The sequence below is a fragment of the Cervus canadensis genome, chromosome 15 (genome assembly GCF_019320065.1).
Source record: "Cervus canadensis isolate Bull #8, Minnesota chromosome 15, ASM1932006v1, whole genome shotgun sequence".
In the NCBI taxonomy this organism is placed as follows: domain Eukaryota; kingdom Metazoa; phylum Chordata; class Mammalia; order Artiodactyla; family Cervidae; genus Cervus; species Cervus canadensis.
The window spans coordinates 69,433,620-69,505,708 of record NC_057400.1 but is presented as its reverse complement, the minus strand read 5'-3'; the positions used below and the strand labels follow the sequence as shown (position 1 = coordinate 69,505,708).

General features: G+C 43.5%; 1 long non-coding RNA gene and 2 pseudogenes across 1 annotated transcript; 1 reads left to right on the top strand and 2 right to left on the bottom strand.

Annotated features, from left to right (window-relative positions):
- Positions 1–17,989: 17,989 nt before the first annotated feature.
- Positions 17,990–18,109, bottom strand: LOC122454033 (annotated as a pseudogene).
- Positions 18,110–20,225: 2,116 nt separating this feature from the next.
- On the bottom strand, positions 20,226–50,205 carry LOC122453682 (annotated as a pseudogene).
- A 15,014-nt stretch (positions 50,206–65,219) lies between these two features.
- LOC122453972 lies at positions 65,220–70,706 on the top strand. The gene is made up of 3 exons (XR_006273245.1): positions 65,220–65,552; positions 66,379–66,550; positions 67,948–70,706. It is a non-coding gene; the product is annotated as an uncharacterized LOC122453972 (long non-coding RNA).
- The last annotated feature ends 1,383 nt before the right edge of the window (positions 70,707–72,089 follow it).

The following is a 72,089-nucleotide window of genomic DNA, read 5'->3' as shown; positions in this document are numbered from 1 at the left end:
GCAACCATGAATTTAAAAGATGCTTGCTCCTTGGAAGGAAAGCTATAAGAAACCTAGACAGCATATTAAAAAGCAGAGACATCACTTTGCTGACAAAGGTCCATATTGTCAAAGCTATGGTTTTTCCAGTAGTCATGTATAGATGTGAGAGCTGGACCATAAAAAAGGCTGAGCACTGAAGAACTGATACTTTTGAATTGTGTTGCTGGAAAAGACTCATGAGAGTCCCTTGGACAGCAAGGAGGTCAAACTAGTCAATCCTAAAGGAAATCAACCCTGAATATTCATTGGAAGGACTGATGCTGAAGTGCCAATACTTTGACCACCTGATGCAAAGAGCCGACTCATTGGAAAAGACCCCAATGGTGGGAAAGATTAAGGGCAGGAGGAGAAGGGGGCAACAGAGGATGAGATACCTGGAGAGCAACACCAACTCAATGGACATGAGTTTGAGCAAACTCCAAGAGATAGTGAAGGACAGGGAGGCCTGGCGTGCTGCAGCCCATGGGGCCACCAAGAATAGGACATGACCTAGTGACTAAACAACAACATGAAAGGAGACATAAAGAATAATACACTAATAGTAGGGTATTTCAATATCCCACTTTCAACAATTGATAGAACACCCAGACGGAAAATCAGCAAGAAATGATAAATGTAAAATATGCATTAGACCAAATGAATGTACCAGACATCTATGGAACACTCCATCCAACAGTAGCAGAACACAAATTCTTCTCAAATGTACGCTGCACATTTTTGAGGGTTGATCATCTAATAGGACAAAGAACAACTCTTGGCAAATTTAGGGAGATTGAAATCATAATAGGTATCCTTTCCAACCACAATGATTTAAGCTAGAAGTCAACAATGGGAAGAAAGCTAGAAAATCCACAAATATAAGGAAACAAACAAAACAGTCATGAAAACCAATGGGTCAATGACGAATTTTAAAAAGTCTCAAATGAAAATAGAAACACAACTTACCAAAATCCCTAGCAGTCCACAGAGGGAGGTTTACAGAGTTAAATGCATAGATTAACATTAGAAAAGTCCAAAATACACAACCTAACTTTAAACCTCAAGAACAACAAAAAGCAGAAGAAATTAAACCTAAAGTTAGCAGAAGAAAAGAAATAATAAGAATACAGAGTATAAAATAATAGAATGCATAAACAAAACTAAGAGATGGTATTTGTAAAAAAGAAAATTGTGGGAATTTCCCTGGTGGTCCAGTGGTTAAGAATGCACCTTCTAATGCAGGGGACGTGGGCTCCATCCCAGGTCAGGGACTAAAATCCCACATTTTGCTGAGCAGCTAAGCCTATGTACCCAACGGCTGAACCAGCTCACTCTAGAGCCTGCGAACCACAACTAGAGAGAAGACCGAACACCACCGTGAAGATCCCACAGGCTGCAACAAAGACCCTGCACAGCCAAAGAAATATCTGCTAAATAAAACTTCTTCCAGATTAACTAAGAAGAAAGAGAAAAGAAAGTTAGAAGCGAAAGAGGAGACATTAAACTGCTAATACAGAAATACATAAAATCATGAAAAACTTTTGCCAACAAAAAAATGACCTAAAAGAAATGGATAATTATGTAGAATTATACAACCTACCAAGACTGAACCAGGAAAAAAAAAAATGAATAACAGACAAATAACGAGGAAGGTGATTGAATCAGTAATCTAAAACTTCCCAGCACAGAAAACCTCAGGACCAGATGGCTTCACTGGTAAATTCTACCAAATGTTTAAGGAAGACTTAACACCAGTCCTTCTTAAAGTGTTCCAAAATTTGAAGCGGTAGAAGCATGTCCAAACTTTTCATATGAGGCAAGCAATGCCCTGATACAGACAGATAAGGACACTACAAGAAAACAAAACTACAGACCAATATCCCTGATAAACATAGATACAAAAACTCTCAACAAAATATTAGTAAATTAAATTCAAGAACACCTTAAAAGGATTATACTGTCATGCCAAAGAATTAATGCTTTTGAACTGTGGTGTTGGAGAAGACTGAGAGTCCCTTGGACTGCAAGATGATCCAACCAGTCCATCCTAAAGGAGATCAGTCCTGGGTGTTCATTGGAAGGACTGTTGTTGAAGCTGAAACTCCATTACTTTGGACATCTGATGCGAAGAGCTGACTCATTTGAAAAGACCTTGATGCTGGGAAAGATTGAAGGCTGGAGAAGGGGATGACAGAGGATGAGACGGTTGGATGGCATCACTGACTCAATGGACATGGGTTTGGGTGGACTCTGGGAGTTGGTGATGAACAGGGAGGCCTGGCATGCTGTGGTTCATGGGGTCTCAAAGAGTCAGACACCACTGAGCAACTGAACTGAACCATGACCAGGTGGGGTTTTTCCCTGGGATGCAAGGAGGGTTCAACACATGCAAATAAAATGTGATACTCCACACTAATAGAATGAAAGATAAGAATAATATGATCATTTCAGTAGATGTAGTAAAAGCATTAACAAAATATAACATTGCTTCATGATTGAAAAAAAAAAAAACACCTCAGTAGACTGAGGTTAGAAAGAACACACCTCAACATATTAAGGGCATATACAACAAACCCAGTGCTAACATACTCAATGGAGAAAACGTGAAAGCTTTTCCCCTAATATCAGGAACAAGATAAGAGTGCTAACTCTCATTACGCTTATTCACTAGAATTCTGGAAGTGCCAACTACAGCAATTAGGGAAAACAAAGAAATAAAAGACATCTAAATTAGAAAATAAGAAGTTGTTGCATAACACAGGTAGCTCAGCCTGATGCTCTGTGACAACCTAGAGGGGTGGAATGGGGGGAGGAGAGGGAGGGAGGTTCCAGAAGGAGGGGATATACATATACTTATGGCTGATTCAGCGTCGCTGTATGGCAGAAACCAATACAACATTGTAAAGCAATTATCCTTCAATTAAAAATAAAATTTTGAAAAAAAAAGACATAAATGTTTTCTATTACTGATGATTATGATCTTATATATTGAAAATTCCAAACTCAACTAGAAATCTGTTGGATATAATCAAAGAATTCAGAAAATTTGCAGGATATAAAAATCAATGCACAGAAATCAGTTGTTTTTCTATAAATGAACGATGAAACGTGAAAAAAAATTAAATAAAACTCACAGAAAGATTCACAATAGCTAGGAATAAATCTAAGTACAAAAATGAAAGATCTGTACAACAAAAACTGCAAGACTTTCTGGAAAGAAATCAAAGAAGACACAAATAAATTGAAAGAAGACATATTGTGTTCATTATTGGAAGAGTTAATTTTGTTAAATGTCAGATAACTCCTTATCAAAACCCCAATGGCATTTTTATAGAAAGAGAAAAAACAATCCTAAAATTTGGATGAAATGACTAAAGATCCCAACTGGCCAAAGCAATCATGAGAAAGAAAAACAAAATCATTAGCACCATAGTTTCTAATTTGAAACTATACTACAAAACTATAGCAATTAAATCAGTATAATACTGGTGTAAAAATATACCTATAGACTAATGGAAAGCCTATAATTAAACCCCTGCATATACAGTCAGCTAAAATCTAACAATGGAGGCAGGAACATCCAACAGGAAAAGAAGACAAACTCTTCAACAGCGGTGTTCGAAAAATGGAAGAACCACATGCAGAAAAGTGAAATTGGACTCCTATTTTACACAATTCAGAAAATTAATTCAAAATGGATCAAAAAATTAAACCTAAGATCTGAAAACATAACACTCCTAGAAGGAAACAATGAGAAGACACTCCTCAATATTGGTCTTGTCATTGATATTTTAGATAGGACATCAAAACCAAAAACAACAACAAAATCAACAAATGGAACCACATCAAACAAAAGCTTCTGCACAGTAAAAGAAACAGTCAATGAAATGAAAAGACAACCTACAGGATGGGAGGAAAATTCTGTAAATCATGTTTCAGAATAGGGGTTAATATCTAAAACATAAAAAGAACTCATAAAACAACCTGATCAAAAAATGCATAGAGGAACTGAACAGACATTTTTCCAAAGAAAACACATAAATTGCCTACAAGGACATGAAAAAGTGCTCACCCTCATCACTAATCTGGAGAAGGGAATGGCTACCCAGTATTCTTGCCTGGAGAATCCCATTGACAGAGGAACCTGGCAGACTACAGTCCATGGAGTCACAAAGAGTCAGACATGACCAAGCAACTATCACTAATTCTAAGGGAAATGCAAATTGAAACCATTATGAGGTCTCACCTCACACCTGTTAGGGTGTTGATCCTCAAGAAGATAAAAATAACAAACATTGGAGAGAATACAGACAAAAGGGGACTTTTCTTTGTGACCTGCTTGTGGGATTGTAAGCTGGTACAGCCACTATGGAGCACAGTATGGAAGTTCCTCGATAATTACAAGTAGAACCACCAGATGATCCACCAGTCCTGCTTCTATGTATAAGCTCACAGATAATGAAGACTAGTTACTGAAGAGACACCTGCACTCCCATGTTGATAGTAGCATTATTAACAACAGCAATGATATGGAAATAACATAAATGTCTACCAACAAATAAATTGATAAAGAAAATGTGAGGGACTTCCCTAGTGGTGCAATGGATAGGACTTCACCTGCCAATGCAGGGGATGTTAAAAGAGGAAAGTCAGTCCCACCCTGATCACCTTTTCCACAAGTCTCCCCCGTCTTACAATAAGGAAAGTCACTCCATAGAAGCAAGGCATGAACTACTAAATGGGGCCCAGGGTTAATTATATGTAACTAGTTAACTGTTTCCATAAAGTAGTGCATTTTCCTGAGAAAAGATTTTCACTCATCATTAGAGGAAATAGCTCCTGTCAAATTCTAGTCAAAGACAGCCTGTGTCCAATGGGCAATGCCTTCCCAAACTGGCACATGGGGACCCAGAGAGCATGGGAGTGAAAGATGGGGAGAGGAGCCCCCAGACCAGCAGATTCCTGGGGTCTCCCTGGCCCAGGGCCAGGCTTCCCGCCGACCAGACTCCATCATGTCCCACGTGCTCATCCAGCTCCTTTGGCTGTAATAGTTTGCATAGGAGTGAAAAGGCCTAATCTAGATTCTGAGTATGTTTCAGTGGACCCTCTGGTCCCCAAAGCCAAACAGGTTATGCTGAAAAAACCTGAGAAGTCTTAACTCCCTCAAAGGGGAGCTTCCATGCAGCTCTTTGTATGCGTTGCCGAGTTATTGTCTCCCCTGCATTAAACTAAGAAAGCTTTGTCCATAATTTTTAGGTCTTTTTCCCCCACAGAAATCTCTTAATACTCATTCCTTGAATATCTTACAAGCCCATTTCCCCAGTCATGTAAATTCCTCAACTCAGCCTTTTAAAAGCCTTTTATATCAGATTTTAGTTTGACATGGAAAATTGTTTAAGATAGTTATTAACTGGCAGAGGTAACTGGGAAAAAATAATCAACACAGATTATTCAAGAGATACAGCAATAACATCTAATTTTTAATATTTCTAACTTCAACTGATATCACCTAAATTTAGTTCCCTAGTACATCAGTTCCTCTCAGTTGGCATACATTTTTACAGAATATAAAAGAAACATACTGAAACAAAAATGTCTCCTGACTCCCTGCTTCAGCTGGTGGTTTATAGCAGTCTGAGGGAGTAACAATAGAGCATCTGGAAGTTTTTCAATCCCTAATGATGGGTCTCCCCAGGATGGTGATTTATCTTCAAGTTCCAAATCAGCTACAAGATATGAGAGGAGAGTCACTCTGCTAGGAACCTGAGGACGGTGGGTGATTGGTGACTCTGACCTGCCCTTGAGATTAAAAGAGGAGAATGAAGACGTGAGCAGAGAAGCTCTGAACCAAAACGCACACTGTGTGCTGCTAGAGTGATGCGCGCTCTGGGAGACCAGGAGATAGAGAGGTGGCTCCTGGCCAAGGGAATCTTGCAGGAGATGACAATCCACAAGGGGCCTGATGGGCTGGGCCTGAAGTGGGAAAGGCACAGACAGGAAAGCTGAGCTCACACCAGGAAATGCAAAGAGAACACTGTGCTTGGAGTGGAAACTTTATGTCAGAGTACAGAGTGACCATGGTGTTTAAGTAACAGTTGTCCAGACAACAAGTTCTGACTGTATAGCACAGGGAAATAGATTCAACATCCTGGGATAAACAATAACTGAAAAGAGTATAAAAAAGAATCTATGTATAACTGAGTCACTTTGCTGTACAGCAAAAAATTAACACAACATTGTAATTCCACTATACTTCAATTAAAAAAAAAAAACTAGTAAAAACAAAATAGTCGGCCCATCTCAGTATCAGTGAGCTCACCAAGTACCCAAATCCTGGTTTCTAATGCCATTCTGCAATCAGAGGAACCAAGGCCCCTGTTGGTGCCAGAACTGAGACATGTGTTAGGGAACTTAAATGAACAGTCTCCTTTAGGCCTCAGAGACAAAGCAGAGCAGACCTCTGACCTGGCTTCTAGCCTGCCTGGACACTGCCCTAACTGGGAGGGGGTGGGAGCAACTGCCTGCTGTGAGCGCAAAACTCGCAGCACCTTAGATAAGATGGGGGAGAGATCTTGAGATTGTTGAGACCCTGGAGGACTCCTGGCCAACCAAGACCCAGGCTTAACTGTATTCCAAGTTTCACAAGAAAAAACAAACAGCATTAACATGAAACCAGAGCTGTAATTTGGTTACAGATTGATGATATCAGCTTGCGACCATCCTGGGATTATAAGCGGGAACCCAGAACTCCAATCTTTGAAGTCTCACCCATGGAGCGGATGTGTTGCCTGGGACCCTTTCCCAATTGGGACTCCAGACGTGCTGTGACACGGGACTTCCCAGAGCTGTTAAAGTCTGGATGTTGGTCAATACCCAATTTGGTGATGTATTCTCTGATCTATTTCTCTTTCCTTTTAATGTTACTATGTTGAAAGTAAGCTAGATAATTCTCTAGTAAATATCTGTATTATTTATTTGTATATAATGAGTGGCTCATTTTGTTAATAAATCCTTCGAACCTGAGACAAAAGTGAAAACTTTTAGCGAAACAGCAGGAAATACACGAGATGGACCCATTGCATCTCATCTTGTTAGAATGTAAAGAAGGCTGAAAACAAAACATGTACATTTTCATTAAAAAATACTTCATTGCTAAAAGACACTAACCATCATCTGACAAGAGTTGCCACAAACTTTCAATATGTAAAAAAAAGAAAAAAAAAAAAAAAAACACCTCAGTATCTGCAAAGCACAATAACTGAAAAACAATAAAACAAGATATACCCATATTTTATGTCCTGTTCCTTTCAGTACTCAAATTTTTATGTAAATATGTACAGCTGAATATCCCTTGATTTGTTTATCCTGGTGCTATGCTGGGGCAAAAGAACTGTCCCTTACAGCATAAGAAATTTAGAGACATCAGTTACTAACAGATTACGTGGAAGCAGAAGTGCTCCCAGATAGTTCCATTTTCTAGACAGAAAAAGTCAACAGATCAGAATGGAAAAGTTAATGTACACACCCCTAACTGCTGTCTCTGATGAGTTTTCCACCCAAAGCAGAGATGTTACACTTGCTGTGATTCAAATGCTGCTAAGTGTGCTATACCTTGAAACTCACTATCTCAAAGTGGGAACGTCAGCCTGCTCCTAAGCATCTGGGTCATCAACTGTGTCTCTGAGAAACTGGCCAGTCACGCCTGACATGATCAATTTAGAGCATTAAAAACTAAAGAACAAAACAAAACCCTTAAACCATTAACATCGTAAGGTTGATTTTTTTTCTCTTTTCTTTTTTTTTTTGTTCTTTTTGAGACCTCACCACTTAAATGGGTTGGTGACAACAGCCTACTAGATACTTGCTTGGGAACTGAGGCGACTCATCTCTCAGCAGACTAAATGCCTCAACATCCAAATTTCCAAAAAAGGCATTCTGTGTGGGTGGTATTTCACGAAGCCCCAGTCCACACCCCGTCTCCCGCTTTTGAGTTGTGCTTTCGAACAGGGCCACTTTGATGACCTTCTCCCCAGATGGGCGTACTTTGAGGGGGGGAATAGGAGGTCAGCGAGCAAAATGTAGTTTCTCAGATATCAAACCGGTTACCATAAACAGTTTAGAAAAGAAAAGGGTAGTTTTCTGGGCCTGGACTGGGCACACAGAAGGGAGACTGAACAACGCTGCAAAGGTGGGCAGTAGCAGGAAGGCCAAGATCTGATTTGGGACAAAACCAAGATGCCCAGGGCAGGCTGCAGGCTGCAAATCATAGCCTTCATACTCCTCTAAGTCCCTCTTCTCCTCCCGGCGACCCGTTTCACAGGGGAGGAGGGGGAGTGATAGGTAGGACCGGACTCCGCAGGCACCCCAGCCTCCAACTGCCATCTGGCGCCCACAGCCCCGCCTGTTATTGTGCGCTGGAGGACCAGGAACTGCTCCCAGCCCTGCACATTCTGGAAATGGCAGTCAAGCAGCCCCACAAGACTGGGAGTTGACTGTGGCTCAGTTAAAGAATAAATTTTTCAAATTAAGAGATCTTCAGAAAACACATTCCATCTGCTACATTTCATGAAATCAGCTGAGTAACAGGATTTTCTCCTTTCCTTTCTGCAAACCAATTTTCCAGGACAAAAAAAAAAAAAAAAAGGTATGATCCAGTGAAGACTCACAGCTGACTAGTGGCAGCAACTACGCCAAAGCTTAGGAGGAGCCTAGCAGCGACGGCTATACAAAAGGCCTAATTACAGATCAGCCCTGCAACCGCCATTCCACCTTCAACAAGGCTGCTAAGAGGCTTCCCCAGTCCCCACAACCAGAGATATGACAGTACTACCAGACAGGTGGGGGGATGCAAAAGTCTCTGTGCTCTCTCACCTCTCTAGACCCATCCATGCCGGGGTCACGATATAGAACCCTGCTTTGGGGAAACTGTCTCCTAAGGTGTCTGGTTACATGGGCCAGGGCCCTCGGTCTTATGTGCCCTCTAACAAACTAAGGGCACCCCAGCCAGAATCATGACTGCCCATCATGCCCTGCAATAGTGGAAGCCAACAGAAGAGTCACTTAAGGTCATTCACCTCACCCCTATGCCCTACCAAGGCACCCGGCCCCTAAGCCAACCAACAAGCAAAGGATCTGGCCCCAAGTTGGCAGCAGGCCCTTTAGTTCACTAAGGAGAGCAGGCTAGCAACTTAAGGAGCAACTCCAGGAAGCCAAAGCCAGTGAAAGATGGCCAACCATAGCACGTGTAAGAGGCCGGGGCCAGAGGAAGTGTTGGGGGAGTGTGTAATTTCCTTGGTTCTGTTTCATCACAACAAAAATTTGAACCAACAGACCAGCATTGCAGCCCTCAGATGGGCCAGCGTTAAAGCTCTCTGACAGACCAGTGTTACAGCTCCGTGTTACACCTCAGTTTTATTTAGAAAACAAAAAGGCGTGAGGGCATGCCGACCCAAAAGACGCGAAGACGAGAGAGAGAGAGATCCCTGGTCCTCTGACTCCTCTTTTTATATGTTTTTCTCCTCCCCGTGGGCCTGCCCTATGTGAATTGGGCTAGCCCTGAATGCTTTGTTCTACCTGAGGTTCTTACTCTGGTCCTTGGACCTTCAGTTCAGTTCAGTTCAGTCGCTCAGTCGTGTCCGACTCTGCAATCCCATGAATCGCAGCACCCCAGGCCTCCCTATCCATCACCAACTCCCGGAGTTCACTCAAACTCATGCCCATCGAGTCGGTGATGCCATCCAGCCATCTCATCCTCTGTCATCCCCTTCTCCTCCTGCCCCCAATCCCTCCCAGCATCAGGGTCTTTTCCAATGAGTCAACTCTTTGCATGAGGTGGCCAAAGTACTGGAGTTTCAGCTTCAGCATCAGTCCATCCAATGAACACCCAGGACTGATCTCCTTTACGATGGATTGTTTGGATCTCCTTGTAGTCCAAGGGACTCTCAAGAGTCTTCTCCAACACCACAGTTGCTGAGCTGGGATGGTGAGGGGCATTGGGCCTCCCCCTCTTGCTAATCTCAGGCCACAGAGTCCTTATAACAATGTCCATCTAAGGGTGAGTGATATTTTCCATGGTCGGCTATAGTTTTATATATCCTTGTTGAACTGGCAATGCATGTTGTTGCTTGTTGACCTGGGCAGAGACAAAATGGGCTAGACAATTGATAATACATGGAGCAATCATAAGCAGCATCAATATGGTATAACAAGGATTAGTAGAGGCATTAGCCAACTCCAAATTCCCATCACCAGGAAGATCCCCCAAAGAGAGATTGTAGCCACCCAGAGAACTCTCCAGCTCATTCTTTGAGATCCTGTAGGGTCTGAATGTTTTTCTTGAGGACTGTGAGACTTTCTTTAACTTAGCTGGAGGTATTTACCCAGAAACAACACTTCTCATTCAAGATGGCTCAAGTCCCTCCTTGTTCAGGGATCAGAAGATCTATCTCCTGTCTGTTCTGGAGTACAACCCCTGCCAAGCTGTGTTGGCTCTTTAGAGCTGTCCTGAGAAATCTTATCCCCAGAAACTTAATTTTGGGGTGTTCATTAGAATGGCACTCATTTGTGGTCCTGAATAGGTATCTGAGATCTCCCAGGGGCTCACAGGTGTATTGAGTGTCCTCTTCTGTTTTCTTCCATGGCTTGACTGGTGAGTAGTGAATCTAGGAGTTGTGTCCTGGTACCTTGACTGCTGTGGGGGTAGAAAGTATTACAGAGTAGGGGTCCTTCCATGTGGGCTGGAATTGAGCCTTTGGGCACCCATCTTTCCGGACTTTAATAGGGCTTGAGTCCCTGGACCATATAGTAGTGACTCTTTAGTATCTTTTGGGTCCTGGTTGACACCCTCACAAGTGTATATCCTGTTGGAGTTGCCCAATGGCATGGTGTAAGACTGGAGGGTCTGAACCTCTGGATCTAGGAAGAGGTCACTGACATAAACAAAAGGTCTCCCATATAGCATTCTATAAGGACTAAGACCAACCTGTTCCTTAGGGGCAATACAGGTGCGGAGGAGAGCTATCGGTAAAGCCTCCTTCCATCCCAGGGAGGTCTCCTGGGTTATCTTTTTTATCGCTGATTTTAAGAATTCGTTGGCTCTTTCTACTTTTCCTGAAAACTGAGGCCTGTGGGCACAATGGAGATAATAAGTAATGCCCAATGCTTTATAGACCCCTTGGGTGACCTTAGAAGTAAATGATGCCCCATAGTCACTTTGTAATGACCTGGGCAGACCAAATCTCAGGATGATTTCATGGGCCAATTTTTTACCACCTCCTCAGCCTTCTCAGTCTGGGTGGGAAAGCCTTCAATCCATCCTGTGAATGTATCTATCATGACTAATAGGTATTTATACACTTGAGAAACTGGCATCTGGGTGAAGTCCATCTGCCAGTCCTCTCCTGGGTAGGTCCCACATCATTGGATGGGCTGGGCCAGCTGGGGTCTTCAAGCTCCTTGGGGGTTGTTTAATTGGCAAGTGGGAGAAGAGGAGACCACCTGCCTTATAGTCGTTTGGAGGCCTGTTCCTCTGAAGGAACTTTCTAGGAATCTTTGGAGGGCCTTCTCCCCTAAATGAGTGGTGGCATTTAAGGAGTTAACCAACTTCCATTGAAGATTCTCAGGCAGAAAAAGGAGTCCCTCCTTTGGGAACCACCCCACATGATCTTCTTGAAAGCCCTCACTCTTAGCTTTAAGAGTCTCACTTTCAGTATATGAAGGAGTTTCTGGAAAATTAGTCTGTGCAACTAAGGTGGCAACCCCTATTTGGTCATGGTTCTGTAACGCTGCTTTTTTAGCTGTCTGATCAGCTGCTTGGTTCCCTCATGCCACTTCCATGCTCCCTTTCTGGTGTCCTTTACAGCGGGAGACTGAAACCTCAGCGGGCAGATGGACTGCTTCCAAGAGTCTAAGGATTTGATCACCATATTTGATTGGGGACCCTCGGGTGGTCAAGTGGCCTCTTTCTTTCCAATAGCAGCATATACATGTAGCATCAGAAAGGCATACTTGGAGTCGGTGTAAATAGCTACTCTTTTTCCTGTTCCCAGCTTTAAAGCTCGAGTCAGGACTATGAGCTCAGCTAACTGGGTTGAAGTACCTGGTGGCAAAGGTTTAGCCTCTATGGTCTCAAAATTGGAGACTACTGCATATCCAGCTCTTCTTTTTCCATCTAAGAAGACAAAGCTGCTTCCATCAATGTACCAGATTTCCTCAGGATTGGCCAGAGGATCTTCTGACTATCCCTCTCGGGGTTTTGACCAGTGGTCCAAGGTTTCTAGGCAAGAGTGAAAAGGGAGAGAGCCCTCGGTGTAGGCAGGAGGGTGACTGGGTTAAGAACCTCAAAAGGTGATATAGTGAGGCCTGGATTTTCCATCAGCACTACTTGATATCTGAGGATTCTTTGATCAGACATCCATAAATGACCTCTCCCATTTAGGAGTTTTTTCACTTGGTGGCTGGTAAAAACAGTTATTTTACCCTCAAAAGAGAGTTTCAAAGCATCTTCTATCAAGACTACAGTGGCTGGTTAAAACAGTTATTTTACCCTCAAAAGAGAGTTTCAAAGCACCTTCTATCAAGACTACAATAGCTGCAAGATTTCAAAGGCAGGGAGAGATTTCTTCTCAATAAAGGCGGACAGTCAGGGACCACTAGAACCTGGTGGGAAAATATTTGTCCATCCCAGCAACAAAGTGCTCAGGTGAATTTTTTGGTAATTCTTTTTCCTGTAGCACCCAAAATGGTAAAGGTTTGGGAGGAGAAGGCTCTGGAGTAGGAGATCAGGACAGAGTAGGTAGCCCCTGTGTCGACCAAGAAATTCTCGGACCTACCTGCCACATCCAGTTGCACCCTTGGCTCCAGCCCCGTGATGGTTATCTGTGACAGGCAGGCTGGCTAGAGCGGGCTGCTTCAGTCCTATTGAACCATTGTGAGGGAAGGCTTGGTGCTTGACCTTGAGGCTCTTGGGTCCCCAGGGCAGAATGCTGCCCACTGTCCCAGTTTATGGCATTTGTAGCAAGCCATTTTAGGTAACTTGTCACGGTTTTGACACTCTTTGGCCCAATGCCCCATCTGTCTACAAATTAGGCATTTGCCTGGTCCCTTGTCCTTCAAGGACTTGGGGTTTACCCTAGGGCTTCCCTGGAGGGTGGCCAGCATCTGGGCATACCTTGTCTCTTTCCTTCTCTCTCTCTCCTGGGCCTTGGCCTCCCTCTCCTGTTCTGTTATAAAAGGTGTTGGTGGCTGTCTGGACCATCTCATCTAAAGAGGCAGCACGGTCCTGCTGCTGTAGCTGTTGTAACTTTATCCTGATGTCTGATGCCCATTGGGACAGGAGTTTGTCCTTTAAAATCACCTGTCCTTCATAAGAGTCTAAATCCAGATTGATAAACTTTTGGAGGGCCTCTTTTAGCCTTTCCAGAAAGGTAATGGGGTTCTCATTGGGCTCCTGAGTTATTGCTGAGACTGGGCACAGTCCCACAAGTAATAGGCTTCCTTCTATTTCCAAGGGTGGATGGACTTCCTTAGGGGTGAGTCTTTCTGAAGCTTATCCTACCCAGTACTGTTGCAACCTGAGAGCTAGGCATTCCTGGATCAGGGTGCAGATCCCCAGGCAAGCCGAGGTGTGACAACCTCCTGGAGATGAAATCTCTGGGCAGGTTGAGGCATGTCGACCTCCTGGGACCCCTGGACTGGTGGATCCCCGAGTAGGTTAAGGCATGACAACCTTTCGAGGACCAGATTCCTAGGCAGGTGGAGGCAGGTCGACTTCCTGGGACCCCCGGACTGGAGTTGGGCATCCCCAAGGTCTCCAGCATGACCAGTGCTGGGTAGGATTAAGAGGTTGTAATTTTAACTCATTGCCAGTTTGTTCACCACAGATGGGAATAGATAGCATGAGTAAAGCAATCCAAGCCTGTGCCCTGAGACTGGGAACCTGGTGAAACAGTCAGAAACCTTATCCTCTTACTGCTCTGAGGGAATGTAAGTCACTGATTTCCTCCCCTAGTCCTCCATAAGAGCAGCTTAGCGTGTTTCAAATGGTAAACATTCCATTGTCATAGACTCACTTTAGGTAATAACATAAGTAATGACAAAGGAGTGGGTTATCTGGCCCTGTTGGAGGCATTTGAGTATTTTAATAATAGGCTGGGTGGAGCAATGCTGCCTACAAGGGGGCAGGGTCCTGGTTGTAGGAGTTAGTAAGTGGCTTAAGAACAAACTGATGAGAGGCAACAGACCAGATGTTCCATAAAAGTGGAGTGGAGATTTGATCCAGGAGTATGTGTGTAACTTTAGGAGAAGGGTGGTAAGGGTTTGGGCCCAAACGGCGTGCAGGACTAACTCCCAAAGTGGCAAACATTATCCCTGGAAGCCCAGTTGCCTCTGAAGGGATGCCAACACATGGACTTCTAGCAGGCATGGTGTGCCTGTCACCCGCCCTGGTGCATTCACTGAGAGATGCTGATGTTGTACATGTAGGAAACATGGAAGATGAAAGCCTGAACATCTAGAGGGATTGGATATTATATAGTATTTCCCTCCCAAGGGCCAGCTATATTCTGGTTGTCCCTCCAGAAGATTGTAGAGGCAACATTGTGGGTCCAGATAGGACCCAGGGAAAGAGCATGAAACAGGAGGGAAGAAGGGCAGGGCACAAATTTTGAAAGAATCACATAGCACAAGGGCATAACATAAACCAATTAAAATCAAATGGGTCCAAAATGACAAGTCAAATTCAACTAAACTTTGATCCCCAATCCGTAAGCTAAATGACACACCCAGAGGTGGCAGGACAGCTCAGTTCAGTTCAGTTCAGTTCAGTTCAGTAGCTCAGTCCTGTCCGACTCTGCGATCTCATGAATCGCAGCACCCCAGGCCTCCCTGTCCATCACCAACTCCTGCAGTTTACTCAAACTCATGTCCATCGAGTCGGTGATGCCATCCAGCCATCTCATCCTCTGTCGTCCCCTTCTCCTCCTGCCCCCAATCCCTCCCAGCATCAGGGTCTTTTCCAATGAGTCAACTCTTCGCATGAGGTGGCCAAAGTATTGGAGTTTCAGCTTCAGCATCAGTCCTTTCAATGAACACCCAGGACTTATCTCCTTTAGGATGGACTGTTTGGATCTCCCTGCAGTCCAAGGGACTCTCAAGAGTCTTCTCCAACACCATAGTTCAAAAGCATCAATTTTTTGGTGCTCAGCTTTCTTCACAGTCCAACTCTCACATCCATACATGACTACTGGAAAAACCATAGCCTTGACTAGACGGACCTTTGCTGACAAAGTAATGTCTCTGCTTTTAAATATGCTATCTAGGTTGGTCATAACTTTCTTTCCAAGGGGTAAGCATCTTTTAACTTCATGGCTGCAATCACCATCTGCAGTGATTTTGGAGCCCAGAAAAATAAAGTCTGCCACTCTTTCCACTGTTTCCCCATCTATTTCCCATGAAGTGATGGGTCCAGATGCCATGATCTTAGTTTTCTGAATGTTGAGCTTTAAGCCAACTTTTTCACTCTCGTCTTTCACTTTCAACAAGAGGCTTTTTAGTTCCTCTTCACTTTCTGCCATAAGGCACTGTCAAAAGACAGAGGAGTGGGTGGTTCCCCAATGGTTGGAACGATCCTCCCACTTACTAGCATATGAATTCACGCAGCAAAAACCAGCCACACCACATTCCATGGCCAAAACATGTGCCCTCTGCAATGGCCCACACCCTGCAGACTGTGCTGCTCTCCGAATCCAAACAAATCCCCCTCTTACCTATTGCTGTGTCTCTAACTGATTTTTTGCAATAAGACACCAGAGCCTGAGCCTCATTAGGTCCTGAAGCCAGGCACCATGGGTTTTGGCCAGGCTCAAGTCCTGGGAGAGAGGAGCTGAAGGACGGGAGGAAAAAGCAGCGGGGAAAACGTGCTAAGGAATTCTTTTCATAACCTGCTGGAAAATCTGCTAAATTCCTGACCTGTGCCCAGTTTTCACGGGCCTGATCCTTGGCACAAACAAGATTAAGGACAGAAGAACCCCTACCAGCTTGTGTAACAGCTACTGGGGCCCAGCAGATAGTGGAGCCTTTGGGACATACTGAGTGGGCCCTGCCATAGTTCCTCACTTCACACACTGCTGCTTGCCTGTTCACAGGAGGCTCGAGGAAAAGAGAAACAGGAGATTGTAAAGGAATTCAGATTTTTGTTAGGCATATGTCCTTCTAGCCGTAGGAGTGAGGACACTTCCTACCTTAACCGGAGCTCTTTTGGAATCTGAGCGTGAGCCACGTGAGCTTTCTGCTGAGTTTGTTTTTCACTGTTTCAGTTCCCAGCACTCTGGACTTCCTGTCACTTCCCCTCTGCTGGGTTTTCTTCGCGTTCACCTTCCACTGTGGGAGCTTTCGCTGAGTTGGGCTTGTGCTGAGCTTGGCGTCTTCCTTGCGGGGACCACGCCGAGATTGTTTCAGCCAGGTAAAATCTGAGAAAGGACACCATAGATGTCCGGGGAGTTTGTAATTTCCTCAGTTCTGTCTTGTCACAACAAACATTTGAAGCGACTGACCAGCTTCACAGCCCTCAGACGGGCCAGTGTTACTGCTCTCGGACAGACCAATGATACAACTCCATGTTATGACTCATATTTTTTAAGAAAATAAAGGAAAATACGTCCTCTAGGCGTGAGGGCATGCTGGCCCAACAGAGGTGAAGAGAAGAGACACAGAGATGCACGGCCCCTTGACTCCTCTTTTTATATGTTTTCTCTCCTCCCCATGAGCCTTAACTACCTAAATTGGATTAGCCAGTACTGTTTGTTCTACCTGAGGTTCTCATTCTCCTCCTCAGACCTCCTTTGTTCTATTTTCCCGGCTTTCCCTTCCTTGTCTTTAGTCACCATCATTCTGGACTCCTTTTCTCTATTATCACTACCTAACAGAAGAGACGGGAAGCCAGGTGTAAGGAGAGAGAGACAGAAAGAGACCAAGGATCACAGACAGACTCGGAGACGGCAAGAGGGAGATGCAGACACACAGACAGACAGGCACACACAACGCGCGCGCGCGTGTGCGCACACACACACACACACACACACACACACACACACACACACGGAGGCGGAGACAGACAGAGGGAGACAGACTGACTGACAGACGGCAAACGGGAGACAGACACGGGAGAGAGGATGGCATCCAATCCGAGACAGACACACTGGCACAACCGTGACCACCTCAGAGAGAGGCCGTGCGGAAGAAGCCGCTTCCCCAAGGGAGGGGGCGTCCACCTTGGGCCAGGGCCCTGGGGCTGGCAGTCCCCCGTGGGGTCCCCAAGACTTCCTCACAGCCGAGGTCTCAAAGGTCCCCTTCAGCTTGGCTACCTAAGGCAAGACCCAGGCCAAGCGCCCAGGCCAGAGGGTGAGAGTGTGAGAATGTGTGTGTGAGTGTGTTGGTGGGCGAGGGTGTGGTCAGGCCGACTGGGGGCCAGGTGGATACCCACGATGGAGGGGGGAGGGTGTGGAGCCGGGGGTTGGGAGCCTGTGTGGTCCTCTTGCTGTCTCTCTCTCCCTCTTTCTCAGTCTCCTTTACCTGTGGTTTCCGGCTCTTCACGTGTGTGTGGGGGGGGCGGGGTGCCTGTGTGTGTGCACGGTCGCGTACGAGAATGGGGCTGGGGCTGGGGTAGCCCCCAGGATTGCCTGAGGCGTGCCGAGGGAGCCCCAGACTGGTTTCCTGGAAGCTGAATGTGGAGGGGCTCGCAGGCCGCGTGGAGGCAACCCAGGTCTGCAGCGGAAGTCGGAACCCCAGCCCGGGAGAGGTTGGGAGTTGGGACGCCGCTGCCTGCCAGGGACGCCTGCTAACTGGCCGGCCGGCCGGCTGGCAGGCAGGCAACAGCTCTGAGCGCAGTGGGGTGCGAGTGGCCAAGGGCAGGTGGGGCTTGCGGCGCCAGCCGCGCCGGGGGGCCGGGGGCTAAAGGAGAGGGGCGGCAAGAAGCCTACAGCACCCGGTATTCCCGGGCGGTCTCCCATCCAAGTACTAACCAAGCCCGACCCTGCTTAGCTTCCGAGATCAGACGCGATCCGGCGCGTTCAGAGTGGTATGGCCAGTAGAGGAGGCGGCTGCCGCTGGATGCCCTAATAGCCCTGCACTGTGCCTCCCTTTCGCTCTGACCTGCCGGTCGGGCCAGCCGGCCGCACCTCTCCACGGGCCTCGCGCTGTACTTGAGCCGCACGACCAGGGCCGGCAACCTGGCGGCCAACCAATGCAGCCCAGCCCCCGCACAAGGACACCCCAGGCCAGCACCTGCCTGGCCCAGCCCGGGGTCCTGAGGGTTGCCGGGACCCCGAGCGCCGGCCGGGCGTGCGTGCGGGCACTGGGGGCTGGGGTGAGGGGCGCGGAGGTCTCGGCGCCCTCCCACCCTGGGCCTCTCCAGGCCCGCCCCCGCTCGGCCCCCCCCCCCCGCCCCCATCCCGTTCGCTGCTCAGGGCCACGTGGCCCCAGAGGTGTCTGGCTTCAGGGCCGCCGCTGCCCGCGGCCCGCGGTCCTCTGAGCCTCCTGGGGGCATAGGCGCAGCCCAGCCGGGGCCCTGAGCCCTCATCCTGCCCGGCATCCTGCCCGAGGTTTTCCTTGCCCCCACGCCGTCTTGGAGTCTGCTTCTGAACCTTCGTCTCTTTCTGCCTCTGAGTCTCCTGACCCCCGGCCTCTCACAGGCGCTGTGGGTCTGGCTCTGGCTGAGGAGCTTGCGCGGCCGGCTGTCTCCCTTGGCCTGGGTGCGTGCGAGTGTCTGTGTGTGTGTCCGTGTCCGTGCGCCTGCCTGTCGCTCGTCCGCTCTCTCAGGAAGGTCCCGTGCTTGGCGGGCGGCGTGGGGACAAGGGGGGCCGCGGTCGGGCGAAGGGGCGGGGCTGAGGCGCTCGGGTGGACCGCGCTGGTGGCTCCCGGTGGGTTTGGGCCCCGGGCAGGTGCCGGGCAGGATGGGCGCTCAGGGCCCCGGCTGGTCTGCGCCTATGCCCGCAGAAGCCTCAGAGGACCGCGGGGTCCTGGGCCGCGGCGGGCCAGAAGCCAGACACTTCCGGGGCCTCGTCGCCCTGAGCAGCGAAGGGGTGGGGAGGGGTGGGGGCGCCGCCGAGCGGGGGCGGCCTGGAGAGGCCCAGGGTGGGAGGGCGCCGAGACCGCCGCGCCACTCTTTTGAGTCGTGTCCGACTCTTTGTAACCCCATGGACTGTAGTCCGCCAGGCTCCTCTGTCCATGGAATTCTCCAAGTAAGAACACTGGGGTGGATTGCCATTCCCTTCTCCAGGGGATCTTCCCGACTCAGGGATCAAACCTGGGTCTCCTGCATCGCAGGCAGATTCTTTACTGTCTGAGCCACCAGGGAAGCCCAGCTTATTTTTAAAGGAGTGTAAACAGCTGTGTTTTATGGACACACAACGTATACAACGTATGTCTACACTGTCATGTTTCTTTAAGAACATTTTACTATCAGTTCTGCTATCAGTTCCGCCTACAATATTAATGCCTTTATGATTCAAGTACTTCTTTAATAAATGATAGGACTCACTTTATATTTTGAATGGCTTTTATTTTTAGGTCAAAATCACATAAAATGAATAATTGTGAGAATTATTGTGATTTTACAATGTATAGAAATATCAAATTGTTGTACAATTAAACTAATATGTGCCAATTATACCTCAAAATTTTTAATTAAAAAAAATTCCATGGCATTTAGCATATTCACAGTGTTGTACAACCACCACATCTACCCGGTTCCAACACATTTCCAACATCACAAAAGTTCACATTCGTTAAGCAGTCGCTCCCTTTTCCCCAACTCAAAACAACCTTGGCTACCACCAATCTGTTTCTATGAATTTACCTATCCTGGATATTTCATACAAGTTAAACATACAATATATGAATTTTTGCATCTGACTTCTTTCACTTAGCTTTTTTTTTTTTCAAGGTTTATCCACACAGTAGCAGGTTTCAGCACTACATTGGAACATTCCTTTAGTGCTTAGCTGCTGCTGCTGCTGCCAAGTCACTTCAGTCCTGTCTGCCTCTGTGCGACCCCATAGACGGCAGCCCACCAGGCTCCCCCATCCCTGGGATTCTCCAGGCAAGAACACTGGAGTGGGTTGCCATTTCCTTCTCCAATGCATGAAAGTGAAAAATGAAAGTGAAGTCGCTCAGTCGTGTTCATCTCTTAGGAACCCCATGGACTGCAGACTACCAGGCTCCTCCATCCACGGGATTTTCCAGGCAAGAACACTGGAGTGGGGTGCCATTGCCTTCTCCGAGTGCTTAGCTAGATCATTTTAAAATCTGCTTAGCCTTCACTTCCTACTTGTGCTGAGCCCAGGGTTCAGCCAGCAGTGAACACTTAGGTCTTCTCAGGTCTTATCTAAGCATGCAGCAACTTGCCCTAAATATAGATTGGCTTTCTCAGTTCCCTAGTATACACTATTGTTTTTGAATAGCCTGATTTCCCTAGGAAATTCTCTCCCATTATTTCCTCTCAGGCTTTGGGCACACCTTTATTTACCTCAACTGTAATCTTTTGCGAAACGTGGCAGCAGGTTATTTGCCTTACAATATTTTCGAGAAATGCCTACCATCTTCCAACCTGAGTTCAGAGTTAGCTGAACAAAGGAAAGTGCCTTGCTTCAGTCCTTCATGTTGGCCTAAACAGATTTCAACAACTTTTTGAGATTAAAACTGCCTCAGCTTCTTCAGGACCAGGGAACAAGGTCCCACTCTGAGAACCATGGGCTTCTGCCTGTCTTCAAGACTACCACAGAGCTGGAAAGGGGGATGGATCAAGGGCAAGTAAAACACCAAAAGGCTTTCCTAATTTTTAGGTGACTCTGTTCCTGATGCAACATTTGCTTGGTTCTATAAACTTCTGTTTTTCCAAGTTATGAAAAAATTATTTCTGAATGTTTTCATCTCTGAGGAGGAATGATGGGTCCTTGAAGCCACCTACTCTATTTTTGCTGAGGGTTACTTTTTGAGTGCTTCACACTGCTTATTAAAATGTACCAGGCTAATTTAAGGCTCTAGCTGTTAAAATTCTCCTGATTTCTTTTGACTTTTGTAGGCTGTTCAACCAGCTGCATTAGCATTCCTAGATAACCTTAGAACAGTTTGGGAATGAGATGACTTAAAGCTGGACTTCAGTTTGGGAATGAGATGACTTAAAGCTGGACTTCAGGCCCTGTGAGGGCCAATCTCTTTCTCCTTCATCTCACACTAAGGTGTAGCCCCGTGGAGTGCAACTGAAAGCTGGGATGTTTACCAAGGCCTTTCTTCCTTGCTAGTACCTGTGCAGAAGTTTATTTTAGGAGTTTTAATAGAACTTGCTTAACTCTGTAAACATACCCACTGCAAAGTAAGAAATAATGAGACAAGCAAGTTAATGTAGAGATCAAGCTTATTAATCATGGATTTACCAAGGGTAGCTTATTTTTATTAGATATTATTCATAGCTAGCGTGTTGACATCTGATTTTGCAGAGAAATTATAAGATCATTTTTATTACAATAATTAATACTCTGCAAGGCAAATTGAGTTCCTTGAAGTAGCACGTTTTCTAATTCTTCAACAGGGTTTGGTTTTACTTAGTTATCAAAATCAAACTCTGAATTTCTACACTTAACTTGATGTGGGCACAAAATTTATTCTTTGCATATATTCTAAGTGCTCTGGTTCTTCATGCTGAAACATTCCGACTTCCAGAAATTTGGCTGCCAGATCAAAAAAATATCAGGGATCTTCAATTAAGGGTTAAGATTTCAGTAGAGAAAAATATATACACACATATTTTATTATATACAAAGAACAACAAAAAGTTTCACCAAGTAAACAAAAGAATATAAATTACACTCATAATCAATAGCTTCAAAAAGCCTTTAAATCGGTGTGACCTTTTGCACAAGATATAGGCCTCAAAATGGGGTCACACAGCCATTAATCAGAACTCAGGTTTTCCTCCCTTAATAGCAGTTATATTCTGGAGAGGGTGGCTTTCTGTGAACTCTGTAGGAGCTAATGTGTTAGGCTTCATAAAGGAATGAAATGCTTTTTCACATCTAGGGGAAACAAAAATATTGACGGGATATTTCCAGGGTTATGTTTACTGTTGACAGTGATTTTAGAGATAACCATAGAAAAGTGTCAAAGATTTCTAGATAAAACTCCAGCTATCTCATAACAATAATGGATAGATACCATTTTCTAGCTCTACAAATGGTTTAGTGACAAATAAAAAGGGAGAAAGTGAGCTGAGCAGGCAGAATGAAAAAGTCTAGGGAAGGAGGCAAGGAGAGATAAACATAATTCAATCATAGCAAGAAGAGAAAGGGTATGGCCTTCCTAAGACTAACTGCTGGTGACATTTACCCATATAAGTTCAAGCCTAAAAGAACACTGCAGCGTCTATCTATCTGCTGTTTAGTAATATACAGGAAAACATTTTTCATTTGTTCTAAAAGAGCTATTTTATATCAAAAGCTAGAAATACATATTTACTCCATGAAAATCCTAAATGAAATCCAACTTAATATGGAGGGAACTACAGCAATGACAGAAAAATAGGTAGACAGTAAATTCAACTACATTTACAGTACTGCCTTGATATTTTCTACTCGTTTTTAATCTACACACAAGGCTCAAGTTCTGGGGTTACAGGTTTTATTTTTCATTCTCCTTAAAAAGTGAAATTACCAATCCTCAAGTCAACTAAAAATTGTTCTGGGCTCGTAGAGGTGATCTGCTCTTCGTAACAGATCGCTCTGTGATTTCTTCTACTTGAGACTCTCCAGTGGGTTAGTGCCTCTAATTTCTTTGTCTTTTCCATGTGATTTTTTATGCTGTGGATTTAAGGGAGAAAATTAAATCAATATAAAGTAACATGTGACACATATTAATCATATTCTGTTTTCAAAATTCTCTGGGATATAGGGAAGAAATTAGGTGTGGAAAACTTTAGAAATACTCAGCACAAATTTGAGCCAACACTGCCTGGAAAGTAGAAATGAATGCCTTCTTATTTTATCACCAAGTCGGGGGTGTATGTGAGAAGGAAGTGTTAATTTTCTGTATGGTCTTCCAAAAAAAAAAAAATTACAGATTTTACTGTAGGGCCATGGTTATCAACAGGGAGACTTGTGCCTCTCGGGACATTTGCTTCTGTCTGAAGACATTTTTGGTTGTTAAAGCTAGAGGGGTACTGCTGGCTTCCAGTGGAGAGAAGCTGGGGAAGCTGCTAATTAAACACCACATAATACACAGGCCAGGTCACCACAACAAAGAATTAGCCAGCTCAAAATGTCAATAGTGCTGCTGCTAGAAATCTTGCTCTAGGGAAACAAAGATGGGCTATTGTACAAAAATGGCAATTCTGGGACTTCCCTGGCAGTCCAGGGGTTAGGACTCTGTGCTTTCACTGCCAGGGCCAGGGTTCAATCCCTGGTCAGGGAACTAAGATCCCACGGGCTGCAAGATGCAGCCAAAAAAAAAAAAGAGGTAATTCTATTTTAAGCATAGGTCTATAGGCTATCTCAAGATACTTTTTATTTAACCTATATTTTATCTTTTAAAAAACTTATTTCATGTTTCTCATTTGGAAATACTTCATTGGAATCCTTGTACTTGCCCTTAGAGAACTTTAGGTAACTGATGACTTTCCTTTCAGACCCACTCATCAATTCTTAGACAAATTGTAAAGCAACTTTAGAGTTTCTAACCTAGAAAACTTCACCAAATCAGATAGACATGAGAGAAAAAAATAATTTCTGGACTTTAGCTAAAGGTCTAAAATCCAGTCCCAAGTCTTTTCTGGTACTGTAGGAACTTCCTTGCCATAACCGAACCACTAAGCCTGGCCTTCAGAACATCATATGCTGTAAGAATGAAAGAATTTTCAAATAAGGATTAAGCAGTCACTAAAGTTTTCTTAACTTTCCCTCTTTTCTTAATTTTATAAGATAGAAGAGAGAGTTGAAAAACAGACATATATCTAGTGTTTTCTAATAGTAAAGAATAAAGCAAAAGGTAGGAAGATTTGGGGGATAAAATTGCCTTGATGCAGAGAGAGAGGAATTTAATAGACTCTGAGCTAGAAGTTTTAATAGCTTAATCGGAATGGAGAATCTTTAGATCATGATGGAAGCATAGACACATCATAAGCAGCACTGCAACTATATAAAATGTAGACATCAACATCCTATGTAAGGAAATTCTTACTTCATACACTCTGTCTAGGCTTATGCCTTTAAATGAGTGGGAAATATTAGACAGTTTAGAGTGTCATACTCCCAAAAGTGGTGAAAAGGGGGAAGGAGAGGGCACAGGATGTAAATGCTCAAGATCAAGGCAGGTGAGAAGTGCAGGCTACCTGGGGGAATGGTTAATAGGAGAAAAGCCTCAGGCAGGAGACTCAGCCATTAAACTAGAGAGGCATTCAGTCTCAATTTGAATGTCTTAGCCTTCAAAGTCTGACTGTGGGCAGAGATAGGCTCCAGGACATCCACGCCAAAGGTGGAGGGAAGAGAGAAATGACTGCTTTTAGTATTATTCTGAGTATGGAGGCAGTGGAAAAGGGGTAAGGATAAAAACAGAAGATTACCAGCCAAGGATGGGAGTAAGTCAAGTTTTGCTTTTATTTATCCTACCAAAAAAACCCTAATCAATTATCATACTTGTGTAAATTCTTTAAACCAGAAAAGTTAACAAGCCATCCCAATAGAATGACTGAAATAGTTTTCCTGTTCCATCCATCAAGAGCAATGCCTTTATGCTGAATAGCAAATGACAGATTTACATTAGATGTGGAAAGGTTATCTAACAAGATACAGTCAGGTACCTGGAAAAATGGAACCCCACCACTTGATGAACCATCCAAACTAGTATCTACAGATGGTTCCTGAGTTACAGGTTCTTCAACAGTGAGCACCAGAACCGCATTTTCTTCATCCAAGTCCTAAAATAAGAAGCTAGATGAAATGATAAATTCCCAGGGCTTAAAAATCTTCACATGGTGGGGGCGGGGTTAAAAAAAAAATCACACAAGGCAGTTTTATTCTTTGAAAAATAACACAATGTCCATTACTTAAAAGTTAAACCTCAACAAAATTAGCAGAAAGTCTACAAAATAATAAAAATAATTCCTGTTATGTTTTCACATAGAGAAGGACCTATAATAAAGTGTTAAATGTGATAATCTCAGAATAAAGAGATTATAGCTTACTTTTTACTTTCTTCTTTGTTACTTTCCAATTTCCCAACTTTTCTATAATTACTATAGTTAAATGTACAGATTGTGGAGATTCTCTAGGTTCTACTTCCAGCTCCATCCTTGTGATTTGGGACAATGTGATTTAGTTTGTGATTTAGTTTCCGCACCTGTTAAAATGGAGATAGCACTAGCATTCACCTTATGGAGTTACTGAGAGAATTAACTGAGTAAATATATATATGTAAAATGCTCAGAACAATGTCGAGCACATGAATAAACACAACATAAACATTGTCTAGCGCTTCCCTGGTGGTCCAGTGACTAGGAGTCCACCTTGCAATGCAGGGACACAGGGTGGATCCCTGGTTCAGGAAGATCCTGCATGCCAACGAGCAACTAAGCCCATGTGCGCCAGCTCTTGAAGACCATGCACCTAGAGCCTGGCTCTGCGACAAGAGAAGCCACCGCAACTAGAGGGCAGCCCCTGGCTGTCACAACTGGAGAGAGCCCTCATGTAGCAACGATGACCTAGCACAGCCAAAATGAGTAACACAATAAATAAATAAAGGTAAATTAAAAAAAAGTTTATGAGAGAATTCTAAAATTATGAGGCCTAAAATAAATCTTACCTGGCTAGTCTCTTTGTTGTTTTCTGAACAGTTTAGCGTCGTTAACAGCTCAGGCTGTTTCATTTTCAACTGATCAAGGAGCTGTTCACAGGGCTGGGTTCTCACCAGTGTTGATGGGTATGCATAATTTTTCCTCTGTGGGGTCATACCTTTAGTGGATATAAGTGGTAAACATCGAAATGTGGCATATGAGTAAAGGTTTTTTTTAATTGAAAAATAACTTTTATAATATTGTATTGGTTTCTGCCATACATCAACATGAATCAGTCATAGTTATACATATGTCCCCTCCCTCTTGAACTACTCCCAGCATTTTTTTTTAATGCTAAAACTTATACTTCCCAGTAAGTCTTTGTCTTCCAAAAATATAACCACTGCCACATAAGAGAATCAATTTTGTTATCTGTCAGGTATAGATTGCTTAAAATGTTTCCTAAATTGACAACTCAACCAATTGCAAGATCCAACCTATGCCAAAACATGAAATTTTCCACCTACGAAAGATGTATTATAGGCTCTAAAAGGATTCAGAGCATTCTGGAAAAAATGGCAATATTATTGGAATAAGACACAATTTTCTCAGCATGATCAGTTATATAGGAATAATCATTTTACTGTAAGTTTGGCGGAAAGTAAACATTAACCAGTTACACTTCTTTACAATAATTCATGTTCTCATAATTTACACAGGCTCTGCCCTTTTCCCTTAACACTTATATTCCTAATTTCATTGAAAAATGGATAATAAACATCAAGAGTCTTGGGGGAAAAAAATTAACTAGCATCCATTAGTGCCATCTCCTTTTATAAATGCTTAAAAAAAAAAAAAGAACAACTTTAAAGTATAATTTACATACTGCAGAAAAAACTCAATGATTTTTAGTAAATTTACAGAGTGTCACCACTACTGCAACCTAATGAATAACTCAATTACTCAGCCTGTGTTAAATACTTTGTTACACCTTCTTTCATGAAGGCTTCCCTAAATACATTATAGCTTATACTGCTCTGAGGTCCCAAAATGGTAATTCTTGAATGGCAATCTAAACGGTCCATGACAAAAGGAGAGGTACACATAAAAAATGCACAATGTGGTAAACCTTGCATTAAACTAGATTTATTGAATTACATTCCTCGATTTTTGGTATTAAAATGTCCTTTAAAAACAGTGCTAGATAGATGGTAGGCTTTCTTTTTGTGCTTTCTTTAGCACATTTCTAAAATATGCTCTCTTAATAAAGCCAGTTCCCTGAATGTTTGTAAACTTTTACTGAATTATGCTTGCCCAAGTTTCTGGGAGCATATGCCATGTATATCATCTAATGCTTGATTAAACCTAGTTTAGGATTCCAGTTTTTCCATATTTGAGTTAATCAGCGTGAGATGGTAAATCTGTGTCAGGGAATGGCAGGACCTAGTTTCCAGGAACAACTAGCACTGTATACAGTTGAATTCAACTTCAAAATTTTTTAAATTCAATTTCCCTTTAAAAGTACCTGTTGGGATATCCAGTTTCAGATCCTGTTGTAGAAAGCAGTTAAGTTTGGTCAAACCTATTTTTACAGTTTTATTAAGTTCTTGACTTCGTGTCATTAATTCTTCTTCATCAATAATTATCTGACCGAGGAAAAAGTTTTTCTGGTTCTCATCAGCTGCTTTATGCCCACTTAATTGTTGAGTAATCGCTAAACTTGAAGTGTCACATCCTTGGTTTATAACCTGTAAATGATGCAAATGAGATTTCATTACTAAGATCAAAGTTGCCAGTCCTTTATGCAACATGTTAACTTCTCCTTACCTTGAAGTTTTCCATAACAGAGGTTTTAGAAACACACGTCAAAGTATAAATAGTAATACTAATAACCCCTTTATATTCACTACCCAGCCTCACCGTTTATTACTACATGGGATATAGATCAATTAAGACTGGCCAATTACTCCTGCTCTCCACCAAGACAGTTCTGAAGCAATTTCTGTATCATTTTGTCCTTTTACACTGCATACTTCTCTAAGAGTTAAGAACTTCTTAAGACCACTCTCACATCTAAATGGCATCACCAACTCAAGGGACATGAGTTTCGGTAAACTCCAGGAGTTGGTGACGGACAGGGACGCCTGGCATGCTGTGGTCCATGGGGTCACAAAGAGTCGGACATGACTGAGCGACTGAACTGAACTAAACTCACATCTAAAGAATTTAACATTCCTTTCTTTACATCAAATGTCTAGTCAGTGTTTAAATTTCACGAGTTCTCTCATGTTTTTCAGGCTTGTTTGAATCAGAATTCATCATTAGATTTGGTTGATATGTCTTATCAGATTGATTATATTCTTTGCAGCCAAAGATGGAGAAGCTCTATACAGTCAGCGAAAACAAGACTGGGAGCTGACTGTGGCTCAGATCATGAACTCCTTATTGCCAAATTCAGACTTAAATTGAAGAAAGTAGGGAAAACCACTAGACCATTCAGGTATGACCTAAATCAAATCCCTTATGATTATACAGTGGAAATGACAAATAGATTTAAGGGACTAGATCTGATAGACAGAGTGCTTGATGAACTATGGACGGAGGTTCGTGACATTGTACAGGAGACAGGGATCAAGACCATCCCCATAGAAAAGAAATGCAAAAAGGCAAAATGGTTGTCTGAGGAGGCCTTACAAAATAGCTGTGAAAAGAAAAGAAGCGAAAAGCAAAGGAGAAAAGGAAAGATATTCCCATCTGAATGCAGAGTTCCAAAGAATAGCAAGGAGAGATAAGAAAGCCTTCCTCAGCAATCAGTGCAAAGAAATAGAGGAAAACAACAGAATGGGGAAGACTAGAGATCTCTTCAAGAAAATTAGAGATACCAAGGGATCATTTCATGCAAAGATGGGCTCAATAAACGACAGAAATGGTATGGACCTAACAGAAGCAGAAGATATTAAGAAGAGGTGGCAAGAATACACAGAAGAACTGTACCAAAAAGATCTTCATGACCCAGATAATCATGATGGTGTGATCACTCACCTAGAGCCAAGACATCCTGGAATGTGAGGTCAAGTAGACCTTAGAAAGCATCACTATAAACAAAGCTAGTGGAGGTAATGGAATTCCAGTTGAGCTATTTCAAATCCTGAAAGATGATGTTGTGAAAATGCTGCACTCAATATGCCAGCAAATTTGGAAAACTCAGCAGTGGCCACAGGACTGGAAAAGGTCAGTTTTCATCCCAATCCCAAAGAAAGGCAATCCCAAAGAATGCTCAAACTACCACACAATTGCACTCATCTCACACGCTAGTAAAGGAATGCTCAAAATTCTCCAAGCCAGGTTTCAGCAATACATCAACCGTGAACTTTCAGATGTTCAAGATGGATTTAGAAAAGGCAGAGGAACCAGAGATCAAATTGCCAATATCTGCTGGATCATCAAAAAAGCAAGAGAGTTCCAGAAAAACATCTACTTCTGCTTTATTGACTATGCCAAAGCCTTTGACTGTGTGGATCACAATCAACTGTGGAAAATTCTGAAAGAGATAGGAATACCAGACCACCTGACCTGCCTCTTGAGAAACCTGTATGCAGGTCAGGAAACAACAGTTAGAACTGGACATGGAACAACAGACTGGTTCCAAATAGGAAAAGGAGTACATCAAGGCTGTATATTGTCACCCTGCTTATTTAACTTATATGCAGAGCACATCATGAGAAACCCTGGGGTGGAAGAAGCACAAGCTGGAATCAAGATTGCCAGGAGAAATATCAATAATCTCAGATATGCAGATGACACCACCCTTACGGCAGAAAGTGAAGAAGAACTAAAGAGACTCTTGATGAAAGTGAGAGAGGAGAGTGAAAAAGTTGGCTTAAAGCTCATCATTCAGAAAACTAAGATCATGGCATCTGTTCCCATCACTTCATGGGAAATAGATGGGGAAACAGTGGAAACAATGGCAGACTATTTTGGGGGGCTCCCAAATCACTGCAGATGGTGATTGCAGTCTTGAAATTAGAAGACGCTTACTCCTTGGAAGGAAAGTTATGACCGACCTAGATAGCATATTTAAAAGCAGAGACATTACTTTGTCAGCAAAGGTTTGTCTAGTCAAGGCTATGGTTTTTCCAGTGGTCATGTATGGATGTGAGAGTTGGACTATAAAGAAAGCTGAGCATTGAAGAATTGATTCTTTTGAACTACAGTGTTGGAGAAGACTCTTGAGAGTCCCTTGGACTGCAAGGAGATCAAACCAGTCCATCCTAAAGGAGAACAGTCCTGGGTGTTCATTGGAAGGACTGATGTTGAAGCTGAAACTCCAATACTTTGGCCACCTCATGCGAAGAGTTGACTCATTGGAAAAGACCCTGATGCTGGGAAGGATTGGGGGCAGGAGGAGAAGGGGATGACAGAGGATGAGATGGTTGGATGGCAGCACCGACTTGATGTACATGGCTTTGGGTAGACTCCAGGAGTTGGTGATGGACAGGGAGGCATGGTGTGCTGGGATTCATGGGTCACAAAGAGTCAGACACGACTGAGTGACTGAACTGAACTGACATGTCTTAACTTAGTGACTATATAATTTCTCATCAAAACTGAGATATTCTAAGAGTAAAAAGGGCCATTAATAATAATTACCCCAGTGCAATAAATATCAACAAGGACTATCCTAGGCAAACCAGGGCTTAGGGCCCTCTAGGTCTTAACTCCCTTTTGATATAGGTTATCCATACTTTCTGCTTTGAAAGAAAATTTCATTGAAGAAACCAGGTATTTGTGCTCTACTGAATATCTCAATTATTAAATATGTTCAATGCACCTCTGTTATTTTCACATGTTCATTTGTCCTCTGTATTTTCTACAAATTAGTTAGATCTAAAGGCTTGATCTAGACCAGGTTTTAACTTTTTGGCAAGAATATTCCATAGGTGGTACTGAAAGTGCATCACGCCTGGTTGTGTCTCTCACGTTAAGGTTAATCGGTGTGGGGATTCCCTGGTCGTTCAGTGGTTAGGATGCTGTGCTTTCACTGCCAAGGGCCGAGGTTCCGTCCCTGGTCAGGAGACTAAAATCTCACAAGCTGCATGGAAAAAAATCAACCAGTGTGTTTGAGTATGGTCACCTTCTTAGTTATAAAGATCTGTCATCAGCTTTTGCTCAAATGGTGTACAGACTCACTAATGTCCACAAAGATTATTTCACTAGGGGTTTTGCAAGATGGAGGTATCCTAATTCTATCATTTCTTCTGCATTTTACTAGCCAGAATTCTCCTTTGAAACACTTTTCTTCATCCATTACCCTGCTAAACCAAGACAGAGTTCTTTCAGGAAAGTCAGATGACCTTTCAATTGCTTCCCTTCATTTACCACTGCTTAAAATAATTTACTGCTTCCCTAGCATGATCCAAAGGAGACTAATGAAATTTTTATGAATTTATCAATTTTAACATATTTGATATATCTTAATCTATTGTAGCAATTATTCCTCATGATGCTCAAATTGTACCACCTCCAAATAAGGGAGTGTCTCAGGTTGGCTCCTAAGTCTTTTTGAGATAATTCCATTAATCTTTAACAGCATCTTTACTTTCTGGTATGACAAGATCTATAGGCTCATCTGGTATATTTCCTGCTCCAAACCTGAAATTACCTATTTCTCTACTAGTCATAGTTCCTTTTTGTGAAAATAGGTTATATAGCTTAAAACACTTAAGTTCTTTTACCTAATTTTTTAAGAACAGTAGTAAAATCCTTTCATTGCACAGAAGAAAAACCAACCCACAAAGGGCTCATGCAAATGTTAAGTTCAAGCAAACCCACAAACCTATCAGATATATTCTGAGTAACCAGAACAATATCCTAAATACTTAAAGCAATAACAGGTTTGAATGTACCCAGACAAAAGTAAAAATCATTTATAAGTGAAAAGTATTATACACCAAAAGACAGCATGCTCTAAACCAAAGTAAGTAACAAACCGGAAACCAAAGAAAGATATAGGACAGATCAGACAAATGTTAAATCATCTGGAGGTTTAGGAAACATATATGTGAAACAAGATCATGTATAAGCATACCAACTATTATCCTTACAATTTTAAGTAATTCATTATACTTTAGCATGTGTTTTGAAGCCAATACTTAGCCAAGACTATAAAATTTTCTGATGATCACCTGTTCTCCCCAAGGGAGGTTCCAGTTATAAAGTAATTACCTTCAATAAATTCTGAAGTTCCTTTTGCCTTTTACTTAACCAAGATGCCCACTGCTCAGAAAAACAAAGTGTGCTTGTGTTCAGAGCCTCGCATCTCTGTTCAGTCTCTTTAGAAATTATTTCAAGGTTGCTACTGAGTTTATCACAGTGTTTCTTAGACTCTTCAACCAATTTTCTACCTTCTTGGTTAAACTGTGAGTTCCTCTGACAAATCATCAAAATCAGCACAAAACTTTTCACCGTGAGAAGTTGTTTTTGCTAATTACATCTTTAGATTTCCTTTAGGAAAAGAGAATAACACTGTTAAAATGAAAAACTAAGACTCAAAGGATACATATCTTGCCCAAGATCACATGGCTCAAAAATGGCATATTCAAACCTAAGTAGTCTTATTCCAGAGTTCAAGTTCTTGTCTTTTCACAGCAGACTGATATCACATCTGTGACTAAATGACTTTTGAAAATATCTCTTTTCTTATAAAACCCTTTTCAGCCCTTTTCCAGATGTGACACTTTACTTCATACCTCTTAGAATATTAACTATATGGTTATTAAAATGAACTCTGCCTAAGTGTTTTACTCCTTGCGGGTTCTTAGTGGTTAAGAATCTACCTGCAGTGCAGGAGATGAGGGTTCAATTCCTGGGTTGGAAGGATCCCCTGGAGAAGGAGATCCACTCCAGTATTCTTACCTGGAAAATCCCATTGACAGAGAAGCCTGGCGGGCTACAGTCCCAGGGGTTGCAAAAAGGCTGGACACAACTTTAGCAACTAAACAACAGCAATTGAATTATGTTACTTAAGAACATCTCCTATTGCCTGTAGCCTTGAGATTATAGTCCCTAAACTGTCCATAATCAGTTAAGTCATTCTCTTCTTAAGCAGTTTTGCCTTGTCTATGACACAAAATAAATAATAAAAATTATAAATATTATAGAACAAAGTCAATTATAAAACTTTCTAATAATTAAAAGACAAGTATATTGAGGTGTGACAAATTATACATATAGCACATATAATGCAATGTAACATAATGCTGATATGAAACTAATATCCCAGTATATATTTAAAATTCATCAATGGCTTCCTTCTCTCCGTAAAGTTCCCTATACTATCAATAGCATTCAAAGTCATCTCACAGGAGCAGAGTTAAACTTTGGGGAATGAAGATTACCCTCTACTACCACTAGATGGTACACCATGTGAGTAAATCAAGTGGGGAAGCAAATGTGCCCCAAACCAAAGTTCAGCTACAGATAAAGTGGAAATAATTGAAAAAGGGAAAGAGAATTAAGTGGTAAGCTTGCAGACTATTGACACAAATCCATCCGCTCGAGGAATCACAACCCACTAGAAATAAAAAGTGGGGAAATGCTTCCTAGATTCAGAATCTAGAAAGAAGAGTTCAGAGTGAACATGCTATAATGGAACAGGACCAACAACAGAATTGAAAAACTGATGACAGGAGTTAGTAGTAGGATAGGTAACATCCAGAATTGTAGAGCTGTGTCATTCAATAGAAACATGAGTCATATACACAATTTAAAAATTTCTAGAAGCCATATTAAGAACGAAAAACAATAAAGCAGAGAGACAATGTACTGGCTAACTATAGCATATGTGTAAGTAAAATACGTGAACACAACACGTATGAGGTAGGAAGGAAGAATTGGGAATACACTGCTAAGGTCCTTTCATTATACACGAAACAGCAAACTATTTGGAGGTGGATTAAAATTATTTTAAAGTATATATTATTAATCTTAGGAAAAACAGTTTTAAAAAGTAATTTTAAAGGCATAAATGACAAGTCAATGGGAGATAAAATGAAAATATAAAGATGCTTGACTTAAATTAGGAAAGGAAAAAAAGAAAACAAAGCACAAATGATGCAACAAATAGAAAATGACAAAATGGTAGGTTTTAATAAAACCATACCAATACTTAAATGAGAATGGTCTAATCACACCAGATAAAAGCCATACATAGTTAGATTTGATTAAAAAAAAAAGTAAGACCCAATTATATGCTGTCTATAAGAAATCCACTTTAAAGACTTACTTCCAAAGCAAAGAGATGGAGAAAGCTATATTATGCAAATAGCAATCAATGGAAAACTGACATGTTTGTATTGAAAGAAAGTGAAAGTGAAGTTGCTCAGTCCTGTCTGACTCTCTGCAACCCCACAGACGGTAGCCTGCCAGGCTCCTCTGTCCATGGGACAGAGGCAAGAATACTGGAGTGGGTAGCCATTTCCTTCTCCAGGGAATCTTCCTGACCCAGGAATCGAACCCAGGTCTCCTGCACTGCAGGCAAACTCTTTACCATCTGAGCCAGAAGTTTTTGAATTAATTTCAGACAAAGTAGACTTCAAAACAATGAAAATTATCAAGGATAAAAAGGGATCCTATTAATACATAATGATAAAAGGTCAATTCTCCAAGATATATCACCCCTACTGTGAATGCATCTACAACAGAGCATCACTTATATGAGGCAAAAACCTGACAGAACTGAGAAGAGAAACAGACAAATCTACAATTAAAGTCAATTTCAATATCCCTTTATTAGTAGAACAAGTAAACAGAAATTCAGTAAGGATATAGATGACCTGAATGGCACTACCAATTGTCCTAAATGACATGTTTAGAACACTTCATTCATCAAACGCAGAATACAGATTTTTCTCATATAAGTAGCACAGGAGTGAAGCATGCCATAATAAAACCACTAGGGCTCTGAAAATTAAATTGTTATTGGAATCACAGCCCCAAAAGGTGGGCCAAGACCTTCCCATTTAAAAAAGATTTAAATAGGGTTCTGAATCACCTAACATAATCAACAAAATGTCAGGAAACAACTGAAAACCACTCTGGAAAATCACACCTTGAATGAGTGAAGACAACAGGTACCAGCATTGAGATAATTCAAATGTTGGAACAATTTCGTAAGGATTTTAATCAACCATCATAAAAATGTTTTTAATGAGCAATTAAAATACATCTAGAAAAAAGAGAAAGAGAATCTTAATTTTCAATGAGCAATTAAAATACATCTAGAAAAAATAGAAGGAGAATCTTAACAAAGAAATAGAAGAGATTTTTAAAAAGAAGTAAAAGGAAATTATAAAACTGAAAAAAGCAGTAATTGAAATAAAACATCTCATTGAATGGGTTCAACAGTAGATTAAACAGGACAAAAGAAGGGTCAGTGAGCATAAAGTCAGATTATAGAATTTACTCAATCTTATCAAAGAGAAAATAGACTTTATATCTATAGTCTCAGAGAACTATGGGGCCACCAGAAAAAAAACAACAAAAAACTCAACATTTGTGTCATCAAAGTTCTAGAATCAGAGGAGAAAAAATACAGTGCTGAAAAATGTTCAAAGACATAATGGAGGGAGTTCCCTGGTAGTCAAATGGTAAGTACTTGGTGCTGCCATGGCCTGGGGTTCAATCCCCAGTTGGAGAACTAAGATCCTGCAAGCCATGTGCCAAGGCCAAAAAATCAATCGATCAATCTTGGTTTAAAAAAAAAAAAAAGGAAAATTTCAAAGTCTGGTGAAATACATAAGTCTACAGATTCAAGAAGCTGCTGCTAAGTTGCTTCAGTTGTGTCTGACTTTTTGCAATCCCACGGACCATAGCCCACCAGGCTCCTCTGTTGATGGGACTCTCCAGGCAAGAATACTGAAGTGGGTTGCCATGCCCTCTTCCAAGGGATGTTCCTAACCCAGGGATCAAACCCACATCTCTTACCAGGTCTTTACCACTAGTGCCACTTTCAAGAAGCCTAGCAAACCCAAAGATGATTAAATCAAAGAAATACATAAGCAAACACAATATAATCAAATGTTTAAAAACTAAGGACAAAGAAAATATCTTGAAAGCAGCTACAGAGAAACTGCCTATATATGACCAAGATTTGAATAACTATGGATTTCTCATCTCTTGGAGACCAAAAGGAAATGAAACAACATATTCCAGGTGCTGAAAGAAAAGACTTGTCAACCCTGAATTCTATAGCCAGTGAAAATATTGTTCAGGAATGAAAGGAAAATCAAGATATTGTCAGACAAAGCAAAACAGCATTTGTGGGCAGCAGACCTACCCTAAAGACTAAGGAAGTTCTCCAAACAGAAGAAAGCTTGAAACTTCAGGAAGGAACAACTTAATGGGCAAAAATAGGGGTAGATATCAGAATATCCTTATCCTTGTGAGTTTATAATATCTACAGGCAAAAATCTTGACAAACCCCATTTCTTATACAAAAAATTAAAAACCAGATCATGAGGAATTCCCTGGCAGTCCAATGGTTAGGACTTCGTACTTTCACTGCCAAGGACTCAGATTTGATCCCTGGTCAGGGAACTAAGTTACTGCAAGCCACGTGGTATGGCCAAAGTTTTTTTAAAAAAACTCATGGATTTAAATCTTACATAAAATTATAAAACTTCTAAAAGAAAACATAAGTTTGATTGAACTATATGAGAAGGATATGAGACTGGCACGCAATAAACTATAAAGTAACATTAAACATTAATGCAGGAAGCAGTAAACTTTTTCTTTAAAATCCAGATAGCAAATATTTTAGGCTTACAAGTAGTCTTTGATATACTCTTTTCAGTGTAAAAGCAGCTAAATACAGCCAAAGGCAACACATAAACAAACTGGCAGATGGAGTAAACAAACATGGTTATGTCCATAGAATTATCTGCAGTAGCAGGCATCCAGCCCAGAGTCATAGTTTGCCAAGCCCTGCTCTAATTAGTAAATATATATTTCATCATGAATATGAGTTAGAAATTGTTAAATTACTTCATGTGCATTCTAAAATTGAGCAAACACGTAAATATATTGTGGATGAAAGCCAAGTTTCTCACAGTCTGAAAAAGCAGCATGAATATGGACTGAAAAGATACTTATGTGCACATATATGTACACATTCACACATATATTTCCAGCTATGTCCACCTGAGAAGCCTTAGAAGAAACGACATCCTAGTAGCAGTAAGAACATCTAGTGCCCCGATCTTGGTTTTGTTACTATGATTGTAGAGCTGGAGCTGAGAAAGTACAAGATTACTGGAACACCATGCTACGTGTGTGTCTGTTAGTTGCTCAGTTCTTCTGATTCTTGGTGACCCCTCAAAACAGTCAGATCATGTCAAAAGGACACAGAAGACCACTTGAAGAGGCTCTCACCAGTCAAAACTGGGGCAGGGCGCTCCCTGGCTGCCCGGTGGTTAGGGCCCCAGGCTTCTACCGCAGGGGCACAGGTTCGATCCCTGTTCAGGGAACTGAGATCTGACATGCCACGCTGCACAGCCAAAAACAAGCAAGCAAGCAAAAAAACCCGATAACAACAACAATACAAAAACCTGGGATAATTTAAGCATCAAAATAAAAACATAGTGGATGAAAACCCAGAGGATAGAAGAATCCATGAGTACGTGATAACATAAATGAATAAGAATAAATGGCAAGGGAAAGGGAAAGCTCTTCCTCTCAGTAGAATGCCAGCTAACACATGTAGAAGGAATGATGGGGTTAGAAAAAGATCTTTTGACAACCACTATCATAATTATTTCAGACATACATATCAATGGATTCTAAGAAGAACAGGATACTTATATAGTTTCAAAGTATCTCTCCTTAAGTTCTTTATTAATTGCAAAGGAACTTTACAGGGGAGAAATCTAGAGGACAACACTATACCCAAATTATCAAAGTTATAGTAAACCCCTTAATATCTGAGATGCACTAAGAACACACTACTTTTGTGTTATTCTTGACAACTCCAACTAACCATGAAGGCCACCCCAAATGAGGGACACTCTACTAAATAAATATTCTATGCTCCTGGAAAAAGAAAAGGCCACAAAAGACAAAGACTAAGCAACTGCTCCAGATTAAAAGAGACTCAAAGAGACATGACAATTAATTGCAATGTGTGATTCTCAATTAAATCCTGGACCAGGAGGAAAATCTTTTTTTTTTTTCTTATAAAAAACATTAGTGAGAGAATTGGCAAAATTTGAATTAGGTGTGATATTAGATAAGAGCAGTTCTCAATTTAAGATAATTGTTACAATAAATAACTAATAAGAACCTACTGTATACACAGGGAATTCTAGTTAATATTCTGTAATAACCTACACGGGAAAAGAATCTAAAAAGAAATGGGATATATGTATATGTGTTCACTTTGCTCTACACGTGAAACTAACACAACACTGTAAACCAGCTATATTCCAATAAAATTTTTAAGTAAAATAATTATTATATAAGACAGTATCTTTTGTTTTTAGGATATACACTGAAGTATTTGGGGGAAAGTGGAGATTACAAAGACCCTAACTTATTCAGAAAATTATATATATATATAGTATTATATATTATATAATATATAAATATCTGTATCCACTGTCACTCAAAAGATTGTTCATCTACAGGCAATGTTATATAATACAATATACTAACTATATGGGCTTCCCTGGTGGCTCAGACAGTAGAGAATCCACCTGCAATGTGGGAGACCTAGCTTCGATCCCTGGGTTGGGAAGTTCCCCTGGAGAAGGGAACAGCTACTCACTCCAGTATTCTGGCCTGGAGAATTCCATGGACAGAGAAGCCGGGTGGGCTACAGTCCATGGGGTCATAAAGAGTCAGACACGACTGAGCAACTTTCACTTCATGTCACTTCAACATACTATATAGTATTATATAATTATTTAATATAATATATAATATTACAGAGACGGGGGGAGAGAGGAAATGAGGATGATAAAATGAACATAATAAAATATATGAGAAAATGGGTTGATCGTATTTGTACTATTTAAACTTTTTATTCAGAAAGAATTTCAGGTAGAGAAAAGCTAAAGTGAATTTAAAAACAGCTTACTGCTCTGTATTTTCTTGAACACTGCTAACTGGTTTCTGGATGTTTTTACACTTTTCCTCCAAATCACAGAATCTCTCCTCCCAAAGACTGAATAACTGGTAAAGTTCCTGTAAGAAAGGTGTGGGGAGGGAAAAGATTGAAATTATAATGGTTAAACTTTTTACTCCATACTGATATAAAGTATTTTCCCATAGGTGAGAATGATGCACATTACTAATAAGAGATCTTTAACTCCACCTCTCTGAGGAAGGTAGTAGAAGTGATGTTAAAGGAATAATCATATTACAGGCATTTTTTTAAAGTAAATAATTAGCAAACTTTTAAATTAGCAAGCTACTTTAACTATAAGTAACAAGTTACTTTCAGTGTACCTCAGAACTAACCAAATTTACCAAAAAAAGAACCATTTTGACAGATACACATAGTTGCTTCCTAACTGATAACACTACTAGAAGGAAAAGTAATGCTGAAAATCCAATGAGTCAAGCAGTTCAGGGTTTCCCTGGTGGCTCAGAGGATAAAGCGTCTTCCTGCAGTTCGGGAGACCCGGGTTCGATCCCTGGGTTGGGAAGACCTCCTGGAGAAGGAAATGGCAACCCACTCCAGTATTCTTGCCTGGAGAATCCCATGGACAGAGAAGCCTGGCGATCTACAGTCCACAGGGTCCCAAAGAGTTGGGCATGACTGAGCGACTTCACTTTTCTTTCTAATATAGCTGAAACATTTTATAGAACCTAGTTGGATCATTTTAATGTCAAAAGAGCTTATCATTTTCTCATATGTGGCATCTTGAAACACATCTCTGAATAACACAGCAGCTGACAATACACATTTAACCCGTTGATTTTGAGTAAAATGTCAGTATTTCTGCTAATCTCAAAGTAGAGGGAAATGCAAGTATTAGATTTATCTACATGTAAACAGGTTTGTCAGTGCTAACCTCAAGTTCTAGAATATCTAAGAAACAGCTCAGTTAGTAAACCAGAGAAGTCAAGTCACTCATGCTAAAATACTTCTCACATCATAGGTGTTCGTCAGAATATATACCTAAAAAGATCTAGACAGGTTTAAGGCAAACACTCTATGAAGAGGTATAAGAAATTGCTGCAATTTCAAATTTCAAGAATATGTTCTAGAAACATACAGAAAAGTTCCTCCAAAAATGGATTCCTTTCAGGCAGTATAATCACTACCATAGCTAGAAGGGGATCTAAATATTATCAGATGTTCTCAAGGACTCAGTTTCCTCATTAGAAAACTGAGCTAGTAATAGAACCTGTATCTGTGCTGGTGGGAGGAATAAATACATAGTGAGTTGCTCAATAAATGTTAACTATTACTTGTACGAATTTCAATATTAACCTTTTGTGTGAAAAGTTTTATGCTTATCAGTTAGGAAAACAATCTTATCTTAAAGTTGCTTTAATTTTTTTTTTTTTTCATTCCATCCAAGAGGGGTGTTTTTGTTTTGGTTGGTTTGGTTCCTTTGGTTGCAGTAAGCAGCTCGTGGGATCTTAGTTCCCTGGCCAGGGATTGAACCCGGGCCACAACAGTAAAAGCGTGGCGGCCGAAGCACTATACCACCCCAGAATTCTCTCAAGAGGTTATTAAATGATTACACATGATAACACATGATTCACAAGCTTCACTCCCATCTATAACTTTACATGGCACCATAACTCAAGTTATGTATATTGCATAGGATGTGCCAACAATCATATTAGTAACCTAAAAACTCCATGACTTTGCTTGGGTGACCTTTTTAGCTGTGAACACCAGGTCATAACACAGTAACTGTTAGTTCAACTACACCAAGCTTCCTGAAGACAAGGGCTTCTCCACCCAAGCAGGCTGTGAATAAATTCGGAACCCAGCATCACCCTGAAGAAAATCTGACTTCACACTGTTGGGGTAGTTTACCAAAATGGCTTCAGAGCAGACTGTTTTTAAAAAGACACATTTATTCAGTGTCATGATCAGACTATTACATTTAGCAATCAACAGAATAGGTGCAAAAAAATAAAATCTACATTAAAACCTTCTGTTGGAACACTTTACACTTTCCACAGAACAGAAACTAAAATAAACTGTTACACAATCAGTTACAAATATAGTCCTCAAGTTTTTCTGCCCATACACTTAGGTATTGTCTAAAACGTGTCTTCTTTGAAGCAGCTAGGCTCTGCCAGCACTGTTCTTGGCTGAGTTCATAAATCTATTACAACCTATAGCTTTCCCTGTCACTTCTCTGGCTCTCGTCTCCTGTTAAGCTTTGCTTCCTTCTGCCACAACTACAGCTACTGCTGCTGCCGGAACCACGCGAGTCACCTGGGTTATAACGTAGATACAAGCTCACTTTAGATGTTATAATCATTTTCTTCTAATTGTACTCCCAATGGTATATTTCTGCAGCTTCATCTTTCTTCTTGATATGAAGAAAGGACTGTCTTGTCTCACTGCACTGCACTCTGAATGTAGAAATCATCAAATATTAACTGATCAAGAAAAGTACTCTTGATTATTTCACGTTAATTACTGTTATAAGCAAAAGTGCTGACAGTATTTTCAGGTTTCTAATTTAGTTATATAGCATTCAGTCTGTAACAGGGATCTAAAGATCATAAAGCTTTCTTTTTACACTCAAATCACCTATATACCTGTGAATGGATTTTCTTTGCTTTCTTCACGTCTTTAGTTTTCACACAGCTTCTGTGTTTCAGCCAAGGAAGAAACTGTTTTTTCTTTTAGTTCATGTAGATTGTTACACAGTGTACCAAGAAAGCCATCCATTTCCTTATTCTGATCTTCTATCTTTGAAGAGAAAAGAAACAATTTCTTTTCTTTCTTTTCTTAAATGTCCTAGGGGCTTCCCTGGTGGCTCAGTGGGAAAGAATCCACCTGCCAATGCAGGAAGACACAGATTCGATCCCTGATCCAGGAAGATTCCACAAGCTGCGGAGCAACTGAGCCTACAAGTCACAACTATTGAGCCTGTGCTCTCGAGCCCAGAGGCCCAGCTACTGAGCCAGCATGCTTCCACAACTGAAGCCCAGGCGCCCTAGAGCCTGTGCTCCAAAGTAAGAAGGGCATCACGATGAGAAGTCTGCACACCACAACTGAAGAGCAGCCCCTGCTCACCGCAACTAGAGAAAAGAGCCCTTGCAGTAACAAAGACACAGCACAGCCAAAAAAATATATATTTTTTTCTTAGATGTTCTAAGTTTATTTTTTATTTTTACTTTTTTGAATACATATAAAATAGAAAAGGTAGAAAACAGTATTGCAGAGAAAAGTCCCTTCCTTTCCCCTCCAGCCCCTAGAACCCCAGTCCCACGGCCACCTCTGAGAGGGGATTGTTACCATTTTTAAACACATCTAGAGGTATTTTGGAGCTTCCCAGGTGGCCCTAGTCATAAAGAACCCATCTGACAATGCAGGAGATGTGGGTTTGATCCCTGGGTCAAGAAGATTGCCTGGAGGAGGGCATGGCAACCCACTCCAGTATTCTTGCCTGGAGAATCCCACTGACAGAGGAGCCTGGCAGGCTACTGTCCATAGGGTCGCCAAGAGTCAGACATGACTGAAGTGACTTAGCACGCACACAGAGGTATTTTATTCATATTTACGCAAGTATGCATACATATGTATGTTCTAAAAGAGCCTCCCTCGGGAAGAAGAGGCAGCCACCTGGCGTGTGTTTGGAAGCCTCTATTTGGAAGGAACAGTTTCGCTTACACAATGGGAGACCTCCAGATCTGCTCAGGGGACCGAAGTTCCAGAGGCTGGGCCGTAGGGAGTAGCCCCAAACTCACAGAGAAAGGCAGAGCCACCTCCACACATCCCCTCTGTCCCCTTTGCTCTGTAGGAGAGCTCTAGTGAGCCTAGGTATATCAGGAACATTCTTGGCTTTTAAGGGAACACACTCTGTGTATGAACTTGCATACCCGACCTAGGGGCCACAGAGCACCTGTTTCACTCCAGTGGGCCCTGAAGCGGTGCAGCCTAGCAAGAGCTTGAAAATCTGTCCAGTTGCTCTTTTCATACCTCTGACAGAGCTAGCTTTGCTCCACCCTTTGGCAGTGTGGAGGGAAGACGGCCCAACCCCCTCCCCAAGGGGACACGGGGCCTACTTTGAGAGGAAAGGCCCCTTGAGGACCTGAGCGCACGAAGGCACCCAGTCATGTCAAATACAGTCCTGCTGCTTGCTTCTTCATGGGCAGTACTGCTATCAGCTAGGAATGTCTTTGCAAGGATGGCAACGGGAAGGGGAGATACACAGCCCTGCCCCTGGAACTTCGGTCCTCTGAGCAGAACTGGAGGTCTCCTGTTGTATAAGCGAACCTGTTCCTTCCAAATACAGGCTTGCAAACACACACTGGGTGACTGCCTCTTCTTTCCTGAAGGAGGCGCGCTTTCCCCGCATCCTGCGAACTCCGCGTCCCAGCTTGCTGGAAAAGGGCTTCTTGGAGGTCCTTTCTCAGGGGCAGTTTCCTCTGAGACTGGGGCCGTAGGGAGGGGCCCCACACTCACAGGGAAAGGCAGAGCCACCTCCACACGTCTGTTCCATCCCCTTTGCTCTGAAAACAGCTCTAGTGAGTTTAGGACTGTCAGGAAAAGTCTTGGCTCCTACGGGGACACACCCTGTGTGTGAACCTGCATACCAGGCCTAGGGGCCACAGGGCGCCTGTTTCTCTCGGGGGCGCCTGAAGCGGTGTGGCCTAGCAACAGCTGGTGAGCCTAGGTCTGTCTGGAACATTCTTGGATCATGCGGGGATAACACCCTGTGCGCACCCCTGGATACTGGACCTAGGGGCCAAAATTTGCATGTCCCTCTGGGGAGCCCTAACACGGTGTGACCTACCAACTGCTTGAAAAATCCATCCCATTGCTGTTTTCCTCCTTCTGACAGAGCTAGCTTTGCTCCTCGCTTTGGGATATCTCCAGCAAGGGGCTGGTCCATAACTCCTCGCCTGGGGCCCATTGAATGTGCAAGATGCCCTCGACCAGGTGACCCCATCATGGCCCCTGGCCCCCTCAGACACACTCCTGCAGCCTTCTTCCTCATGGGCAGCACCGCTCTGACCCAGGAATGTGTTTGCAAGGCTCGGAATGTGCAGGGAGACACACGGCCCTGACTCTGGAATTGAGGCCCTTGGAGCAGGCCTGCAGGTCTGACGTCTGAGAAGCAAAACACTTGCTGCAAATAGAGGCCTGAAAACACACTCTCTGTGGATGCCTTTCCTTCCTCCAAGGAAAATAGCTTTCCCAGTCTCCTGCGTGCTGACTGTCACACAGCTGGAATGCGCTTGCATGGAGGTCATGATTCAGTGGCAATGACCCCTGAGGCCCTGTGTCCAGGTAGTGCTCCCACACTCAACAGGCAAATCAAAGCAACTTCCAAATGAGTATTGGAGTTTCAGGTTCAATATTAGTCTTTCCAATGTATATTCAGACCTGATTTCCTTTAGGATGGAGTGGTTGGGTCTCCTCATAGTCTAAGAAACCTTTGGGCATCTTCTTCAACACCACAGTTCAAAAGCATCAAATCTTTGGCTGTCAACTTTCTTTATAGTCCATCTTTCACATCCATACATGACATATGGAAAACCATAGCCTTGACTAGATGGATCTTTGTTGGCAAAGCAACATCTCAACTTTTTAATATGCTGTCTAGTTTGGTCAACACTTTCCTTCTAAGTCGTAAGCATCTTTTAATTTCATGGTTGCAGTCACCATCTGCAGTGATTTCCAAGCCCCCAAAATAAAGTCTGCCACTCTTTCCACTGTTTTCCCATCTATTTGCCATGAAGTGATGGGACTGGATGCAATGACCTTAGTTTTCTGAATGCTGAGCTTTAAGCTAACTTTTTCACTCTCTTCTTTCACTTGCATCAAGAGGCTCTTTAGTTCTTCACTTTCTGCCATAAGGGTGGTGTCATCTGCATATCTGAAGTTATTGATATTTCTCCCTGCAATCTTGATTCCAGCTTGTGCTTCATCCAGCCCAGCGTTTCTCACAATGTACTCTGCATATAAGTTAAATAAGCAGGGTGCCAATATACAGCCTTGACATATTCCTTTTCCTATTTGGAACCAGTCTGTTGTTCCAGGTCCAGTTCTAACTGTTCCTTCCTGACCTGCACACAGATTTCTCAAGAGGCAGGTCAGGTGGTCTGGTATTCCCATCTCTTTCAGAAGTTTCCCCAGTTTATTGTGATACACGCAGTCAAAGGCTGTGGCATAGTCAATAAAGCAGAAATAGATGTTTTTCTGGAACTCTCTTGCTTTTTCAATGATCCAGTGGATGTTGGCAATTTGATCTCTGATTCCTCTGCCTTTTCTAAATCCATCTTGAACATTTGGAAGTTCACGGTTGACGTATTGCTGAAGCCTGGTTTGGAGAATTTTGAGCATTACTTTACTAGAGTGTGAGATGAGTCCAATTGTGCGGCAGTTTGAACATTCTTTGTCATTGCCTTTCTTTGGGACTGGAATGAAAACTGACCTAACAACCTAGATGTCTTCAATTGCATATGCTAAAAGAACTTGCTTTGCAGTTTCCAAGGGAAAAAAGTTTCATTTTAACCAATTTTCTCTGAAGTCCAAGGAATATCATGGCCATCCTGCATCAAAAAGTCATCTTTCCTTTATGTAGTCATAGTTTCATGCCTAAATTATAGACCAACTCATGCTCAGATTGACTCTGCTATCAGGGGCAGATCAGCTGATAAACAGCTTGGATTGTCCCTCTGGAGGGAAGTGAGACCTTGGTCCCATGAGAAGAATCTGAGGTCTTAAGGCTTAAGGGAATTTGCAGGAGTGGGGAAAGCTTGGTCCATCCTACCTGTACCATAATCTTAAATAATGCTTATTTACTTTACCGAAGTAAAAAACAGATGATAAAAACAAATATAAATCACTGAAAGGTAAAGAAATTCATCATCTGTGATCAAAAGCTGCATTCTAAGAAAACTTTGTTCTCTTAACCTAGAGAGGAGACTAAATTCCAGTCTGGTACCAGCTTACCAGATAACAAACAAAAAATTGTTTACAGGTAAGCTTAGAAAAGTCTTTTCCACATATAATTTGAAATGGCAGTATTTTTGCAAAGGCACCAGTGTGAAACCATAGAAGGCATGTTTAAAACCTGATTAGATAGAAATTGACAAAGTAGTCTGGTCACTGCTGTGACTTGAAACACTTTAATATGATAACTAGAATTATAACTGACAGCATTTTACCAGGACATATCAGATTTTCATGGATGTCACATAATTTCTAGGATACCTATATTAGTAACTGAAGGAGTCTTTGGGCCTAGAAAAGAAAACAACAGTCTCAAAGGCCCTTGCTGAATCATCTAACTTCGGAGAAAACAAAACCGAAATTTAGGTCCTGCCCTGAGGCTCCAGGCCGGTTGTATCTATCTGGGACTCCTCACCCCATGCCCAACTACAAATGCCATCTCTCTCTCCTTCTTTTCTGCCTTGGCCCAAACTATACCTTACAGTAACATCCACCATATAATATAACTTGGGAAGATTCATCACTCTTTCTGACAGCACTTCCCATGTAGTTTAACTTGCCAAATGAACTCAGATTGTTTAATATCTCTCTTTGGGATGCTTTCAGAGGGGCCCTCTGAAGCATCCCAAAGTTAGCTAGAAGTCAATTATTTAGGAAGGTTTGTTCACAAATATCAAAAGGGTTTATAACAGTCAAGTAGGATCACATAAGTCACCGTGAAACAATACTGATCCACTTAGCCAAAGTTAACAAAAGATTTCAAAAGTAAACCTAGAACAGATCACATAAGAGGTATAAAGAAACTTAAAATCCATTAGCAAAGGCAGTTCAACATCTCAAGAAAACTTGTACTAGGCACAAGACTCTTTTCTGGGGGTCCACTTTCCTTCAAACCTCCTTACCCATTCTGTACCCATTCCTTTGCTTCTCCCATCCTGAAACTGCCACCTGTAAGTCAGAACTACTTCGTTTTCCTTCATCAAATGCAATTTCATTTCTCATACCTTCTTTAATAACAAGTCGTACATTTCCTTAAGCAACCAAGAACTGACTTTTATATTGGCATTCTATAGATTGGTGAACATACGTATCAGTGATAATATCTAAAAAAAAAAAAAAATTGCTTTCTTACACTGAACATCTCAGGATGGCACCAGACACTATTCATGGATAGTCAAAAATCTCTTTAGTTTCTGTGTAAGAGGAAGGTCCTGTCAAGTAGTGAACGTTTCAGAACCTTAATTTATTTGGAAATGACCTAGCTATTCAATACACTGTCATCACTTAGTTTAGCACAATGATAGAAACTCAGGTAACCAAAATCTAGAGAAACTATTGTAAGTTCAGTTCAGTTCAGTTGCTCAGTCGTGTCTGACTCTTTGTGACCATGTGGACTGCAGGACGCCAGGCTTCCCTGTACATCACCAACTCCAGGGGCTTGCTCAAACTCACGTCCATCGAGTCAGTGATGCAATCCAACCATCTTATCCTATGTCGTCCCCTTTTCCTCTGCCTTCAATCTAGACTATTACAGACAGGTATTTTAGAGTATAATTATTGTTAATAGTTTATCTAAAAGCTCATATCACATTTACATTTTTTAGAAGTTTTTTGTTGTTGTTTTTAGAGGTACTTTCTTTGTTGACAAGCTTGTGACAGATATAACAATATAGCAATTTTTTAACTTATAATAAACCTGCTGCTGCTGCTGCTGCTAAGTCGCTTCAGTCGTGTCCGACTCTTAGCGACCCCATGGACTGCAGCCCACCAGGCTCCTCCGTCCATGGGATTTTCCAGGCAAGAGTAGTGGAGTAGGTTGCCATTGCCTTCTCCGTATAATAAACCTAGGCACTATGAAAATTTTGTGCTTAATGTTAATGACTCCTAGACATGTCTATAGTAGAGTAGAGAGAAAAAAAAAATACTAGATATTTAATATTGACTATTTCCCAGTTCACGTGAATCTGAAATTCATTTAGGTCAATTTTTTCTTGTATATACAACTGTCTGATTTGTAAGGGCTTCCTTTTCTTTAGACCATTTAAATAAGAACTCACAGCTTCAGCAGTATTATCAAAAAGCAGAAGATTCACACTAGGACATACATAAATCCAGACAGACAGACAGAGATCTTCTAGTTTTCCACCTGAGATTTAAAGTATTTCTTTGAGTCCTCTTTTTTTTTGGGGGGGGGGGGGAGGTGGGCAAGAATACTGGAGTGGGTTGCCATTCTCTTCTCCAGGAGATCTTCCCCATCTAGGGATCAAACCCTGGTCTCCCACACTGTAGGTAGACGCTTTACCATCTGAGCCACCAGGGAAGTCCTTCAAGGCCCTGGAAAGAGTTAACTTCAAGTTTTGCCTTAGGCAGGCCTTTGTAACAAGCTAATTGTTTTGAATTGCATATGCAAAAGAACCAGCTTTGTTGGACCAATTTTCTCTGGTTCTATAGAATATCACGGCCGTCCTAGGTCAGGTCATCTTTCCTTTCTGTCAGTCAGTTCAGTTCAGTCGCTCAGTCGTGTCCGACGCTTCCTTTTTGTAGTCATAGTTTTATCCCTAAATTGTAGACAGATCAGCTGATAAAAAGCTTGGATTGTCTCTGAGGGGTGGATTTGCTCGCCATCGTGTTTCACCTGGGCAGTAGCGAGGCCGGGGGGCCTCTCCTGGAAGTGGGCATGGGGGCGGGGCGCTCCCGGGTGCGCCTCCGGGCAGGAGGGCCAGGGAAACGGAGAGAACTGCTCTGCCACGTGGCTCACAGTTTCGGCTTTTATGGTCATTGGGTTCCTTTCTGGCTTGTCTCTTGCCAGTCTTTCTGAATTGGGATCCTTCCTGGGGGCACACGCATCACTCAGCCGAGATGGATTCCCGAGAAGGGGATCCTGGGAAGTTGGTAGGACCTCTGGATTGGAGTCTCCCATCTCTTTTTGACCTCTCCAGAATCCTGGTTGGTGGTAGCTTGTGAGTTCCTTGTTCGTTACCAGAACCTCCTGTTGTAAGATGACTCCTGCAAGTGTTTTCTCTTCTCTGTTGCCTGGCAAGGGTGGGTGTTCAGTGGTTCATTTAACAGTTTGTCTTGTGGTTCTCTTGAATAAGGTCCTTCACAGAGTAAATGTATAAAATTGTAAAAGTAAATGTTTTAAATAATTTATATTCACAATTTGGTAAGTTGGCTTTTTTGTTGTGTGTTAGAACTCATCACCAGACCAAAGGCCATGTAGATCTTTTGTTGTTTTATAAAATTTTATAGTTTTTTAAATTGAATTACGGTGTTAGTTGCAAGGTTTGTGTTTCTGTTCATTTCATTCCGTTTTTTTTTTTTTTAACAGTTACTTATTTTTAGTTGATTGATCATTGCTTTACAATATTGGTTTGATTGATTATACATCAACATGAGTTAACCATAGATGTATGTGTGTCCCCTCACTCTTGAATCTCCCTCCCACGTCCCGCCCATTCCCACCTCTCCAGGTTATTACAGAGCCCCAGTTTGAGTTCCCTGAGTCAGACAGCAAATGCCCACTGGTTGTCTAGTTACCAAGGTTGGTGTCCATGCATCCGTGCTGCTCTCCCCATTCATCTCACCCTCTCCCTCTTGTTCCCCACCCTTGTCTGTAAGTCTGTTCTCTATGTCTGCATCTCCACTGCTGCTGCGTGAACAGATTCGTCAGGACCATCCTTCCAGAGTTTTTCTCTTTCTGACTGACTTCCCTGTTTAATACGCTCTAGGTTCATCCACTTCATTGGAACTGACTCAGATGTGTTCCTTTTTATGGCTGCATTCCATACAGGCTCTGATTGTTCCTTAGCCATGTTTTGAGGAGGGTCATGGAGCTGTTCTGCTGCATTTGGGTTTGGGCTTCCAGTCTGAGCGCTCGCCGCAGAGCTGCTTCTGGGTGAGCCCTCTGGGCTGTGTGAGCGCGGGGCTGCCCGCTCTTCTCCGGCGGCCCACAGGGGGCGCCAAAGCCCCCTGTGACCCGCGGGCGCAGGACGCTTTACCTTCAGACTCGGCTCGGTGACCAGCTGGTGGGAGCTTTCTCTCCTCAGGGCCGTCAGGGCTGTCAGGGCTCTGGCTTCTGGATAATGGGGCTGCGTCCAGGCTGAGAGGAGCGGGCTTGCCTCAGTGCCCGCCAGCAGGGAGGCGCTGCAAGAGGGAAAAATGAGGACGAAGTAGGCGTTTCCTGTGTCCAGCTGAGCACTGACCTGAGGTCCATCTCAGGACTCCAGGGGAAAGAGCTCCATGTGCAAAATGGCAGGTTTTCAGTTAGATTTCTGTTAGATGGTCTAGAGAATGACCAGGGATGTTCTTCAGTGTAGGTGGCCGGTTTTCCTGTCACTGTTTCTTGAGAAGACTGTCCTTTCCTCTTCACTCGTTCACGGTTTGATTTTCATGAACTGACCACGTACAAGTGGGTTCATTCCTGGGCTCTCTGTTCTTTCCTCGAGTCCTTGTGTCTGTGTTGGTGCCAGCTCCTCACTGTGGTGGTTACTACAGCTCCGTGATGTACTTTGAAGTAGGAGAGGAAGATGCCTTCAGCTGTGTTCTTCTTTCTCAGAGTCTTTTTGGCTGTTTAAGGTCCTGTTCAATATTAGCAGCCTAATATTAGGAATATTTCTATTTCTGTGAGAAATGCCATTGAATATTATTTTGTGATTGCAGTCAGTGTATTTGTTGATGGCTTTGGTTGGACTTAACAGAAGCAGAAGATATTAAGAAGAGTTGGCAAGAATACACAGAAGAACTATACAAAAAAGATCTTCATAACCCAGATAACCACAATGGTGTAATCACTCACCTAGAGTCAGACATCCTGGAATTCGAAGTCAAGTGGGCCTTAGGAAGCATCACTAGGAACAAAGCTAGTGGAGGTAATGGGATTCCAGCTGAGCTATTTCAAATCCTAAAAGATGGTGCTATGAAAGTGCTATACTCAATATGCCAGCAAATTTGGAAAACTCAAAAGTGGCCACAGGACCAGAAAAGGTTAGTTTCCATTCCAATCCCAAAGAAAGACAATGCTAAAGAGTGTTCAAACTACTGCACAATTACACTCATCTCACATACTAGCAAAGTAATGCTCAAATTTCTCCAAGCCAGGCTTCAACAGTATGTGAACTGTGAACTTCCGGATGTTCAAGCTCAGTTTAGAAAAGGCAGAGGAACCAGAGATCAAATTGCCAACATCTGCTGGATAATTGAAAAAGCAAGAGAGTCCCAGAAAAATATCTACTTCTGCTTCATTGACTATGCCAGAGTCTTTGATTGTGTGGATCACACCAAACTGTGGAAAATTCTTCAAGAGATGGGAATACCAGATGCCTTCTGAGAAACCTGTATGCAGGTCAGGAAACAACAGCTAGAACTGGACATGGAACAACAGACTGGTTCCACATAGGGAAAGGAGTACATCAAGGCTGTATATTGTCACCCTGCTCATTTAACTTACATGCAGAGTACCTCATGCAAAATGCTGGGCTGGATGAAGCACAAGTTGGAATCAGGATCACTGGGAGAAGTATCATTAACCTCAGATATGCAGACACCACCCTTATGGCAGAAAGCGAAGAACTAAAGAGCCTCTTGAAGAAAGTGAAAGAGGAAAGTGAAAAAATTGGCTTAAAGCTCAACATTCAGAAAACTAAGATCATGGCATCTGGTCCCATCACTTCATGGCAAACAGATGGGGACACCATGGAAACAGGGAGAGACTTTATTTTCTTGGGCTCCAAAATCACTGCAGATGATGACTACAGCCATTAAATTAAAAGACACTTCCTCCTTGGAGGAAAAGCTATGACCAACCTAGACAGCATATTAAAAAGCAGAGACATTACTTTGCCAACAAAAGTCCATCTAGTCAAAGCCATGGTTTTTCCAGTAGTCATGAATGGATGTGACAGTTGGACTATAAAGAAAGGTGAGCACCAAAGAACTGATGCTTTTGAACTGTGGTGTTGGGGAAGACTCTTGAGTCCTTTGGACTGCAGGGAGAACCAACCAGTAAATCCTAAAGGAAATCAGTCCTGAATATTCATTGGAAGGACTGATGTTGAAGCTGAAACTCCAATACTTTGGCCACCTGATGCGAAGGACTGACTCATTTGAAAAGACCTTGATGCTGGGAGAAATTGAGGGCGGGAGGAGAAGGGGACGACAGAGGATGAGATGGTTGGATGGCGTCACCAACTCGATGGGCATGAGTTTGAGTAAGCTCCAGGAGTTGGTGATGGACAGGGAAGCCTGGTGTGCTGCAGTCCATGGGGTCACAAAGAATCGGATACGACTGAGCAACTGAACTGAACTGAGTAGGCCGAAGTGATCAGGCAGTAACTGTGGTGCCTGAAGTGGTGGAAGATAAGGTTGGAAATGCAGATATTGACCAAACTCTGAAGTGCTTTAAATCAAGATGAGGGATGTTTACTTCTCTGGTTTCCTAGAAAGTTTTTTGAGCGTGGATGTGAAGTTAAATTTGATTTGGAATGCACTGCTGGTGGCATGCTGTGGGATGGGTTGCAGAGCAGAAGAGCTGAAAGTAGTGATACAGGTCAACTGAAACTGTAATGGAGAAGCAGAAAGTTGAGGAGAATTCGCAGGCACAAAACTGCCAGGAGTTGACTTGGTGGGTGATGAGCTGGCTAGAGTTGATGATACCAACCAGAATTTTAAACTTAAGTAACTGAGATGATGGTGTTACCCTTCACTAGAGTGGAGAGGAGTTGATGTGAAGTCATAGGTGAGTTTTTTCTTGAACATATTATATAGAAGGTGAATGAGGTAGTCCTGTAAATATCCTGGGTCTAGAGCTGGAATTTGAGCTAGAGACATTGATAGTTACCTCCCTAGAAAAGATTGTTGAATCATGAAATTAACAGAGTGAAAAATAAACCGAACAGGGAATTCCCTGGTGGTCCAGTCGTTAGGACTCAGTGCTTTCACTGCAGTGGCCTGGGTTCAGTCCCTGGTTGGGGAACTAAGATCTTGCAAGCAGCATAGTACAACAAAGCAAAACAAAAAAACCCACTAAATGCATTAAAAAATAAATTAAACTGAATGCTTTGAAAAGGGGTGTAGCCACCGAAGGCCAGTGAGGAGCTGTGATCCTACACATTGGAAGAGAACCTAGAGAAGGACAAGGCTGCCCCGGAGGGCGCTGTGGTGGAGAGTAGACCTCAGAGGGGCTGTGCAGTGAGTGCTGGCAGTTACGCAGCACCCACGTCACAAAAGGAAAACAGGAAATGAGTTGGAGGGAGCACGTGTCATTTACTTGTGGATAGGTTTGCCAATAGTGGCCTCAGGGGGGAAATAAGAGTTGTGGGAAATTTTCTAGTCAGTTGATCTATTCACATATATGAAAGTTATAGAAGCTTGATATTTAAGAATAGAGCAAACCATACAAGGGAATAGAAACTGTTTAGAATCTTTTAGCCTTCTCTTCCACCCCCCACCCCAACATACACACATATCCAATCTCCATTTACCAGTGGAGATAGTTATCTAAAAGTTGAGTGATTCGAATCCCAGACACTGAATAGGCTTTACTTTTGAAGGATGGCAGTCTTACTTTAGTCTAGCATGGTAGTTCTCAAATTTGTATGTGAAAGTTACTGTATGTGACACCATTAAATGCTGGCAAGGATGCAGAAAAACTAGATCACTCATCCACTGCTGCAGGTAAAATGGTACAGCCACTCTGGAAAATGGTGTGGTGGTTTCTTATGAAGAAACACATACACAGAGATTAATGAGTGTGAGTAAAACTGGGGAAAATATAAATAAAAATTAATGGGTGACAGCAACATCAATATCCTGCTTGTGATAGTGTGCTGTAGTGCTTTGCATGTTGTTTTTTGAGAGAGACACTGGATCTCTCTGTATTAATTCTTAAAACTGCATGTGAATCTGTATCTCAAGTTTTTTTGTTTTGTTTTTTTAACAAAACAGGAAACAGACCAAAAATTACTGTATGAGTTGCATATGCACAACCATGTAAACCGCTTTATGGGCATACTCAGTTTGGGAGGTCATTTTGACTGCCTGACTTTTCATCTCACAAGTGAACGCAAGTGACTCCATTAGACCAGAGAAATTGAGATTCAGAGTCCTCATGGAGGAGCCAGCCTTAGAAAGGAGAGAGGCACGATTATATCTGAAGCTGAGAAGAGGGAATAAGGAATCCTGCAGAGGAAGTTGGCTTTGTGGGGAAAGTTGAGCAATTGATAGAGCAGTATGACTGATGATGAAGCCATCTAAGACGGCAGGACGTGGATGGGGTGACTTCGGTGAGGGCAGAGGAGGTTTGACACAGATGTCCAGATGAGTGGCATGGGCCCAGCTAAGTCTGGCTACATAAGCAACGTGCTCTTCTTCCCATTCTTAGGGCTCTCAGACCTGGAGATCCTGGATTCTGCACCCGGGCAGAGGTCCCCATGCCCTCGAACAAGGACTATGTTGTCAGGCCCAAGTGGAATGTGGAAATGGAATCATCCAGGGTAAGTAATCAGTCCAGGGACAGCAAGCTGGATCTGAAATGCAGATTACTGTCTGTCTTTTACTTCATGTTTGAGAACCCTTAAGCAGCTCTTAAGGTTTATCTGATTTGAAGAGAGCTATTTTCTCTTTTGGAGAAGACAATGTCACCCCACTCCAGTACTCTTGCCTGGACAAGCCCATGGACGGAGGAGCCTGGTAGGTTGCAGTCCATGGGGTCGCTAAGAGTCGGACATGACTGAGCGGCTTCACTTTCACTTTTCACTTCCAAGCATTGGAGAAGGAAATGGCAACCCACTCCAGTGTTCTTGCCTGGAGAACCCCAGGGATGGGGGAGCCTGGTCCAGTCAGATAAAGACCATTATTACTGGTGAGCATTAGTTCAGACTATAAGAAACATTATCAGTTGGGAAGTTTCTTCATATTAACTCCTTTTATTTCAACTGAACTTTGAAGGCTAGTGTTTTGGTATAGTCTTTTTTTTTTAGAACCCTGAGAAACAGGACTCACCTGCTTTTGCAGCCTACCCCTCCCTTCCTGTGTAGCTGTTTTTAAGTCAGTCTGTTATGAAGTGTTTAGGGTAGACACTGTCACCATCGCTGTAAATACTACTCGGTGATCCTCATTGCTGCTCAGTAATCTTTCTTTGTTCTCCATTCAAACTACTCTTTCTAGCCTGGTATTCTTAAAAAGGGCCTAAGCCGATTGGAAAAGCATAAGAGGAGATTTGCAGAACAGAAACGACTCAGCAAAGTGCACCGTGCTGTCAAGTTCAGCATTGAAAGCAACAGGATGCCCCTGTAGGCCGGGCCCTGCCAGAGCGTTACCTGGGAGGTATCCCCAAGGAAGCATGCTCTGCATGGGCTTGAGCAGCTAGAGTGGAAACAAGTGTGTGCGTGCTTTCCTAACCAGAAAAGGCCAGGACCTCTTTATTCTGAAATAATGACCGTGCCAGGCACCCAGTGACATTCTAGTCGTCCTGAATATTTAGAAATTGATCTGAGGTTCCCTTCTTTTATCAGTACCCCAGTACATAATTACCTCACTGATAGATATTTTGGTCTTTCTGCCTGGTACCCTTTTTATTAAAAAGGTTTTTGTCAGGGCCCAGAATCAGAGTGGCTGGTCTGCCTTACAGGCATATAAGCTGGTTAGTAACATCCAGGTGGAAGGGAGGTGGCTTCCTGTTGTCAGTGGCTCAGTAACCTGCCTTTGAGGGCTCATTGCATAAATCCTGACACTGAATACTGAGGAGATAAATTTAACTGATATACAGTTGGTCCATGGCTGGAAATGAAGACGACCTTGGGACATTCACAAAGCCAGACCCGCTGACCTGCTGTGCTCCCGGGTTACCAGCAGCACTCTGCTGCAGTGAACAGTTGAGAGTCTGCCCTCTGTGACCCCTGCTTGGGCAGCTGTTTCCACAGACACTCACTTTCCTGCAGGTTCACTTTGCTACTATCAAGACCAAGCACACAGTCTTATTTACTGAGAATAAATAAAGGGCAGAAGAGCACTGGTTCTGTGCTTAGAATTCCTTCATCTCTGCTTCCTTCCCTATTTTCTCCCCACTACCCCTCCTTTTGGTCACACCTTGTGGCTTGTGGGGTCTCAGTTCTCTGACCAGGAATTGAACCCGGGCAGTGAAAACCTGAAGTCCTAACCATAAGACCACCAGGGACGTCCCCTCCTTCCCTTTTCTCTTCTGTCTATTTCTGTTTCCCTTGATATCCCTCCTTCCCCTCCCCACCACCCCTGTTTTTCTTTACCTTTACTATTCTCACTGTCTCTTCCTTTCTTTTATTCTTCTCTTTCATACTATATTTTCTTCCCCAGCACACTTATTTTAGAAAATCAGGATCTACAATAGGGCAGAGAAAAATGTAATAAAAAATCGTAGTGGCCAGTCTTTTTTGGAAGGGCATGTGCCTGTCTGCTGGTGTTGATAGTTTAGATCCCACCCTCCCTGTAGGTGTTGGGGAGGTGGGAAGAGGTGGCCCGGCCTCCTGCTAGACTGAGACATGACCAGCATGAGGAGAGGGAAGTTCAGAGTTCTCCTTTGTCCAACATTCCCAAGATCAAAATGGACTGTTATTTATCTTGGCCTGTCTGGCTTATAGAGCTCTGTCTGAAAAATAATAATAAAGCATGTTTTGGGAGCTGGTCTCATAGCTCAGTTGTTAAAGGATCTGCCTGGAATGCAAGCGACCTGGGTTCGATTCCTGGGTTGGGAAGATCCCCTGGAGAAGGAAATGGCAATCCACTCCAGTATTCTTGCCTGGAGAATCTCGTGGATGGAAGAGCCTGGCAGGCTACTGTCCCTGGGGTTGCAAGAGTCGGACACAACTTAGCGACTAAACTACAAACCACCACATCCCATGTTACATTTCAGTAAATTGTCCTGACACTGTTTCCCTATTAAGATTCCTTACATATTCCCTCAAGACTCTCACACTGTACAGACACTAATGAATATTACTGGAAAACATGCTTCCTAAGAGAAAACTGGTGTGAATTAACGGCTTTCACATGAAATTCTTTTTAAGTGTAATTTTATTTTTGAAATTACATGAGTAAATATACTGTAGAATAACCCCCCTTCCCCAAAGTTCTATTCTTCCTCCATGTAAAGCACCACTGTTAACAATTTTGATGTATTACATGTATTTTCAGTAATATTTTAAACTTAGTTTTTCCTGCTTATAATTAAAAATTTGAGATTATAAAAAGAAAAATCACTCACCACTCAAAAGCAATTTGACAAAAATTTTGGCTTGTTTTCTATTGATATTTTAATATAATTAAAATTATATTTATATAATTTTGATCACTTCCTCTCAGTAAACCACCTTATATATTTATCATTTGTAATGGCTGCGTAAGTCTGTCTATAATGTAAAAATATATTAGTAATTTCTTAATTTGTCTATAGTTTCTGATTTTTCACTTCTAAATAATTTAATAACCTGCACTACATTGTATGTTTATATGCTAATTTATTCCATGGAATGCTTTTAAAATAACATTAAAATGACAAAGCAGTGCATGTTTTTATATAAATCTTTAAATACAAAAAGCACAAATAACCCAAAAAAACAAAGTAAATAGCAACGGGACCATACCTATCAATAATTACCTTAAATGTAAATGGATTAAATGCCCCAAACAAAAGACAAAGACTGGCTGAATGGATACAAAAACAAGACCCCTATATATGCTGTCTGCAAGAGACCCACCTCAAAACAAGGGACACATACAGACAGAAAGTGAAGGGATGGAAAAAAATATTTCACGCAAATGGAGACCAAAAGAAAGCAGGAGTCGCAATACTCATATCAGATAAAATAGACTTTCAAATAAAGGCTGTGAAAAGAGACAAAGAAGGACACTACATAATGATCAAAGGATCAATCCAAAAAGAAGATACAACAATTATAAATATATATGCACCCAACATAGGAAAGGAGCACCACATATGTAAGGCAAATGCTAATGAGTATGAAAGGGGAAATTAACAATAACACAGTAATAGTGGGAGACTTTAATACCCCACTCACACCTATGGATAGATCAACTAAACAGAAAATTAACAAGGAAACACAAACTTTAAATGACGCAATGGACCATCTAGACCTAATTGATATCTATAGGACATTTCACCCCAAAACAATCAATTTCACCTTTTTCTCAAGTGCACACGGAACCTTCTCCAGAATAGATCACATCCTGGGCCATAAATCTAGCCTTGGTAAATTCAAAAAAATTGAAAGCATTCCAGTCATATTTTCTGACCACAATGCAGTAAGATTAGACCTCAATTACAGGAAAAAAAAAAAACTATAAAAAATTCAAACATATAGAGGCTAAATAACACACTTCTGAATAACCAACAAATCATAGAAAAAACAAAATATGCATAAAAACAAATGAAAATGAAAACACAACAACCCAAAACCTATGGGACACTGTAAAAGCAGTGCTAAGGGGAAGGTTCATAGCATTACAAGCTTACCTCAAGAAACAAGAAAAAAGTCAAATAAATAACCTAACTCTACACCTAAAGCCACTAGAGAAGGAAGAAATGAAGAACCCCAGGGTTAGTAGAAGGAAAGAAATCTTAAAAATTAGGGCAGAAATAAATGCAAAAGAAACAAAAGAGACCATAGCAAAAATCAACAAAGCTAAAAGCTGGTTTTTTTAAAAGATAAACAAAATTGACAAACCATTAGCTGGACTCATTAAGAAACAAAGGGAGAAGAACCAAATCAACAAAATTAGAAATGAAAATGGAGAGATCACAACAGACAACAATGAAATACAAGGGATCATAAGAGACTACTACCAGCAGCTCTATGCCAATAAAATGGACAACTTGGAAGAAATGGACAAATTCCTAGAAAAGTATAACTTTCCAAAACTGAACCAGGAAGAAAGAGATCTTAACAGACCCATCACAAGCACAGAAATCAAAACTGTAATCAGAAATCTTCCAGCAAACAAAAGCCCAGGACCAGATGGCTACACAGCTGGATTCTACCAAAAGTTTAGAGAAGAGCTAACACCTATCTTACTCAAACTCTTCCAGAAAATTGCAGAAGAAGGTAAACTTCCAAACTCATTCTATGAGGCCACCATCACCCTAATTCCAAAACCAGACAAAGGTGCCACACAAAAAAAGAAAACTATAGGCCAATATCACTGATGAACATAGATGCAAAATTCCTTAACAAAATTCTAGCAAACAGAATCCAACAACATATTAAAAAGATCATACAACATGACCAAGTGGGCTTTATCCCAGGGATGCAAGGATTCTTTAATATCTGCAAATCAATCAATGTAGTACACCACATTAACAAATTGAAAGATAAAAACCATATGATTATCTCAATAGATGCAGAAAAAGCCTTTGACAAAATTCAACATCCATTTATGATTAAAACTCTCCAGAAAGCAGGAATAGAAGAAACATACCTCAACATAATAAAAGCTGTATATGACAAACCCACAGCAAATATTATCCTCAATGGTGAAAAATAGAAAGCATTTGCCCCAAAATCAGGAACAAGACAAGGGTGCCCACTTTCACCACTACTATCCAACATAGTTTTGGAAGTTTTGGCCACAGCAATCAGAGCAGAAAAAGAAATAAAAGGAATCCAGATAGGAAAAGAAGAAGTGAAACTCACATTGTTTGCAGATGACATGATCCTCTGCATAGAAAACCCTAAAGACTCTACCAGAAAATTACTAGAGCTAATCAATGAATATAGAAAAGTTGCAGGATAAAAAATTAACACACAGAAATCCCTTGCATTCCTATACACTAACAATGAGAAAACAGAAAGAGAAATTAAGGAAACAATACCATTCACCATTGCAACAAAAAGAATAAAATACTTAGGAGTATATCTACCTAAAGAAACAAAAGACCTATACATAGAAAACTATAAAACACTGATGAAAGAAATCAAAGATGACACAAATAGATGGAGAAATACACCGTGTTCATGGATTGGAAGAAGCAATATTGTCAAAATGGCTATTCTACCCAAAGCAATCTATAGATTCAATGCAATCCCTATCAAGCTACCAACGGTATTCTTCACAGAACTAGACCAAATAATTTCACAATTTGTATGGAGATACAAAAAACCTCGAATAGCCAAAGCAATCTTGAGAAAGAAGAATGGAACTGGAGGAATCAACCTGCCTGACTTCAGGCTCTACTACAAAGCCACAGTCATCAAGACAGTATGGTACTGGCATAAAGACAGAAATATAGATCAATGGAACAAAATAGAAAGCCCAGAGATAAATCCACGTACCTATGGACACCTTATCTTCGAAAAAGGAGGCAAGAATATACAATGGAAAAAAGACAACCTCTTTAACAAGTGGTGCTGGGAAAATTGGTCAACCACTTGTAAAAGAATGAAACTAGAACACTTTCTCCCAGCCAAGTACTAACCAGGCCCGACCCTGCTTAGCTTCCGAGATCAGACAAGACTGGGCGTGTTCAGGGTGGTATGGCCGTAGACTAGAACACTTTCTAACACCATACACAAAAATAAACTCAAAATGGATTAAAGATCTAAATGTAAGACCAGAAACTATAACACTCCTAGAGGAGAACATAGGCAAAACACTCTCCGACATAAATCACAGCAAGATCCTCTATGACCCACCTCCCAGAATATTGGAAATAAAAGCAAAACTAAACAAATGGGACCTAATGAAACTTAAAAGCTTTTGCACTACAAAGGAAACTATAAGTAAGGTGAAAAGACAGCCCTCAGATTGGGAGAAAATACTAGCAAATGAAGCAACAGACAAAGGATTAATCTCAAAAATATACAAGCAACTCCTGCAGCTCAATTCCAGAAAAATAAATGACCCAATCAAAATATGGGCCAAAGATCTAACACACATTTCTTCCAAAGAAGACATACAGATGGCTAACAAACACATGCTCAACATCACTCATTATCAGAGGAAAAAACCTCAGTGAAGTACCATTACACGCCAGACAGAATGGCTGCTATCCAAAAGTCTACAAGCAATAAATGCTGGAGAGGGTGTGGAGAAAAGGGAACACTCTTACACTGTTGGTAGGAATGCAAACTAGTACAGCCACTATGGAGAACAGTGTGGAGATTCCTTAAAAAACTGGAAATAGAACTGCCATATGACCCAGCAATGCCACGCCTGGACATACACACCGAGGAAACCAGATCTGAAAGAGACACATGTACCCCAATGTTCATCGCAGCACTGTTTATAATAGCCAGGACATGGAAGCAACCTAGATGCCCATTAGCAGACAAATGGATAAGAAAGCTGTGGTACATATACACCATGGAATATTACTCAGCCATTAAAACGAATGCATTTGAATCAGTTCTAATGAGATGGATAAAACTGGAGCCCATTATACAGAGTGAAGTAAGACAGAAAGATAAAGACCAATACAGTATATTAACGCATATATATGGTGCATGTGAAGTGGTAACTGGTCCATTTTGTGGTCTTTTGACACACTGTTTTATAATTTGTATCATTGTCTAAGTAGTTGATATTTAAAATTCTTGGACGATTTCTCTGTGGTTTCATGCTTGATTTCTTTCCGAGTATTCGTAAAAGAACAGTTCTGAATATTTTCTCCTTGTGCAGTTTTCTGATGGCGTGTCTGCTTTCATCATTGGTTTCGATTTCCTGACTCATCCTGTTGTCTGTTTAGCCTTCGTCAATCCGGACTCCAGCCTCCCATCCCCCCCACCGGAGGCTGTAGTTCACACATCCATCTCCCCTCCGCCATCCTCCCACTTGAGCTCTGGTCATATCAGTCCTGTGTCCCCTTAGTCTGGTTTGTGCTTTGTCTTCGTGTCTCATTAAATGGTGTTTTTCCTGCATAGCAGTAAGTTAGAGTTAGTGTATCGCTATAGAGTTAGAAGCATTGTGTAGGTGAATCATGCAGTACATAACCTGTGTAATCATAAATGAGATTATGCTTCCATGAAGAAATGCTCCTCTAAACGTAGAGTTAATGGTCTTTTGACCCAATATCCTTTCGGTGTTGATGCTTGGAGTTTAGACTGTAAATCTCATCAGCTTTTGCATGGTTAATGTCTCTCCTAGACTCTTGTGCAAAGTATCTTTTATGGTTCATAAGATGTGAAGACTCCACTTGCTATTATGCTAGCTTTCCTTACAAATTTTCATGGGATACCTGCTTTAATGGATTTATTCTGAGAAGTTTTATATCAAATTCTAGGTAAGGATTTTACATTAATGTCCAATAGGTGGTTAGATTTGTTCAGGTTTAAAATAGGTATTATGGTAACTTCCTAATCAGTGAAATTACTACTTTAAAGTATAACGTGTTTTCTATTAAGGGAAACTAACTTATAGCAAATTTTGGCTGAGAACAGACAACTCTTAAGGCCCTTTGCTGACCAGAATGCTCTGCTTTAATAAATCATGATATTGTAATAGAATGGTATCTCCTGAGTAATAATTTATAGTGTTTCTCTAGTAAACCTTGAATAGCTCATTTCACTTCTGTGGTTAAAAATATGCTCTGTTTCCAGTTCCATGTTCTCTAAGTCTTCATCTCACTTCTATGTTTGCCGTCATGTTTGCTTTACTGTATTTGCCTGTGACGCTTCTTGCATTTTTAGCATCAGAGTTGCAATCAATCTGGTTTCTGTTCATTTCTTTGCATGCACCTTTCAGCCTAGTGAGTTAAGGAAGCATCGTCGAAAGGTTAACTATTTAATAATATAGCATGCGTTTGTTTCTCTGTGAAGTATTAAAGAGTCCTTATCGTGTTACATGAATGAACACTATGTGGTTATGTACTGGTGAATAATTGACATTTTAATGGAAGTTTTGAAACTCATCCACCAGTTGAAATATGCTGATGGTTCTCTTGGTAATAGGTCATTCGGGGACTCTTGTAACAGTTTGCCTTTCTCCCACTTGTTTACCTTCTAATCAACTCATGCTTATTTATAATAGACATAGGATTATTTTTAAAATTGTCTTCAGTTCTTTTTTGGCCGTGCTGCACAGCTTATGGGATCTTAGTTCCCCAACCAGGGACCAGGCCGGTGTCCCGGCAGTGAGAGTGCCAAGTCCTAACGTCTGGACCACGGTGGAATTTCCGCTCAGCGTGTTATTCAAAGAAACGGCTGAATCCGAGCCGTAGGTGGTAGCTTTGGGGGAAGGCAGTCTAATGACGGGGGTAGCAGCGTGCAGGAGCCTCTGTGTGCCAGGCAGCGTGGCGAGTGCTTTCCGAGCCTGTCATCTCATCTGGCAGACACCCAGGTGAGGGCCAGGCGGCTGTCATCCCCAGTCAGCAGACGTGGACACTGAGGCTCAGAGAGGCCGGGCCCCGTGCCCAGGCTCGCACACCCAGCAGTGCGGTGCGGACTGGTCTGATGAGAGCCTGGACACTTAACCCTGCTGCCGTCCCGCCCCCTTTCCTCCAGAGGCCCTCGTGTCCCTCACAGCATCCCTGATGGAGGGAGCATCAGGAGGGAGCTCGCTGCCCCTCCCGTCGGGTCCCTTGGATGAGCCCCTGTTGTTGAGTCCAGTGCCCCGAGGGCTGGCCGTCCTTGTCCCTCTCCCGCTCCCAGCCCGCTGACCGACCACTCCTGGGACCTTCCCGCAGGACTCGGGCAGCCGCGCTCCAGTTCACCCAGCTCAGTGCCCGGGAGCCCTTCTGCTGGGCCCTGCGGAGCAGCACTGTGCCCTGGGGCTGGTGACCTGGGTGTGCCACTCACCGGCTCTGTGGCCTGCTGTGCCCTCCCGTTACGTGAGGACACGGTCCTGCCCATCCTAGTCACGTGGGCACCAGGGGGGCGGGCTTCCCTCCTGGGGGCGGGCGGCCAGGCTGGGGACCCAGAGGCCTTCCTCAGGAGGAGGCCCGGGGAAGGGGCTGGCCGCGGTCCCTGACTTTGAGGCAGGTGTTTGTCTCCCCTGAGTCCACGGTCAACCCAGGCGTGTCACTTCCCACTCTGTTTCTGTTGTTTTCTGATTTTTATAAAGGCTTATTGTACCTTGAATTTGAGACTGATCCCTGTTCAGTTCCGTGGGGATAATTTCTAGCCTCTGTAGCCTTCTGTTGCCTGAGGGTTCTTGTTGGAGATCAGGGGAGGGTGCATAGTTTACCCAGCTGCTGTTGAACGGGCTCAGCTGTATTTTGCACTGAGTCACTTTGTTGTCACCAAGCTCCTGTGGGGCTGCAGTGGATCAGTATTCTTTAGAGAATCCCACTACAAAGGCACAGGTTAGTTGGTTAAAACAACACACTCATTGTTTACAAAAATACTTGCCGTGCATGTTTCCTGAAACTTCCCCTGGCTTAACCACACACCCAAATGTACTAGTGAGACCTGGCTGGACCCTGAAGGGGTTAATCTCTTCCCCACACTGTTACCACCACTGTCTTTCCTGTCCTCACACCCAGGACCAGCGGAAAAGCTGGGACTCCAGGAGAAACATCTTTTTTTTTTTTTTTAATTGGTTTATGTTTGAATTGAAGGATAATTGCTTTACAGAATTGTGTTCTTTTCTGTCAAACCTCAGCGTGACTCAGGTATAGGTATACATATACCCCTTCCCCTTTGGTCCTCCCTCCCATCTCCCTCCGCATCCCACCTCTCTAGTCTCATACAAGGTCATCTCTGAGTGAAGACCTAGGGGTGCTCTATGTAAACCACAGTGAGCAAAGTACACTCGAACTGCGAGTGAGCACTTCAGTGTCAGCCCCCAGTCTGTCCGTTACTGAGAAACACGAGCCAGACACGTGGTGTTCGCATGCCGGGCGAGGTACCTTTTCTGTCTTTCCCCTGTTGTCCTGGGCTCCAGTGGCTGCATCGTCACTACCAATGATCTTGGGTGGTGGCACAAGCTGTGTCCTTTGCTCCTTCAAACAGAAGGGTCTGGACGCCTTTGCTGAGAGGCTTCTTCCTCTTGCTAGTGGTGCTTCTGAGCAGCATCTGGCGATGAGCAGAGTCCTTTCATCAGGGCGGTTCATGCCATGCAGGGTTCACGGTGCTGGCGTCTGTCTGCTGTCCTACCCGGCGTGGCCGTCTGGTCGCTGGATTCCAGGGAGCGCGGAGCCCGGCTTCAGGGAGGCTCCCGTCCAGGGCGTCTGCACTCAGTCGGGTGCTCTTGCTGCCCCACGCCCCGCTTCTCTTGAACAAGACAGTCCTGTAAGATGGCACTAAGCTGGAACAAGGGTGGTTTTTTGTTTGTTTGTTTTTTGTTTTTTTTGTACTTGGAGGAAAGCATACCAAATAGATTTACATATAAGTTTCCGGTTATAATGTAAAGCCTGTGAGGTTGCCTTTTCTGACACAGTCTATCGTTAGCCAGTTTTACACTGCCATTTTACACCTGTCTCACTCAGCTGCCTGCTTTAATGGAAGAGGTAGAAGATGACGAGACCACCATCAAAGGTGAAACCTCGAGCCCTGCCTCGCCACGGTCCCTTCGGCTGGACCGGCTGCACACGGGGGCGCTGCGCGCGGCCGGCCCCGAGGACGTCAGGGACGCCCGCAAGTAAGGGGCCTGCGCGCCTCGTCGTCAGTTTCAGGAGCCCTGCGCCTCTTCTCTTGAAAGAGTTAGAAGGATGTCTTTAAAGGAATCCCACTGGGTTCGGTGCCTGTGTTTAGTGGTGAACTTCAGGTGCTGGGTGAGAAGAGCTCAGTGGCCTCGCTGATTTTAGAAAACGTCTATCTCTACGGATTGACCCCGCTGTGGGAGCTTTCTTCCTGCTCTTGCTAGAGGTCTGCCCCGCCCGGGGTGCGTTCCTGAGGGTGACGGCCCCGTGCCTCTCGGGTTCCCTCTTGAGGGTCCCTCCCTTTTCCTCAAGGGTCTCCTCTCAGGAGACTCCATCCCCTGCAGTGACTGACACTGTCCTCATTCAGACCGCTGCCTGCTAAGCTCCCGTCCTCAGCCAGGCAGCACTCGATGGAGGGCACGTGTGGTCTCCTGACCAGCAGCTGTGCTGCCACGGCCGGGGACGGTCACCCTGTGGAGGTGGGGGGAGCTGCCCAGAGTGGGGGAGCTCGCCTTCTCTGGGAGCCTCGTCACCTGCCAAGTGGAGACCCTGAGGGAGGGTCAAGGTGCCCTCTGCACCAGCTGGCCTGGAGTCAAGCCCTCCCCGGGGGGAGCTCCAGTCCGAGTCTCTCAGCTTCCCGGGGCAGATGTCTGTGGCCGGGAGCCTGCACTGCTTGTGTGGAGTGTGGTTGGTGAAGGAGCCTCCACTGTGTGCTCGAGGTTGAGGTGCGGGTGTTGCTGGGTGGCCGGTTCTAACAGTAGATCTTGAGGACGGGTGTGTGTTTGCACGAGGGTGCCGGTTAAAGGTCCTTCTCTCTCCCAAAAGCTCGACCGGCTCTCAGGACGGCCCCAGGGGCAACCCCAGTAGCAGCACCATCAGCCAGGACTCGCTGCAGAAAGCCGCGAAGAAGAAGGGCATCAGGTCCTGCATCGGCCGCTTGTTTGGCAAGAAGTAAAAGGGCCGGCCTGGACTCCCGGCAGGGAGGCCTTAGGACCAGGTGGGTGCTTCCCCGTTGAGAGGGAGGAGGGCCTGCAGGCATGTCCCTTCTGTGTCTCCCCCACTGCCCCACGAGGCTCCTGTCACTCACGCTCGGGGTCCTCCTGGGAGCAGGAGCGGAGGAGGCATCCGTCTTCTCGGTGGGTCCAAGATGATCTGATGAGTTAATGAGTGGATGGGTGGATGAATTATGTGTAGAGGGATGGAGGGATGGATTAGTGAGTGGATGGATGGATGAAGAGATATCTGGCTTGATGGGTGGACGGAATTCATGAGTGGGTGGAATATGGATTAGTGAGTGTGTATGGATGGTTGAAGAGATGGCTGGCTCGATGGGTGGATGAATGAAGCATGGAATGAATAAAGCAGATGTTTATACTCCAACGCTAGAAACATATTCTATGAAGTTGATTGAGTAGGAGCTGGGCAATGATTGTTTCGTCCAGAACACTGACAAGTGTTTGGAAACGGCCTAAGTGCTCATCAGTGAGGGGTGAGGTCCAATCTGTGGACATCGCACAAGGAACGGCCCTCCTCCTCCTTCCTGCCACCTTCCTCATCCCCAGGAGCTCCTCAGGGGTTCTGCCCATGGCCCACGCCCCACCACACAGTCACGCAGGTCCTCCTGGGGTCTCCTCACCACACAGTGTTACCATTAAGCCCCCATCTCTCTCGGCTTCATCTCCTTGAGGACAGGGTATGTTCCTGCCTCTTCAGCCAGATATTTGTAGAGTGTCTTGTTTGTGCTGGGTGTGGGATATACACCCAGGGGTAAGTGAAACAAGATGTGGTCTGGACCACAGTTAAGACACAAGAGAGAAAAAGGAGCAGATTATTCAATGCTATCCCTAGTCTTAGTAAAGACAACGCTGAGATGGAAGGTGCATTGATTATATGCCAGATGCTGGGCGTGCCCCTTCCCAAGCAGGGGCTGCCACCTCCCGATTTACAGAGGAGGACACAGTGATGGTCACGCGGTCAGGGAGTGGTGAGGGCAGGTGCACACCCAGGCAGTGGGACCGTGCACTTTGCCGAGCCCCAGCCCCCGCTCTGGTGGGTGCAACGGGAATGAGATGGTTCTATGGCGTCCCTGACTCAATGGCCTTGAGTTTGAGCAAACTCCAGGAGGTAGTGAAGGACAGCAAAGCCCGGAGTGCTGCAGTCCACGGAGTGCCAAAGAGTCGGACACAACTGAGCGACTGAACTAAAGCCTGAGTGTGTGCTAAACTGCTTCGGTCGTGTCTGACTCTTTGCGACCCCAGGGAGTGTAGCCCACTAGCTCCTCTGTCCATGGGATTCTCCAGGCAAGAATACTGGAGTGGGCTGCCATGCCCTCCTCCAGGGCATCTTCTCGACCCAGGGATCCAACCCACATCTCGTTATCTCTCACATTGGCAGGCAGGACCTTTACAGCTCGCGCCACCTGGAAAGGCCCCGTGAACGCTGATGCAGAAAAGAAGGGCTGCTCCTAAGTTAAACTGGAAGAGCAGCAAGCACAGGTTGTAACGAGGAAACCACACGATGAGCGACAACAGTGCGGACAGAAACAAGCAGGGACGCCTTCACCCACATAAAGAAAACAAGTGTGCCGTTCGGAAGAGGAGCCCGTCAGTCCTTGGAGGGACAGTTGGAACCAGAATGAAAACCGAGGCCGTGGTCAGCAGTGCCCACGCACACGGCCTGAGTGGCGTGGTGTCACTCACCGGGCTTCCTGCGTCCCCAGAGCTGCTGCCGGCGGTAACATCTCTGAGTGCTAGGCCGGCAGCGTCCCCGAGTGAGCTGAGGCATCGCTGCTGTCCTTGCAGTGCTGCTGCGGGGCCCTCTGTGGGCGGCCACCCTCGTCCCCTGCCCCGCCGCCCACTGGGGCCTGCCTGTCCCCCTGGGATCCTTTCAGCCCCTGAGCGTGGGTGTTCCCAGGCCTCTGCCTAGCCGGACTGGGACGCAACTCAGGACTTGGGCTTGAGATATCAAGGAGACCATGAATCTGGAAGGACACTGCCCTGGGGCCCGTGAGAGAGCAGGAGAGCAGAGCCCCCACGGGGAGAAGCAGAGCTGGGGAGCGTGCCCACAGCACCGCTGCCTCCTGCGCAAGTGCCCCCTCGCCTCTCCTTGACCTGAAACAGACCCCAGCTGCTGCTGCTCCGCAGATGATTCCTACAGATGCACCTCCTGCAAGAGCTGTTGTCCTGCTGCTCGGGGGCTGCCTGAGTGTGCTCAGGAGCATCAGACAAGTGGGGCTGCCATGCCTGATTCTGGGGGAGGGCCTGACGCTGGGGGAGGGTCTGATGCCGGACTAGGGCCGGATGTTGAGTGGGTACGTCTGATGCTGGGGAGAACGTCTTGTGCTAGACTAGGGTCAGAAGCTCGGGGAGAGCCTGCTGCTGGCCGAGTGTCTGATGCTGGACTAGGGCCTCATGCTGGGGGCGGGCACTTCTGATGCTGGACTAGGGTCTGAGGCTGGGGGAATGTCTGATGCTAGACTAGGGTCTGAGGCTGGGGAAATGTCTGATGCTAGACTAGGGTCTGATGCTGGGGGACGGCCTGTTTCTGGGCGACTGTCTGATGTTGCACTATGGTCTGAATCTGGGGAGGGCCTGATGCTGGGCTAGGGCCTAAGGCTGGGGTGGGGGAGCTTATGATGCTGGACTAAGGTCTGAGGCTGGGGGAATGTCTGATGCTAGACTAGGGTCTGATGCTGGGGGAGGGCCTGTTTCTGGGCGACTGTCTGATGTTGCACTAGGGTCTGATGCTGGGGAGGGCCTGATGCTGGGCTAGGGCCTAAGGCTGGGGTGGGGGAACTTCTGATGCTGGACTAGGGTCTGAGGCTGGGGGAATGTCTGATGCTAGACTAGGGTCTGATGCTGGGGGAGGGCCTGTTGCTGGGCGACTGTCTGATGTTGCACTAGGGTCTGATGCTGGACTAGGGCCTGATGCTGGGGGAGGAGGGCCTGATGCTGGGGCGGGGAGGGGGAAAATCTGATGCTGGACTAGGGCCTGATGCTGGGGGAGGGTCTGATGCTTGACTAGGGCCGGATATTGAGGGGGTACGTCTGATGCTGGGGAGAACGTCTTGTGCTAGACTAGGGTCAGAAGCTCGGGGAGAGCCTGCTGCTGGCCGAGTGTCTGATGCTGGACTAGGGCTTCATGCTGATGGGGGACTTCTGATGCTGGACTAGGGTCTGAGTCTGGGGGAATGTCTGATGCTAGACTCGGGTCTGATGCTGGGGAAGGGCCTGTTGCTGGGCGAGTGTCTGATGTTGCACTAGGGTCTGATGCTGGGGGAGGGCCTGATGCTTGGGGAGGGCCTGATGCTGGACTAGGGCCTCATGCTGGGAAGGAATGTCTGATGATGTGGGGCGGTCTGATGATGGTGGGCAGCCTGCTCCCAGATGTACACAGAGTTGTGATTATAAATCTCTATGAGAAAAAAAAAAAAACTCTATGAGAAATCTTTTTTCATACTTTCCTGACCACCTTTGTATGTTCTTTCTTTCTGAAGCATAATTGCTGTGCAATATTGGTTTGATTTCTGCCGTAAATCAACATGAATTAGCCCTAGGTGTGCGTATGTCCCGTCCCTCTTGAATCTCCCTCCCACCTCCCCTTGCTACATTCTTGTTTCTATGGGTATATGAATAATAAAGAGTGTTGACTAAATTGACATAAAAAGCTCCCACACACAAGCGTGCACACGCTCACTCCCTAGTGCATTCCCCTGGCCAGCCCGCCCGGGCACCCGCGGTGAGCCTTGACACCTGCACTCTCTTCCCACCCTCGGCCCGCTGCCCTCGCCTCTGCAGCAGAGGGGCCCTGGCCCCGAAGATGCTGAAGTGATGGAGCCTCTTGTCTCCGGATCCAAGGGCATGAACAGCCCGTCGGTCATCCTTTGGGGACACCTATACTTCCGCCTTCTAGCCTTTCCATTCTCTCCATCCGTTTCTCTTACCGGAATGTCCATGTGATGACACGGGCTCCCATTACCAGCTCTGGCCTGTTCTCAGGGAGAGTCCAGCTTTCCCTCGGCACTCTTAAGTGGCAGTGGGAAATTTGGCTTCAGTACTTTATTGAAAGAAAGCAATAAATAATACTGTGATAAAAATTGTTCCAAAGTAAACTGTATGTACTTTCTCACATATTCAGGAAGTTCACAAAAGATTAAGAGAAAAACAGAATGGTAACAATGAACTGTACAGGTAAACTGAAGGCACTACCCACATGTAAAGAGACATGCCATCTCTGTCTACCAAGCTATCAGCGGCATCATAAATAACACACCGTGATCTGAACACATCTCTTGCTGGCTTTTTTAATGGGCCACTGAACAAGTAAAAGTTACATTTGCTACTTATACAATCCAGAATGGCTATGTCATCAAAATCTAAAAATGTATGCCTAGATCCATTCTTTAAACAAGTTTACAAACAGATGTAAAAAGATGGTTTACAGAAGAAAAATGAGGCCTTTGTCAGAGCTGCATCATGCTGTCTGTCTGTCGGGGATGTGGCTCCTTCACCATGTGGCGCATCGGCTCCGCAGTGAACGCAGGGCATCGCGATTGGTCCCCGAAGAGTCTCAGCGGAGAGGAGGGATCCGGGTCCACAGAGACCAGGTTTTGGGAGAGATTGTCATAGGCTTCTTCTAGTCATACTTTCAGCCCAGATTTCAGTAGAAGCTCACACTCAACACCCGTACTTTTACATCACTTCACGCTGCAGACAAAAAGCATTTCTTGCTGGAAAAAGCACAGTTTAGGTCAGTCGTTAAAATGCGACAATTGGTTGAAATTAAGTTTGCTCATTTCAGAGTGATTGTTGGAGAGCTTGGTTACATTCTGGAAGGATAATGCACACCGTGTCATGATGGTTTTACAATCGCAGGAAAACCCCTTCTCTCATGGGTTATCATTTAAAAATCAAACAGGTATAATGACAATAAATGCATCATTTACAAAAGCCCTATGTTTGTTCATAGGCTTTATACAGACAAGCAGTACAGTACATTCATTTGAAAGACTAAAATCAGGTATCAGAAGATGAATTGATCTGAAAGGATATTTATAGCCTGAATATACAAGAATAAGTATCTATCTAAATGAAGTCATAAGTTTACATGAATATAAGAAACATTAAATTCTAAAATATTTTCTCTATGGTATGCATGAACTTTTCACTAATGAAAAACCCTGTAATGAAATCTCTTCAGGTCCACATAACAAGTAGTAACAGATTAAAGATTGCACTGCTGCGGTGGGAGGGACACCCGTGCCCAGGGACGCTAGGAAGCCTCAGGCCGTGGTCTGACCACTCCTGCGGCAGCCGGGCGCCAAGGTCACGTTCTCTGCCGCTGAGGGCTCTCCAGGGCCGACCTCCGCAGACCCGCCGACCCTCCACTCCCAGGGCGTGGCCTCCGTGCCCCCTCGGGACCAGGCCGGCCTGTGCTCACCCCGAAGCTCAGCAGGAGTGAGTCCTGACTGTGGCGGAGTCCAGCCTCTGCGTTCCTGCCACGCTGCCGGGTCCCAGGAGCGCGGGAGGAAGCGTGCA